The sequence below is a fragment of the Schistocerca piceifrons genome, chromosome 1 (genome assembly GCF_021461385.2).
Source record: "Schistocerca piceifrons isolate TAMUIC-IGC-003096 chromosome 1, iqSchPice1.1, whole genome shotgun sequence".
NCBI classification, from domain to species: Eukaryota; Metazoa; Arthropoda; class Insecta; order Orthoptera; family Acrididae; genus Schistocerca; species Schistocerca piceifrons.
In genome coordinates this window covers 1,076,461,898-1,076,533,986 of record NC_060138.1, presented here as the reverse complement: position 1 = coordinate 1,076,533,986, position 72,089 = coordinate 1,076,461,898, and positions in this window count along the sequence as shown.

The following is a 72,089-nucleotide window of genomic DNA, read 5'->3' as shown; positions in this document are numbered from 1 at the left end:
AAACAATGTGTAGTCAGGATTGTCAGATGTCGTGTTAGCGAGCACATTAATTTTCAGTGAGCAGTGTTGATAATATCAAACAGTTGGTTGGTTGGTTGATTTTGGGAAGGAGACCAGCCGGCCGTTGTGGCCACTTCAGTCTGGAATCGCGCGACCGCTACGGTCTCAGGTTCGAATCCTGCCTCGGGCATGGATGTGTGTGATGTCAATAGGATTGTTAGGTTTAAGTATTTCTAAGTTCTAGGGGACTGATGACCTCAAATGTTAAGCCCCATAGAGCTCAGAGCCATTTGAACCATTTGAAGGAGACCAAACAGCGAACTCATCGGTCTCATCGAATTAGGGAAGGATGGGGAAGGAACTCGGCCGTGCCCTTTCAAAGGAACCATCCCGGCATTTCCCTGAAGCGATTTAGGTAAATTACCGAAAACCCAAACCAGGGTGGCTCGACGTCGGTTTGAACCGTCGTCCTCCCGAATGCGAGTCCAGTATGCTAACCGCTGCGCCACCTCGCTCGGTTTCAAAAGTTATTTTCTTCCCTGTAGAATAGCAATTTATTTTTGTGGGTATTCTTGATCTAACATTGCGCTTCATATCAAGCATAGTTCATAATGTGCTACGGTACTGAGTTTTATATAGTTTTCATTGAGCACACAATTAGTTTCTTTCGGCATTTGATTAGATACATTTTCTTCATTTCAAATTTTGTATTTCGTGAATTTTAAAGTTTTATTTCACGGCACTATTCACACGCGCAATGCAGGGTCAACCAACAGTTAGTTTTGCTCAGCAATAGAATACGCTACCTAAAGTACATGTTACAAGAGAAGAAACTTTTTGGAATCATTGTATTCAGTTTTTTCACAAACAGACAAAATTCTACAGAAAGCTTACAGGTGAATAACTCCGAATAGTTTCTTTGAGCTGTTGACCTCCAGTAACTGTTGAGTCTGATCGTCCTCCTCATCCTAACAGAACGGTTAAAGACAGAGTCCTAAAGCTGATTCAACACATCTGGACTCCATCAGATATAGTCACTTCAGGATTTTTAATATTTCTTTGACTTGGACTGTAAAGTCAGCAAAAGAAAGCAGCTCACATCCCGAAAATCGGATTCAAAACTGCAGTGATTTATTGCTTCAAAATTCAAATGGCTCTGAGCACTATGGGACTTAACATCTCAGGTCATCCGTCCCCTAGAACTTACAACTACTTAAACCTAACTAACCTAAAGACATCACACACATCCATACCCCAGGCAGGATTCGAACCTGCGACCTAAAGACATCACACATATCCATACCCCAGGCAGGATTCGAACCTGCGACCGTAGCGGTCGCCCGGTTCCAGACTGAAGCACCTAGAACCAATCGGCCACATCGGCCGACAGTGATTTATTGGGCATGGTCACTCTCACGTACATCGTAACTTGGTTCGTATTTACCCAGCCAGTTGTATACGGACTTACTGTTTAATATTAACTCCGAACCAGAGAGCAACACAGAATTTTTCATTTTAACAGGGGAAATGGAACGACAACCGACAGGCACAATCTTAGGCCTTTTTTGATTTTCTTCGAATTGTATTGATATAATGTGGTACTGAATAATTTCCTTTGGAGCCAACCGTCTTCCATTATGAAAGATAAAGAGAAACTAAAAACATTTTACGCCCATGACACAGCTGCTCCCTAGGGTTTAAGAAAAAACGAGGGAAGCACTACTTTTTGAAAAATTAAAAAGAATCATTAAACCACTCTTATTCTTGTGAACTGATGCTTTTGTATGAATTAAAATACTAAAAAAATATCTAAAGAGTAACGAAGTCTTCCTTTCTCAACATCGGTTGCACCATTCAGCCGGGGGAGGTTTTCTCTGGACAGCTTATTCGAACGTCGTCTGTAAGACATTCTGTGTGCACATTTTGTATTTCGGCAGATAACTTATTGTAATATGTTGACTCCTCAGCAGCTGCGAAAAAGTCCAGTAAGGATGATGCTTTATTGTCCAATGCGACCCACTGATCCACGGAGCCAAACCTTGATCTACCAACTGTCTTTCTTCCACACTGTTCAGAAGTTGACGTAACGGCAATTTTGGCGTTCCATTAGAAGCCCACGGTGTGAAGAAGACAACAGCGTCATTAATCGCTTACACAGAACTTCAGTAAGCACCGGTTTTACGTGGGAGCCGCACTTGACGGGTCTAAGCTTTCGTAACGTGTTGGTGACCGAGCAAAGCGGTGGAGGTATTGTCAAGCGGCGCGATAATTAAGCAAGTTTGACTGCTGGAACTCGGCGCTACCTGTAATTATCAGCGCGCGAGCGGTTTCTGAATAAACTTTCACCCGACTCGTGCTCTTGGGGTGTTTACGCGGCTACCGCCAGATAAGCATGTTACGCCCCGTGTTCACCGCCTTCCCAGCAAGTTTAGCAACCCCCAGCGCCGGATTAAAACACTCGTGAGGGAGGAAATTACGCGTTCGAAAGCCCTCTGTCACGCCAGCGTATTTTCAGGAACAAACGAACAAGGGATCGGTGCCGTTGAAGGGAAATTTCCGGCCCTGTACACGTGGAGGGAAGGAAGCTAACCGACCAGCTCTGCTGCGTTTGTTCCATTTCGAATTCGAGGGCTCTATACACCTCGAATCGTGAATCAGAGTAACAATGGAAAACCAACAGTAAATAAAAAAATCAAATTCTGATCCAAGAACAACAGCAAGCAGTAAAGGAAAGGAAGGAGAAACCTGGAGAGAGAATTGAGGTTCAGGGAGAAGAAATAAAAACTTAGCAGTCAGCAAATGGCATTGTAATTCCGCCAGAAATGACGAAAGACATGAAGAACAGAATGTGTAGAGCCCTGAAATGAGGTTACAAGACGTCAACAAAAGTAAAAATAAAGAAAAAAGTAAAATTTAATCAATACCTTCCTTGCAGATTAAAACTGTGTGCCGGACCGAGACTCGAACTCGGGACCTTTGCCTCTCGCGGGCAAGTGCTCTACTATCTGAGCTACCCAAGCACGACTCAGGACCGGTCCTCACAGCTTCAATTCTGCCAGTACCTCGCCTCCTACCTTCTGCGAACCTTGCAGAACTAGCACTCCTGGAAGAAAGGATACTGCGGAGACATGGCTTAGCCACAGCCTGATGTCCCGAGTTCGAGTCTCGGTCCGGCACACAGTTTTAGTCTGCTAGGTAGTTTCATATCAGCGCACACTCCGCTGCAGAGTGAAAATCTCATTCTGGAAACCCTCCCCCCCCCCCCCCCCCTTAGGCTGTGGCAAAGCCAAGTCTCCGCTATATCCTTTCTTTCAGGAGTGCTAGTTCTGCAAGGTTCGCAGAAGAGCTTCTGCGAAATTTGGAAGGTAGGAGGCGAGTTACTGGCTGAACTGAAGCTGTGAGGACCGGTCCTGAGTCGTGCTTGGGTGGCTCAAATAGTAGAGCACTTGCCCGCGAAAGGCAGAGGTCCCGAGTTCGAGTCTCGGTCCGGCACACAGTTTTGATCTGCCAGGAAGTTTCATATCAGAGCACACTCCGCTGTAGAGTGAAAATCTCATTCTGAAAATTTAATCAGTTTATTCTGAGGGAATTAGATTTGAAAATGAGACACTAAAAATGGTAAATGAGTTTTGCTATTTGAACAGCAAAAATAACTGACTACTGTCGAAGCAGTAATGATGTAAAATGCAAACTGGCATTAGGAAGAAATGGGTTTCTCTAAAAGAGAAATTTACTGACGTCGAATATAAATTTAACTGTTAAAGAATTCTTTACTTAAGTGGTACGAAAGTGAAACATGGACGATATGGAATTTATGGGAAAACTTGGCTAAAAGAAGGGATCGGTTGATAGGACACATACTCAGTCATGAAAGAATTGTCAGTGATGTGTGGAACTTAAATATTTAGAGATGGACCACAACTTGAAGGTTCAAATCGCTGTAGGTTGCAGTAGTTATGCAGAGATGAAGAGGCTTGCAGTGGGTAGACTAGCATGGGGAGCGCTACATCAAATCAGTCTTCGAAGTGAAGACCACAACAACAACAACAACTAAACACCAGAAAAGTAATTAACTGATAGACCTTCGTATGTGGGACTACATAGTTATTTATTTATGACAACTGTTGTACTAGCATGCAAACTGAAGGTGATGATTTTCTTGTTCTTCTTTCTTGAGCACCACTTCACGTAGGAACTTCAGGATCAACTCTTGATGCATGACCTCCGGTCCCGACTGTATACCATTCAGGTTCCTTTCAGAGTATGCTGTTACAGTAGCTCCATACTTAAAAGTCATATAGACAATTGGCATTTAAAATTGCTACACAGCGAAGATGACGCGCTACAGACGCGAAATTCAACCGATAGGAAGAATATGCTGTGATATGCAAATGATTAGTTTTTCAGAGCATTCACACAAGGTTTGCTGCTCGCGTTGGTCGCGATCCAATAACTGTTAGCAGAATATGGAATCGGTGGGTTCAGGAGGGTAATACGGAACGCCGTGCTGGATCCCAACGGCCTCGTATCACTAGCAGTTGAGACGACAGGCATCTTATCCGCATGGCTGTAACGGATCGTGCAGCCACGTCTCGATCCCTGAGTCAACAGATGGGGACGTTTGCAAGACAACCATCTGCACGAACAGTTCGACGACGTTTGCAGCAGCATGGACTATCAGCTCGGAGATCATGGCTGCGGTTACCCTTGACGCTGCATCACAGACAGGAGCGCCTTCGATGGTGTACTCAACGATGAACCTGGGTGCACGAATGGCAAAACGTCATTTTTTCGGATGAATCCAGGTTCTGTTTACAGCATCATGATGGTCGCATCCGTGTTTGACGACATCGCGGTGACCGCACATTGGAAGCGTGTATTCGTCATCGCCATACTGGCGTATCACCCGGCGTGATGGTATGCGGTGCCGTTAGTCACACGTCTCGGTCACCTCTTGTTCGTACTGACGGCGCTTTGAACAGTGGACGTTACATTTCAGATGTGTTACGACCCGTGGCTCTACCCTTCATTCGATCCCTGCGAAACCCTACATTTCAGGAGGATAATGCACGACCGCATGTTGCAGGTCCTGTATGGGCCTTTCTGGATACAGAAAATGTTCGACTGCTGCCCTGGCCAGCACATTCTCCAGATCTCTCACCAACTGAAAACGTCTGGTCAATGGTAGCCGCGCAACTGGCTCGTTACAATACGCCAGTCGCTACTCTTGATGAACTGTGGTATCGTGTTGAAGATGCATGTATACGCCATCCAAGCTCTGTTTGACTAAATGCCCATGCGTATCAAGGCCATTATTACGGCCAGAGGTGGTTGTTCTGGGTACTGATTTCTCAGGATCTATGCACCCAAGCCGGCCGGCGTGGCCGAGCGGTTGTAGGCGCTACAGTCTGGAACCGCGTGACCGCTACGATCGCAGGTTCGAATCCTGCCTCGGGCATGGATGTGTGTGATGTCCTTAGGTCAGTTAGGTTTAAGAAGGTCTAAGTTCTAGGGGACTGATGACCTCAGCAGTTAAGTCCCATAGTGCTCAGAGCCATTTGAACCACTTTTTTTATGCACCCAAATTGCGCGAAAATGTAATGACATATCAGTTCTAGTATAATGCATTTGTCCGATGAATACCCGTTTATCATCTGCATATCTTCATGGCGTAACAATTTTAATGGCCAATAGTGTACAACCGCCGACTCGCCGAACTGTCCGAACCTAAAGACTGGAGTGTTGCACAAGTCACACCAATACACAAGAAAGGAATAGAAGTAATCCGCTGAATTGCAGATCCATATCGCGAACATCAGTTTGCGGTATGATTTTTGAACGTATACTGTGTTCGACAATTAAGGAATCACCTCGAAGGAAACGATTTATTGACAAATAGCCAGTAAGGATTCAGAAAATACTGTTCTTGTGAAATGCTGCTAGATCTTTATTTTCGCGAAGTAATGAGTGCTATCGGCAGGGGATGTCAAATTGATTTAATATTTCTAGATTTCCAGAAGGCTTTTGGCACCGTCCCTGACGAGCGTCTTCTAATCAGATTGAGTGTCTGTAGAATATAGTCTCAGTTGTGCAACTAGATTTGTGATTTCCTGAGAGAAAGTTCACAGTTCGTAGTCATCTAGTAAAAGACAACAGGTGTTATAGGTCCTCTGCTACTCCCGATCCATACAAAAGATTTTGGAAACAATGTGAATAACACAGTCACAATGTTTGCAGATGATGCTGTCATTTAAGGTCTTGTAGAGTCATCAGATTATCAAAACCAACTGCAAAATGATTGCCGCCCGGTGTGACCCAGCGGTTCTAGGCACTACAGTCTGAAACCGGGCGACCGCTACGGTCGCAGGTTCGAATCCTGCCTCGGGCATGGATGTGTGTGATGTCCTTAGGTTAGTTAGGTTTAAGTAGTTTCTAGCGGACTGATGACCTCAGAAGTCAAGTCCCATAGTGCTCAGAGCCATTTTGCAAAATGACTTTGGCAATATATGTGTTGGTGCGACAAATGGCAATTGATTCTAAGTAATGAAAGTGTGAAGTCATCCACATCAGTACTAAAAGAACACTGAGCGAGGTGGTGCAGTGGTTAGCACACAGGACTCGCATTCGGAAGGATGACGACTAAAACCCGCGTCCGGCCATCCTCATTTAGATTTTCCGTGATTTCCCTATATCGCTTGAGACAAATGCCGGGATGGTTCCTTTGGAAGGGCATAGCCGATTTTATTCCCCATCCTTCCCTAATATGATGGGACCTATGACCTCGCTGTTTGGTCTCTTCCTTCAAATCAACCAACCAACCAACTGCAAGAAATGCGCTAAATTTCTGTTACACGATAATTCATACAAATCTAAAGGCTGTCAGTTCATCTAAATATTAGCGATTACTTTTACGAATAACGTAAACTAGGACGTTCACATAGATGCTGGCGTGGGGAAAGCAAACCAAAAACTGTGATTTATTTACAGAATACTTACAAATGCAGAGCGCCTACTAAAGAGACTGCTTACACTACGTTTGCCCGCCCTCTTCTGGAGTATTGCTGTACGGTGGGGGGGGGGGGGGGGGGGGGGGGGGGGTCCGCGTTAGATGAGATCGACGGTGGACATCGAAATAGTTCAAAGAAGGCCAGCTCGTTTTGTGTTATCGCCAAATTGGGGAGAGAGTGCCATGAAGATGGTATGCGAATTGGGTTAGCAAGCTTTAAAACGAAGACGTTTCTCATTGTGGCGGGTCTTCTCATAAAACTTCAGTCACCAGCTTTCTCCTCAGAGTGTGAATTTTTTTTTTTTTTTTTTTTTGGTGTCCACCTACGTAGGCCGAAACGACCATCATAATAAAATAAGAAAAATCAGACCTCGCACGGAAAGATTCCGGTGTTGGTTTTTCCCGTGCTCTGTTTGAATGTGGAACGGTAGAGAAATAGCCTGGAGGGGGTTCGATGAAACCCTCTGCCAGGCACTTAACTGTGAATCACAGAGTAATCACGTTTGTGTAGATGCAGATGTATACACAGTGAGCTGACACCGAGCATGATGGCGCAGTGGTGTACGCACTGTACTTGCGTTCAGGACGAGTTGGCTTCAGTTTTCTGTCCAGTCATCCACAGGATATGAAACGTAAATTTGTGCTGCCATTTTGCCCAACATCGACTGTTGCCATGTAATCCATGACGGGACAAATAGTGAAAATTCTAGAAGTTCAGAACTATGTATGAATGTACCTTTCGTCTGCGACATCCGTTTGTCTGACTATGTCAGTGCTTCATAAATGAGTTCGAATTATTGTGGTGAGGCACGTTATGCGAGTGCCACAAACAATATCCACTTCAGGTGCTCCTCAGTGTGCATGCATCTCTGCACCTGTCATCTTCCTAATAGCTGCACAACGTGTCACTTGTCTAGCATCACAGATACGCCCATCGGTAAAACAAAAACATTCCCAAACCTCCATTTGTCACTGTCCGTCGTGCTACGCTGCACTCAACATAAAATTCTGTATCCTTCTGCATTTCAGGAAAAACTGGGGTACTTTCTAACCCCTCAGAAATTAACATATATTACCATTTCTCTTTGTAAAACAGTGAAGTATGGCTCATGTCTTCTTCTCGTTTCTGAGTCGCCCGTGTCATTTTCTTCCTCTCTGCATTACTTGTGTTCTACGATGTGTCTCTTTGTATGCTTCTCTTATCTCTTTATCTTCTTCTCGTATCTCTACCCTTACACCTATTATTGCCACGGCCTATACACTAAGTACGTCACTTATGCTCTGTTCTGGCACAGAAGGGCTAATCGGGACCTACGGACCGCCACGTCATCCTTATCTAATGGTGTTATTCTGATATGGTATGGAGGTGCATGGAGTCAGTACACTGCTCACCCGTCCGTTGTCGGCTTTCTTGATCTTGGAGCCGCTACTTCTCACTAGAATGGCATGACGAGGCTGAGTGCATCCCCCCCCCCCCCCCCCCCCCTCGCCAGACCCCTACCAAGCAAAACACCCTGCCAATGCCGGTAATCGATCGAACCAGGATCCCCTGCATAACAGTCAGGCACACAGAGCACAAAGCTACTTGCTTTTTCATAAATACTGGAAATCAACAAACATATGACACAGAATGCCAGCTTAGTTTTAAATGATCAGACTCAGTTTCCTTTTTCCCCTTTGTAAAATTAAGTTTTAGTTTCAAATTCTATGTTCAAATTGTAAATTCAACTTATTTCTTTAGCTTCGTTTTCCCCTTCTTTTAGTTAATGTAATTATTTCAGTGTTGCAAAAGAAGTAATGTTTTCCTATGTAAACACTCTCCGTCATTTTTATATCTTAAATAATATCTGCCTAAGTCGCAGACCATTTCACCTGTGTCTGCGAAGTTCAGTTGTCACCTGAAGATAGCTTCGGAAGCCGAAAGCCGGTTCATTACCAAATAAATATAATTTTGCAGTACTTTAGGAACACATCCGATTAATATTTTCATAAAAGTATTGTTCCGGCTATTTTTATGTCTTAAATAATATCCCTGTAAGTCCCACCTTATTTCATATTTGTCCGCGACATTCAGTTGTCGCCTGAAGATAGCTTAAGAAGGCGAAAGCCGATACTTGACCAAACAAATATGCTTTTGCAGAACATTAGGAAGTGTTTCCTATTAATATTTTCGTGAAAGTATTGTTTCTGATTATAACTATAACTGATTTCGTTATTTACATTGAATTTATAAGATTCCATACTATTAGCATTTTTCTAACATTTTTGTCATATGTATGTAATGTAAAACATGAAGGATACCTGGATAGACATAAGAGAGAGCCTTGTGGCCCTAATCTTACCAGGACAAGTGAATAATAAGTATTAAGGTTTCCTGCTGTTCATCGAATCAGTTACGGCGTTAGCGAGCTTAGCTCCGTTGAAAAGGTCGTTATGGATTAACTGCTGCACATTTCTTCAGTCCAAGCTTGTTCTTTGACTCTAATGACCTAGAGGTCGACTGTACATCAGACTACAATCTTTCTTCCACCTTTAAGTAATCTGAAAATTCCAAGAACGCAAAGTAATGATTACTGGACATTGTGTAGCTTTTCTTCAGATTGCCAACGTTAAGCGCTGTCGGACCTGGCTAACTCTTGAAACTTCTTTATTTAAAGAACAGCTTTTTTACTTAAATAGAAATCACTAAGACGGTGAAACTTATACATTTAATTTTGAAACTGCTGAGTGAAACTGAATGCAAGTGTCACTTTGCTAGTCTTTATCTTTTCAACACTGACCCACAATATTCTAGCTCAACGCAATCTGACTGCTCAAAAATGATAACCTGACTTCAAATAATTAATGCAAAGAATGACACTGAATTAGATGAAATACTAACAATAAACTATACGTTTCATAAGTTACTAACCTCACAAAAATCTTCATTACACGAACTACAGCAATGCCGCAAGCATCAATGCTGCCAGCTAAATAAAAGATTCTAACAATTGAAGGCTCTAACTGCTGATAGGCATGTGTTTAGCAAAGGAAAGGTTTTGTTGCCAAGCAAACAATATATTTTTATCTTAATGATACGAGATCCAGTTCAAAACAAATATATAATCGTCTGTGACATCCAGTTCCAAAAATTATATAATCATGAATAATATTCAATCTCCAAGTCGGACACGTCCAGATCGTCCGCTTTCGCTAACACTTCAAACCTCTAACCTCCATCAATGCTAACTACTCATTTCCAACCTCCATCACTGCCGGCTGCTCAAAAACTGCAAGTCCGACCAGCCACAGAGAGTCTCTTACAGAGTGCGCACAACGCAGTCAAAGACTTAATACTGAGCGCTAGATAGTGCCGCCAGCACACAAACACATGAGCAGCCTACTTACATAGCCCCCTGCTCCTTTCAAAAAAATTTGCAAATTGTTTTTGGCAGTGGCGAAGGCTAATTTGTTAAAAATCTTTTCGTGTTACCAATATCAAATTGATCAAATGCACATAATTAGTAATATACTGTTGGTGAATAAATCAAAGAATTCACCTCACAGTCCTCAAAGACAGTCCTAATCATTTATCAGAAGAGTAGTCTATGACAGTTTTATGCACAAAGTCTGAGCTGTAAAAGAAGATGCACTCCTGAGTAGTGGACCTCCATGCAGTCTTGAAGAAGTAGTGTTGTCCTCCCAACGGAAACGCATTGCTGACTCTTGACATGAAGACAGGTAATGGGCCACAACAGAGCAAACCCACAGCAGAGTCAGTGGAAGTCTTGAAGAATATTGGTAGAATTAGTAGGTCACCAGAGAGCAGACCCACAGTATGCCTTGTAGAGATTATGGCAGTAATGTCCCACCAAAGGTGCAGACTTACTAGTCGTTGTAGAGATTATGCTAGTAGTGGGCCACCAAAGGAGTAGACCCACTGTAGACCTTGTAGAGATGGCCAGCAGTCATCCGTTGCGACTGTGCGGGCGCACAATCACAATTGAAGAGTCTTAATGACAGTTTAGGAAGTCCATGAACCACTACCTGTGCAATTGCAAATTTTTTTTTGCAGTATCCTTAAAATCAGCAATGCTGTTAACCAGTCCCATGCTGAATTATCAACACATGTGCCAGCATTAACACAGTCATATAACCTCTGAGATTTTATTCTTACGGTATGACCACCAGAAATGTGTGCAGTGAAATGAATCCTTACTATTTACTTAACATGAAGAACTGGTGTCTATACAATTAAAATTTTACAGCATTAGAATACAATTACATAGGTACAGAAAACATCATTACAATCAAGGACATGATAATACAGATAACATTCAGTATTTTAAACATAGCTGCGCTACAGCAATGGTTCCACGTAAATCAGACTAAGAACAGCCGACCAATTGCAAAGGATAAAGTAATCTTTACCTAGGTTTCAATAGATATAAATCTATCTTCTTCAGAAGACACCTGGGGACAATGAACATCGTAATATATATTAAGGTATGAAACATGAGTCAAGAATAAAGTTTAACATATATTAGGAAAATATTGTATTACAAGATGTGAGAAAGATTCTTGGTACTTACAATATTATAACAACATGAAGTGATATGTCCTTATCGTTTAGGCAAACATCTGCATAGTTACATTAATCATATAAAATATAGCCCTGACACCAGGGTTTGTCAAACAAATAAAATAGGTACATAGAAGTTGCAGAGCGCCTAAGCGACTGAGTAAAATCGGCCAGCGTAGTAGCACAGCGGCCAGGGCAGGTGGCGCTCATGTCGCGGACTATGTGCCGATAGGCGTACTGAAGTAACATTTGAAACATCAATTTTAATTGCGTTCTTAAATAGAGTGATAATAGACAAATTGGCAAGCATTTGACACTCCCGTTATGACATTGTGGGGGGTATAGGAACAATAACGTAGATACATACATCAAAAAGACAGGTGGCGCTTCCGCCGTGAGTTACATGCAGTGGTCTATATAGCCAAATTATAAAGTTATATTACCATATTAGTGAAGCCCATAGAACGTATATAAGTCAAACCATCAAGAACAATCAGTAATGGCTTTTAAGAAAATTACGAGAGCTGGTCTACAATCCAGTTACTACGTAATGTAGAATAAGAGAAAATTACATGAGGGCCGCTGTAGTGGCAGCCATATATCGTGAAAAGAACACATTATATAAACGATAGTAAACTGGAGGATTTGAAAGTGCATTATAGCTTCCTGAGGAAATAGACTACTGAGGTTACTAACAATAATGTTATATATTACACAGTATGGGTTTAAAGCCTTCGAAAAATTGTTTACAGGCAAGGTTCAACTGATCATTCAGAATATTGCCGTCTTTGAGCTCTAGATGTTTAAAAATAAATAGCTCTTCCCACAGATCTAGTCTCCGTCCTTTGACCTGTCTATGTAGGATAACCGTGTCTTCTAACTGTTTAGGCGTATGGCCAGTTAACAAGAGGTGTTCAGCAAAGGTAGAGTTGCGAATATTCGTTCCTTTTTTACCTAACAGATGTTCTTTATATCGTGTTTTCACAGCTCTGCCGGTTTGACCAATATAATAAGAGGGGCAGTTATTACAGGTTAGCTTGTAAATACCTGAATTAGAAAACCAATCGCTGGCAATCTCTACTGACTGTACAAGATTTCTTTTTAAACTGTTATCTGTAGAAAAGGCGACGTTACAGTTATATTTTTTATTCAGAAGACGTTTAATCCTATACGATAAGTTACCCAGGAAAGGGATGGAAATAAATTTTTTAGTTTCTGTGGTATCCGTGGGGAGAATATTTCTCAAAGTCGAACATTTTTGGGAGATTTTCTTATTGAGCAGGTAGTCGATCATATTCTGGTTATACCCATTATTAACCGCAATCGCTTTGATGACATTCAATTCCTTTTTTTGATCCGCAGGAGATAAAGGAGTGGTTACCATTCGGTGAATGGCGGAATGAAAAAATGCCAATTTATGAGCTTTTGGATGGGTTGAGTCAGCAGGAATGACATTATCAGAATATGTTTCCTTGCGGAAGATATTAAAATGGAAGGAATTATCTTCTATAGAAATTGTTAAATCGAGAAAATTAAGTTCACGTTTATCATTTTGAAGTTCTTTAGTGAAGGAAATTTTTTCATGCAAACCGTTGAAAGTGTTAAAGAGATGCTCTAGCTCATGATCAGTGCCATCAAAAGCAATGAAAATGTCATCAACATACCGTGCATAATAGCGGATCTTGTGGCATAATTCTGAACTTGAATTGAAGAACGTTGTTTCTAGGGCGTTAATGAAAACCTCTGCTAGAATACCGGCGAGGGGGCTACCCATAGCTAGACCATCTGGTTGTACATACATTTTCCCGTTAAATGTGAAGTAATTGTATTTTAAAATGACCTTGAGCAAACCAATGAGTTCGGCAATCTGAGTTTCACTTAATTTTTTGTGTTTAAGAAGATTCTCTTTTACAAGGTCTATGGTTTCATCAACCGGAACATTTGTGTAAAGGCTGACGATGTCAAAGGACACCAGCCTAGTGTCAGGTGTACAACTTATAGATTGAATATTGTGAATTAATTCCTTACTGTTTTTTACAGAAAAATTATTTTCAAAAGTGAAAGCATCTTTAATTTTAAAATGGAGGTGCCTAGCAAGTGTGTGATGTGGACTGCCTATACCATTCACTATAGGGCGGATCGGGTGATTTTGTTTATGCAGTTTAAACTGACTTCTAAGCACTGGTGGTTTAGGGTTCATATTTATAAGCCCTTTCTTTTGGAACTTATTGAACAAGCTGACGGAATTCGTTAAAGTACGCCGGATTTCATTTTGCAGTTCAGTAGTAGGATCTATAGTAACCTCAGTGATGTCGTTTTCCTCAAAAAACTTTACAGTCTTCTCTATATATTCATTTTTATAAGCCACGACCACGGTGTTCCCTTTGTCACTCTTAGTGATTAATGCGTCGTGCTCTCTAAGTTTATGATTAATGCTTTTTATTATACTATATTCGCCCGATTGCTTATTAGGAGATAATTTAATTTCTTTTTCTATTATGTTGTTACATTCGTAGGCACATTTGACTTGCTCCGTTTTCTCTAATTTCAGAGATTCTAAACCGATTTTTAGATCTACAATGAGATTACAAATAACTGGATATTTATCGAGTTTAGCAGGCAAGTTATATTTAAGGCCTTTACACAACAAGTCATTTTCGGCCTGCGTAAAAGAGATATTGGTTTTATTTAGTACTCTATCGTAAAATAGGTGCTTAACACTACTGTCTGCTGTATTATCACTTTTACTTGTGGTCCTATTACTAAACTTTAAAAGCTTTCTTTCATGTCTGGCCTTGATTATTTCTTTACGATTAGAGAGCCATTCATTAATACTATTCCACAGGTGGTCAATTTGAAAATTACAAAGATCTTTAAAGGCTTTAGTTAAAAATAGGTGTATACAGTAGGCTTCACTATTAAGGACATCTTTTTTCTTGTACAAATTTACTATGCTCTCGGAAATGACTAAATGCACTAGCTTCTTTTTAATAGAAGGCACCCTGTTACACTGTTTAAAATTTACGTACGCCTTCACATAATCAGGGATAATGTCTTTCTCTAGGCACTGGTGATTAAAGTCAATAGCCATACCTGCTTTCACAATTTTTAATTTGATGTCCATATACCTGGATGCAGCTTTTGATACCTCGGCAGGTAAGAATTTCAGTATTTTAAACATAGCTGCGCTACAGCAATGGTTCCACGTAAATCAGACTAAGAACAGCCGACCAATTGCAAAGGATAAAGTAATCTTTACCTAGGTTTCAATAGATATAAATCTATCTTCTTCAGAAGACACCTGGGGACAATGAACATCGTAATATATATTAAGGTATGAAACATGAGTCAAGAATAAAGTTTAACATATATTAGGAAAATATTGTATTACAAGATGTGAGAAAGATTCTTGGTACTTACAATATTATAACAACATGAAGTGATACGTCCTTATCGTTTAGGCAAACATCTGCATAGTTACATTAATCATATAAAATATAGCCCTGACACCAGGGTTTGTCAAACAAATAAAATAGGTACATAGAAGTTGCAGAGCGCCTAAGCGACTGAGTAAAATCGGCCAGCGTAGTAGCACAGCGGCCAGGGCAGGTGGCGCTCATGTCGCGGACTATGTGCCGATAGGCGTACTGAAGTAACATTTGAAACATCAATTTTAATTGCGTTCTTAAATAGAGTGATAATAGACAAATTGGCAAGCATTTGACACTCCCGTTATGACATTGTGGGAGGTATAGGAACAATAACGTAGATACATACATCAAAAAGACAGGTGGCGCTTCCGCCGTGAGTTACATGCAGTGGTCTATATAGCCAAATTATAAAGTTATATTACCATATTAGTGAAGCCCATAGAACGTATATAAGTCAAACCATCAAGAACAATCAGTAATGGCTTTTAAGAAAATTACGAGAGCTGGTCTACAATCCAGTTACTACGTAATGTAGAATAAGAGAAAATTACATGAGGGCCGCTGTAGTGGCAGCCATATATCGTGAAAAGAACACATTATATAAACGATAGTAAACTGGAGGATTTGAAAGTGCATTATAGCTTCCTGAGGAAATAGACTACTGAGGTTACTAACAATAATGTTATATATTACACAGTATGGGTTTAAAGCCTTCGAAAAATTGTTTACAGGCAAGGTTCAACTGATCATTCAGAATATTGCCGTCTTTGAGCTCTAGATGTTTAAAAATAAATAGCTCTTCCCACAGATCTAGTCTCCGTCCTTTGACCTGTCTATGTAGGATAACCGTGTCTTCTAACTGTTTAGGCGTATGGCCAGTTAATAAGAGGTGTTCAGCAAAGGTAGAGTTGCGAATATTCGTTCCTTTTTTACCTAACAGATGTTCTTTGTATCGTGTTTTCACAGCTCTGCCGGTTTGACCAATATAATAAGAGGGGCAGTTATTACAGGTTAGCTTGTAAATACCTGAATTAGAAAACCAATCGCTGGCAATCTCTACTGACTGTACAAGATTTCTTTTTAAACTGTTATCTGTAGAAAAGGCGACGTTACAGTTATATTTTTTATTCAGAAGACGTTTAATCCTATACGATAAGTTACCCAGGAAAGGGATGGAAATAAATTTTTTAGTTTCTGTGGTATCCGTGGGGAGAATATTTCTCAAAGTCGAACATTTTTGGGAGATTTTCTTATTGAGCAGGTAGTCGATCATATTCTGGTTATACCCATTATTAACCGCAATCGCTTTGATGACATTCAATTCCTTTTTTTTGATCCGCAGGAGATAAAGGAGTGGTTACCATTCGGTGAATGGCGGAATGAAAAAATGCCAATTTATGAGCTTTTGGATGGGTTGAGTCAGCAGGAATGACATTATCAGAATATGTTTCCTTGCGGAAGATATTAAAATGGAAGGAATTATCTTCTATAGAAATTGTTAAATCGAGAAAATTAAGTTCACGTTTATCATTTTGAAGTTCTTTAGTGAAGGAAATTTTTTCATGCAAACCGTTGAAAGTGTTAAAGAGATGCTCTAGCTCATGATCAGTGCCATCAAAAGCAATGAAAATGTCATCAACATACCGTGCATAATAGCGGATCTTGTGGCATAATTCTGAACTTGAATTGAAGAACGTTGTTTCTAGGGCGTTAATGAAAACCTCTGCTAGAATACCGGCGAGGGGGCTACCCATAGCTAGACCATCTGGTTGTACATACATTTTCCCGTTAAATGTGAAGTAATTGTATTTTAAAATGACCTTGAGCAAACCAATGAGTTCGGCAATCTGAGTTTCACTTAATTTTTTGTGTTTAAGAAGATTCTCTTTTACAAGGTCTATGGTTTCATCAACCGGAACATTTGTGTAAAGGCTGACGATGTCAAAGGACACCAGCCTAGTGTCAGGTGTACAACTTATAGATTGAATATTGTGAATTAATTCCTTACTGTTTTTTACAGAAAAATTATTTTCAAAAGTGAAAGCATCTTTAATTTTAAAATGGAGGTGCCTAGCAAGTGTGTGATGTGGACTGCCTATACCATTCACTATAGGGCGGATCGGGTGATTTTGTTTATGCAGTTTAAACTGACTTCTAAGCACTGGTGGTTTAGGGTTCATATTTATAAGCCCTTTCTTTTGGAACTTATTGAACAAGCTGACGGAATTCGTTAAAGTACGCCGGATTTCATTTTGCAGTTCAGTAGTAGGATCTATAGTAACCTCAGTGATGTCGTTTTCCTCAAAAAACTTTACAGTCTTCTCTATATATTCATTTTTATAAGCCACGACCACGGTGTTCCCTTTGTCACTCTTAGTGATTAATGCGTCGTGCTCTCTAAGTTTATGATTAATGCTTTTTATTATACTATATTCGCCCGATTGCTTATTAGGAGATAATTTAATTTCTTTTTCTATTATGTTGTTACATTCGTAGGCACATTTGACTTGCTCCGTTTTCTCTAATTTCAGAGATTCTAAACCGATTTTTAGATCTACAATGAGATTACAAATAACTGGATATTTATCGAGTTTAGCAGGCAAGTTATATTTAAGGCCTTTACACAACAAGTCATTTTCGGCCTGCGTAAAAGAGATATTGGTTTTATTTAGTACTCTATCGTAAAATAGGTGCTTAACACTACTGTCTGCTGTATTATCACTTTTACTTGTGGTCCTATTACTAAACTTTAAAAGCTTTCTTTCATGTCTGGCCTTGATTATTTCTTTACGATTAGAGAGCCATTCATTAATACTATTCCACAGGTGGTCAATTTGAAAATTACAAAGATCTTTAAAGGCTTTAGTTAAAAATAGGTGTATACAGTAGGCTTCACTATTAAGGACATCTTTTTTCTTGTACAAATTTACTATGCTCTCGGAAATGACTAAATGCACTAGCTTCTTTTTAATAGAAGGCACCCTGTTACACTGTTTAAAATTTACGTACGCCTTCACATAATCAGGGATAATGTCTTTCTCTAGGCACTGGTGATTAAAGTCAATAGCCATACCTGCTTTCACAATTTTTAATTTGATGTCCATATACCTGGATGCAGCTTTTGATACCTCGGCAGGTAAGAATTTCAGTATTTTAAACATAGCTGCGCTACAGCAATGGTTCCACGTAAATCAGACTAAGAACAGCCGACCAATTGCAAAGGATAAAGTAATCTTTACCTAGGTTTCAATAGATATAAATCTATCTTCTTCAGAAGACACCTGGGGACAATGAACATCGTAATATATATTAAGGTATGAAACATGAGTCAAGTTTTTTTTTTTTTTTTTTTTTTCTTTATTGTATTTCAATTCCCCTATCGGGGCGGGCTGGCAGCAGCATATGCGCTGCTCTTCAGCCGAAAGACATAGAACAAAAACAATAGAAGACATTTAAAAACAGCAAAGGAGAGAAGAAGGCGAACATAGATATAAAAAGGGAGAACATCATGGAAGGCAATATACAAAAAACGGGGTGACTGTAAAATGGAGATAAAAAACTGTTTAAAAGTAGCACACACAAAAGGCCACACACTGCGACGATTAAAAGAAACACAAGGCACAGTATGACTGGAGCATAAAGGTGTCGACGGCTGGCATAGCACACAGCGTAGCACTGACGGCGAACCTCCAGGCAGCACACAATTAAAATCACACCTCTTGACGCACACGAGAAAAGCACGAAACACAACACTGACGTGGCACACTGATGTTGATCAATACAGAGGATCTGCCAGGTTCAAGGAGATGAGGGAGACCTGAAGAAGGGAGGGAGGGGAAGAGATGGGGGAGGGGAAATGGGGGGCGCTCAGAAGAGGGCCAGGTAGGGAGGGATGTGGGAAGGAGAGAGGCAAGTATGGGGTGCAGGGTCTCAGGGGAGGGGGGGATGGAGGAAAATCCGCTCTGGGAGAAGGAGGAAAGAGGAGAAGGGGGCCCTGGGGAGGGGGGGGGGGGAACAAGGCCGGGTTATAGTTGGAAGGAAGGGTATATGTCACGGCGAAGTTCGTCATCCGGGAGGGGGAGGCGTTGGAAATTGCCCTGTTGAAGGAGATGGAGGGTGTGGAGGTGGAGAGAGGGAGGGATACAGCGATAGAGGCGTGGCAACGGGCGGGGGGTGGAGAGGAAGGAGGAAACCAGAGGGTGGGGGGGATCAACCCTGCGAACAATGTAAAGGATGCGGAGATGTTGGAGGAACAAGAGGAGGTGGGGGAAGGGGATCAGTTCATACAGGAGCCGTGTGGGGGAAGGAAGGCGGATACGGAAGGCAAGGCGGAGCGCATGGCGTTCAAGGATTTGGAGAGCCTTGTAAAAGCGGGTGGGGGCGGAGATCCAGGCGACGCTGGCATAACAGAGGATAGGACGGATGAGGGATTTGTAGGTGTGGAGGATGGTAGAAGGATGCAATCCCCATGTCCAGCCGGACAGGAGTTTCAGCAGGCGGAGGCGGGAATGGGCTTTCTGCTGGATGGTCAGGAGATGAGGGGTCCAGGTGAGGTGTCGGTCAAGGGTGAGGCCAAGGTATTTCAGGGTGGGGGTGAGTTGGATAGGACGACCATAAAGGGTGAGGTAGAAATCTTGGAGGCGGAAGGAGCGAGTGGTACGGCCTATGATGATTGCCTGGGTTTTGGAGGGGTTGAGACGGAGGAGCCACTGGTTACACCAAATGGTGAACTGGTTAAGGTGGGTTTGGAGGGTACGTTGAGACCTTTGAAGGGTAGGATAGAGAGCCAGGAAGGCGGTGTCATCAGCATATTGGAGAAGGTGAACTGGTGGGGGTGGCTTGGGCATATCAGCTGTATACAAGAGATAAAGGAGAGGGGAGAGGACAGAACCCTGGGGGACGCCAGCCGTGGGATAAAAGATACGGGAGTTGGTGTTGTGGAGGGCGACATAGGAAGGACGGTGCGAGAGGAAGGAAGCGACCAGACGGACAAAATTGATAGGCAGGGCGTAGGTTTGGAGTTTAAAGAGGAGACCGGGATGCCAGACACGGTCATAGGCATTTTGGAGGTCAAGGGAAACAAAAATGGCGGAGCGATGGGAGTTGAGCTGGAGGGACAGAAGGTGAACAAGGTTGAGGAGTTGGTCATCAGCAGAGAAGGAGGGTCGGAAGCCACACTGGGTAAGGGGGAGGAGGTGGTGTTGAGCAAGGTGCCGATGAATACGGTGGGAGAGGATGGATTCAAGGACCTTACTGAAGACGGAGGTGAGGCAGATGGGACGATAGGAAGAGGCGGCAGAAGGGGGTTTGTTGGGTTTGAGGAAGAGGAGGACGCGGGAGGTCTTCCACAGGTCAGGGTAGAAGCCAGTAGAGAGGATGACATTATAGAGATGGGCGAGGACAGTTAGGAAGGAATAGGGGCTTTCTCGAAGGTGACGGTAGGTGACACAGTCGTGACCAGGGGCCGTGTTGCGTTTGGACTGGAGGAGAAGTTTAATGTCTTGTGCTGTGATGGGAGTGTTGACGTCCGAGGGGGGCAACTGCCCCAAGTACTGGAGACTAGGAGCAAGTGGAGCGACTGAGGTATCAGCACGTTCCATGACGGTGGGGAAAAGAGAATAATCAAAGTGGGGATCATCGGGGATGGAGAAGACCTCGGAAAGGTGGGAAGCGAAGTGGTTGGCCTTACTGAGGTTGTCTGGAAGGGGGCGATCGTTATGGAGAAGGGGGTAGTGGGGAGCGGAAAGGGAACCAGTAAGACGATGGAAGGCAGACCAGTACTTGGAGGAGTTGATAGGGAGGGTCGCATTGAGTCGTGTGCAGGTCTGGCGCCAGTCCCGGCGTTTCGTTGCTGTAATAAGGTTCCGTACGTGTCGCTGTATTTGCCGGTGGCGTTGGAGTGTATCCCTGTCACGAGTGCGGAGGAAGGAGCGATAGAGGCGGCGGGATTCACGGAGGAGGAGGACAGCCCGCGGAGGGAGAGTGGGACGGTGTGGGTGGATGGTTTTAGTAGGAACATGGGCCTCCACGGCGTCAGTAATTACCGTCTGAAGGAAGGACGAGGCGCGGATGATGTCGTCAGGATGGCGATAGGTAAGAGGGTGGCTTTCGACCTGGGTGGAGATGGAGTCCCGGTAGGCAGCCCAGTTGGCACGGCGATAGTCATGGACGACCTTGGGAGGGGGTGCAGGTTGCGGAGCTGGAGGGGGGCGGTTTGCAGACGTTATGGTGAGAAGGACAGGGAGGTGATCGCTACCTGTGGGGTCAAGGACGGCGACAGTGATACGCCCAAGGAGGTTGGCGGAGGCAATGACAACATCGGGGGTGGTGTTACTTTCGGGTCGGGTGTGCTGGGGAATGGGAACAAGGTCACCCTGGATTGTGGAGAGGAACTGATGCCACCGCCGAAGGGCAGCAGGAGTGCGGCTATGGACGTTGAGGTCGGCGGCAATCACATAGGTGGAGAAGGTGTGATCAATGTGTGAGATGAAGTCATAAGGAAGAGGAGCAGTGGAGCGGACATAGATGGTGGCACAGGTAATGGTGAGGGAGGGGAAGAAGACGCTAAGGATAAGGTGTTCAGTGGGGTCATTGAGGAGAGGTTGTGGCCGGACGGGGATATGCTTAAGGTGGCCAATCGCGACTCCACCCTGCGCACGAGGACCAGGAGCATCAGTGCGGTGAAGGATATAGGGGGAGGAGCGGACAGAATGGTGGGGCTGGAGAAAGGTTTCATTCAGGAGGAAGGTGTCGACCTGGTGGTGGGAGAGGGTGTGCATGAGGAGGTATTTGTTGGAGCGGAAGGAGCGAATGTTCTGGAAGAGGATGCGAGACTCGTGCCGCGCCATGACGGGAAGGAGGGGGGGAAGAGAGGGAAGGGAAGAGACTTAAACTAGGGTGTCGAGGCGGGTGAAGGTGAAGTGGGCTTGGTTGTGGGAGTAAGTGGCGAAGGTGTTCAGGTGGAACACAGAGCGAGCAGCAAGGGATATTTGTTGGAAGGTGTGCGGGCGCTGAAAAGGGTGAATGTTTTGGAGTACAACGGTAATGAACCGGATGATGTCCTCGGCCGTGGGGGGTGGACGGAGGGAATTGTTAGGATGGACAGGAGGATCGACGGGACGAACTGGGACTGTAAGTTCAGGGGTGGCTGGAGGGGGTTTAGCTTTACACTTGTAGGAGTATGTGGGATGGGGGCCATTGCAGGTATTACAGGAAGGAGGAGCAGCGAGGTTGGGGCAGTTCTTGAGAAAGTGGGAGGCCTTGCAATGGGGACAGGTGGGGGGGTTTTTGCAGTTGGGAGTCAGGTGGTCATTGTACATCAGGCACCGTTGGCAACGGTAGGATTGGGGAGGGGATTTGGAGGATTCAACAGGGTGGCGACGGTGGTATATCAGGGCACCCTGGGTGAGGAGATGGTCTATGGACGGGGCGGACTCTGAGAATACCCGCATGAGGTAGGTGGGACCAGAGGCATTGTGGATACGGCGAGCAGAGCGGATTTCCAAGTCCGGGTGGGAGTTCAATTCTACCAACACTTCATCCTCTGTGATCACCGGGCTGAGCTTGGTGATCACAGCGGTGTAGGTGGGGGGGCGACGGGGAGGCTGGGGCTGACGAGGAGTGGAAGCGGAAAGGAAGGGTGTCAGAGAGGCGTGGGGGCCAAACATAACTCGTGGGAGTTTTCGCAGGAGGTCTGCGTGAAATGATGGGGATGGGGACTTGATAAGGACTGAGTCCCTGCGGGGATTGAGTTGGGAGATGGGAGCACCAGGTAAGTACTTTCGTATTTCCTTGGTGAGGGTACGAGCGTCGAGGAACTTAGGATCGGGAGTGGACAGGACAAAGGTGTGGAGGGTGGGGGCCAAGGTAGGGGTGGCAGGAGGAGGGGTGGTGTCCATGGTGACGGCAGGGGGAGGGGGAGGTGGCGTTGATTTCTTGTGGGAAGTGGCGGGAGCAGAGTCGGTAAGGACGCGCTTTTGGGGTTTTTTGGAGACTGGAGGCTGGGAGGAGGGGAGAGGGACGGGGAGGAGAGGGAGGTGGCGGGTGGCAGATCCCTGTGGCGTAGTGGAGGCACCGGGAGAAGCAGCTGGTTCAGTGGTGGCGATGGTGGCTCGGCGCAACGTGATGCGTGCGGGAGATGCAGAAGACGAAGCGACGGGGTCGGTGAGAGAGGGGAAGCCAACCACCTGAGGGGCGGCAGCAGAGGCGGCAACAGAGGCGTACGTGAGGGCGGGGGTAGTAGTGGGAGCTGTTGAGGGTGTGGAGGCTGGAGGAAGGGTGTAGAGGTGTGGGTATACAGCAGGGGAGGAGATAGGGGGGTGGGTAAGTGGAGGAAGGGAAGGGGAGGTGGAAGGAGGGAGGCCAGAGGCGGCACTCCAGGAAGTGACTGTGGGAGAGGGGGAGGGGGAGGTGTAGATGACGGTGGAGGTGGGAGTACTCATTGCAGACGAACGGCGACGGACAGACGGACGTGCAGCAGGCGGCGTCGGCGTCGGCGTCGGCGATGGGCAGCGGCGAACGGCAGGCGGCGTCGGCGTCGGCGTCGGCGGCGAACAGGCGGACGAACAGCAGGCGGCGGCGGCGGCAGCGGCAGCGGCAGCGGTTACGACGACGGCGATGGACAGCCAGCAGGCGGACGGACGGACGAACGAACGAACGAACGAACGAACAGCGACAGCAGCGAGCAGACAGACAGACACACACTATCTTCGAAGACGGAGATTCCACCCTGAGAGTAGCCCAGGCTTTGCAATCTGACGCTTTCGAAGGAGGGGATCCAACCCTCTAGATATGAGTCAAGATTTTTTTTTTTTTTTTTTTTTTTTTTTTTTTTTTTTTTCTTTATTGTATTTCAATTCCCCATCGGGGCGGGCTGGCAGCAGCATAGGCGCTGCTCTTCAGCCGAAAGACATAGAACAAAACAAGAGAAGACATTTAAAAACAGCAAAGGAGAGAAGAAGGCGAACATAGATATAAAAAGGGAGAACATCATGGAAGGCAATATACAAAAAACGGGGTGACTGTAAAATGGAGATAAAAAACTGTTTAAAAGTAGCACACACAAAAAGCCACACACTGCGACGATTAAAAGAACACAAGGCACAGTATGACTGGAGCTTAAAGGTGTTGACGGATGGCATAGCACACAGCGTAACACTGACGGCGAACCTCAAGGCAGTACACAATTAAAATCACACCTCTTGACGCACACGGGAAACAGCACGAAACACAACACTGACGTGGCACACTGATGATGAGCAATACAGAGGATCTGCCAGGTTCAAGGAGATGAGGGAGACCTGAAGAAGGGAGGGAGGGGAAGAGATGGGGGAGGGGAATGGGGGGCGCTCGGAAGAGGGCCAGGTAGGGAGGGACGTGGGAAGGAGAGAGGCAAGTATGGGGGGCAGGGTCTCAGGGGAGGGGGGGGATGGAGGAAAATCCGCTCTGGGAGAAGGAAGAAAGAGGAGAAGGGGGCCCTGGGGAGGGGGGGGGGGAACAAGGCCGGGTTATAGTTGGAAGGAAGGGTATATGTCACGGCGAAGTTCGTCATCTGGGAGGGGAAGGCGTTGGAAATTGCCCTGATGAAGGAGATGGAGGGTGTGGAGGTGGAGAGAGGGAGGGATACAGCGATAGAGGCGCGGCAACGGGCGGGGGGTGGAGAGGAAGGAGGAAACCAGAGGGTGGGGGGGATCAACCCTGCGAACAATGTAAAGGATGCGGAGATGTTGGAGGAACAAGAGGAGGTGGGGGAAGGGGATCAGTTCATACAGGAGCCGTGTGGGGGAAGGAAGGCGGATACGGAAGGCAAGGCGGAGCGCATGGCGTTCAAGGATTTGGAGAGCCTTGTAAAAGCGGGTGGGGGCGGAGATCCAGGCGACGCTGGCATAACAGAGGATAGGACGGATCAGGGATTTGTAGGTGTGGAGGATGGTAGAAGGATGCAATCCCCATGTCCGGCCGGACAGGAGTTTCAGCAGGCGGAGGCGGGAATGGGCTTTCTGCTGGATGGTCAGGAGATGAGGGGTCCAGGTGAGGTGTCTGTCAAGGGTGAGGCCAAGGTATTTCAGGGTGGGGGTGAGTTGGATAGGACGACCATAAAGGGTGAGGTAGAAATCTTGGAGGCGAAAGGAGCGAGTGGTACGGCCTATGATGATTGCCTGGGTTTTGGAGGGGTTGAGACGGAGGAGCCACTGATTACACCAAGTGGTGAACTGGTTAAGGTGGGTTTGGAGGGTACGTTGAGACCGTTGAAGGGTAGGATAGAGAGCCAGGAAGGCGGTGTCATCAGCATATTGGAGAAGGTGAACTGGTGGGGGTGGCTTGGGCATATCAGCTGTATACAAGAGATAAAGGAGAGGGGAGAGGACAGAACCCTGGGGGACGCCAGCCGTGGGATAAAAGATACGGGAGTTGGTGTTGTGGAGGGTGACATAGGAAGGACGGTGCGAGAGGAAGGAAGCGACCAGACGGACAAAATTGATAGGCAGGGCGTAGGTTTGGAGTTTAAAGAGGAGACCGGGATGCCATACACGGTCATAGGCATTTTGGAGGTCAAGGGAAACAAAAATGGCAGAGCGACGTGAGTTGAGCTGGAGGGACAGAAGGTGAACAAGGTTGAGGAGTTGGTCGTCAGCAGAGAAGGAGGGTCGGAAGCCACACTGGGTAAGGGGGAGGAGGTGGTGTTGAGCAAGGTGCCGATGGATACGGTGGGAGACGATGGATTCAAGGACCTTACTGAAGACGGAGGTGAGGCAGATGGGACGATAGGAAGAGGCGGCAGAAGGGGGTTGGTTGGGTTTGAGGAAGAGGAGGACGCGGGAGGTCTTCCACAGGTCAGGGTAGAAGCCAGTAGAGAGGATGACATTATAGAGATGGGCGAGGACAGTTAGGAAGGAATAGGGGCTTTCTCGAAGGTGACGGTAGGTGACACAGTCGTGACCAGGGGCCGTGTTGCGTTTGGACTGGAGGAGAAGTTTAATGTCTTGTGCTGTGATGGGAGTGTTGACGTCGGAGGGGGGCAACTGCCCCAAGTACTGGAGACTAGGAGCAAGTGGAGCGACTGAGGTATCAGCACGTGCCATGACGGTGGGGAAAAGAGAATAATCAAAGTGGGGATCATCGGGGATGGAGAAGACCTCGGAAAGGTGGGAAGCGAAGTGGTTGGCCTTACTGAGGTTGTCTGGAAGGGGGCGATCGTTATGGAGAAGGGGGTAGTGGGGAGCGGAAAGGGAACCAGTAAGACGATGGAAGGCAGACCAGTACTTGGAGGAGTTGATAGGGAGGGTGGCATTGAGTCGTGTGCAGGTCTGGCGCCAGTCCCGGCGTTTCGTTGCTGTAATAAGGTTCCGTACGTGTCGCTGTATTTGCCGGTGGCGTTGGAGTGTATCCCTGTCACGAGTGCGGAGGAAGGAGCGATAGAGGCGGCGGGATTCACGGAGGAGGAGGACAGCCCGCGGAGGGAGAGTGGGACGGTGTGGGTGGATGGTTTTAGTAGGAACATGGGCCTCCACGGCGTCAGTAATTACCGTCTGAAGGAAGGACGAGGCGCGGATGATGTCGGCAGGATGGCGATAGGTAAGAGGGTGGCTTTCGACCTGGGTGGAGATGGAGTCCCGGTAGGCATCCCAGTTGGCACGGCGATAGTCATGGACGACCTTGGGAGGGGGTGCAGGTTGCGGGGCCGGAGGGGGGCGGTTGGCAGACGTTATGGTGAGAAGGACAGGGAGGTGATCGCTACCTGTGGGGTCAAGGACGGCAACAGTGATACGCCCAAGGAGGTTGGCAGAGGCAATGACAACATCGGGGGTGGTGTTACTTTCGGGTCGGGTGTGCTGGGGAATGGGAACAAGGTCACCCTGGATTGTGGAGAGGAACTGATGCCACCGCCGAAGGGCAGCAGGAGTGCGGCTATGGACGTTGAGGTCGGCGGCAATCACATAGGTGGAGAAGGTGCGGTCAATGTGTGAGATGAAGTCATAAGGAAGAGGAGCAGTGGAGCGGACATAGATGGTGGCACAGGTAATGGTGATGGAGGGGAAGAAGACGCTAAGGATAAGGTGTTCAGTGGGGTCATTGAGGAGAGGTTGTGGCCGGACGGGGATATGCTTAAGGTGGCCAATCGCGACTCCACCCTGCGCACGAGGACCAGGAGCATCAGTGCGGTGGAGGATATAGGGGGAGGTGCGGATAGAATGGTGGGGCTGGAGAAAGGTTTCGTTCAAGAGGAAGGTGTCGACCTGATGGTGGGAGAGGGTGTGCATGAGGAGGTATTTGTTGGAGCGGAAGGAGCGAATGTTCTGGAAGAGGATGCGAGACTCGTGCCGCGCCATGACGGGAAGGAGGGGGGGGAAGAGAGGGAAGGGAAGAGACTTAAACTAGGGTGTCGAGGCGGGTGAAGGTGAAGTGGGCTTGGTTGTGGGAGTAAGTGGCGAAAGTGTTCAGGTGGAAAACAGAGCGAGCAGCAAGGGATATTTGTTGGAAGGTGTGCGGGCGCTGAAAAGGGTGAATGTTTTGGAGTACAACGGTAATGAACCGGATGATGTCCTCGGCCGTGGGGGGTGGACGGAGGGAATTGTTAGGATGGACAGGAGGATCGACGGGACGAACTGGGACTGTAAGTTCAGGGGTGGCTGGAGGGGGTTTAGCTTTACACTTGTGGGAGTATGTGGGATGGGGGCCATTGCAGGTATTACAGGAAGGAGGAGCAGCGAGGTTGGGGCAGTTCTTGAGAAAGTGGGAGGCCTTGCAATGGGGACAGGTGGGGGGGTTTTTGCAGTTGGGAGTCAGGTGGTCATTGTACATCAGGCACCGTTGGCAACGGTAGGATTGGGGAGGGGATTTGGAGGATTCAACAGGGTGGCGACGGTGGTAGATCAGGGCACCCTGGGTGAGGAGATGGTCTATGGACGGGGCTGACTCGGAGAATACCCGCATGAGGTAGGTGGGACCAGAGGCATTGTGGATACGGCGGGCAGAGCGGATTTCCAAGTCCGGGTGGGAGTTCAGTTCGACCAACACTTCATCCTCTGTGATCACCGGGCTGAGCTTGGTGATCACAGCAGTGTAGGTGGGGGGGCGACGGGGAGGCTGGGGTTGACGAGGAGTGGAAGCGGAAAGGAAGGGTGTCAGAGAGGCGTGGGGGCCAAACATAACTCGTGGGAGTTTTCGCAGGAGGTCTGTGTGAAATGATGGGGACGGGGACTTGATAAGGACTGAGTCCCTGCGGGGAATGAGTTGGGAGATGGGAGCACCAGGTAAGTACTTTCGTATTTCCTTGGTGAGGGTACGAGCGTCGAGGAACTTAGGATCGGGAGTGGACAGGACAAAGGTGTGGAGGGTGGGGGCCAAGGTAGGGGTGGCAGGAGGAGGGGTGGTGTCCATGGTGACGGCAGGGGGAGGGGGAGGTGGCGTTGATTTCTTGTGGGAAGTGGCGGGAGCAGAGTCGGTAAGGACGCGCTTTTGGGGTTTTTTGGAGACTGGAGGCTGGGAGGAGGGGCGAGGGACGGGGAGGAGAGGGAGGTGGCGGGTGGCAGATCCCTGTGGCGTAGTGGAGGCACCGGGAGAAGCAGCTGGTTCAGTGGTGGCGATGGTGGCTCGGCGCAACGTGATGCGTGCGGGAGATGCAGAAGACGAAGCGACGGGGTCGGTGAGAGAGGGGAAGCCAACCACCTGAGGGGCGGCAGCAGAGGCGGCAACAGAGGCGTACGTGAGGGCGGGGGTAGTAGTGGGAGCTGTTGAGGGTGTGGAGGCTGGAGGAAGGGTGTAGAGGTGTGGGTATACAGCAGGGGAGGAGATAGGGGGGTGGGTAAGTGGAGGAAGGGAAGGGGAGGTGGAAGGAGGGAGGCCAGAGGCGGCACTCCAGGAAGTGACTGTGGGAGAGGGGGAGGGGGAGGTGTAGATGACGGTGGAGGTGGGAGTACTCATTGCAGACGAACGGCGACGGACAGACGGACGTGCAGCAGGCGGCGTCGGCGTCGGCGTCGGCGATGGGCAGCGGCGAACGGCAGGCGGCGTCGGCGTCGGCGTCGGCGTCGGCGGCGAACAGGCGGACGAACAGCAGGCGGCGGCGGCGGCAGCGGCAGCGGCAGCGGTTACGACGACGGCGATGGACAGCCAGCAGGCGGACGGACGGACGAACGAACGAACGAACGAACGAACGAACAGCGACAGCAGCGAGCAGACAGACAGACACACACTATCTTCGAAGACGGAGATTCCACCCTGAGAGTAGCCCAGGCTTTGCAATCTGACGCTTTCAAAGGAGGGGATCCAACCCTCTAGATATGAGTCAAGAATAAAGTTTAACATATATTAGGAAAATATTGTATTACAAGATGTGAGAAAGATTCTTGGTACTTACAATATTATAACAACATGAAGTGATATGTCCTTATCGTTTAGGCAAACATCTGCATAGTTACATTAATCATATAAAATATAGCCCTGACACCAGGGTTTGTCAAACAAATAAAATAGGTACATAGAAGTTGCAGAGCGCCTAAGCGACTGAGTAAAATCGGCCAGCGTAGTAGCACAGCGGCCAGGGCAGGTGGCGCTCATGTCGCGGACTATGTGCCGATAGGCGTACTGAAGTAACATTTGAAACATCAATTTTAATTGCGTTCTTAAATGTAACAACATAATAGAAAAAGAAATTAAATTATCTCCTAATAAGCAATCGGGCGAATATAGTATAATAAAAAGCATTAATCATAAACTTAGAGAGCACGACGCATTAATCACTAAGAGTGACAAAGGGAACACCGTGGTCGTGGCTTATAAAAATGAATATATAGAGAAGACTGTAAAGTTTTTTGAGGAAAACGACATCACTGAGGTTACTATAGATCCTACTACTGAACTGCAAAATGAAATCCGGCGTACTTTAACGAATTCCGTCAGCTTGTTCAATAAGTTCCAAAAGAAAGGGCTTATAAATATGAACCCTAAACCACCAGTGCTTAGAAGTCAGTTTAAACTGCATAAACAAAATCACCCGATCCGCCCTATAGTGAATGGTATAGGCAGTCCACATCACACACTTGCTAGGCACCTCCATTTTAAAATTAAAGATGCTTTCACTTTTGAAAATAATTTTTCTGTAAAAAACAGTAAGGAATTAATTCACAATATTCAATCTATAAGTTGTACACCTGACACTAGGCTGGTGTCCTTTGACATCGTCAGCCTTTACACAAATGTTCTGGTTGATGAAACCATAGACCTTGTAAAAGAGAATCTTCTTAAACACAAAAAATTAAGTGAAACTCAGATTGCCGAACTCATTGGTTTGCTCAAGGTCATTTTAAAATACAATTACTTCACATTTAACGGGAAAATGTATGTACAACCAGATGGTCTAGTTATGGGTAGCCCCCTCGCCGGTATTCTAGCAGAGGTTTTCATTAACGCCCTAGAAACAACGTTCTTCAATTCAAGTTCAGAATTATGCCACAAGATCCGCTATTATGCACGGTATGTTGATGACATTTTCATTGCTTTTGATGGCACTGATCATGAGCTAGAGCATCTCTTTAACACTTTCAACGGTTTGCATGAAAAAATTTCCTTCACTAAAGAACTTCAAAATGATAAACGTGAACTTAATTTTCTCGATTTAACAATTTCTATAGAAGATAATTCCTTCCATTTTAATATCTTCCGCAAGGAAACATATTCTGATAATGTCATTCCTGCTGACTCAACCCATCCAAAAGCTCATAAATTGGCATTTTTTCATTCCGCCATTCACCGAATGGTAACCACTCCTTTATCTCCTGCGGATCAAAAAAAGGAATTGAATGTCATCAAAGCGATTGCGGTTAATAATGGGTATAACCAGAATATGATCGACTACCTGCTCAATAAGAAAATCTCCCAAAAATGTTCGACTTTGAGAAATATTCTCCCCACGGATACCACAGAAACTAAAAAATTTATTTCCATCCCTTTCCTGGGTAACTTGTCGTATAGGACTAAACGTCTTCTGAATAAAAAATATAACTGTAACGTCGCCTTTTCTACAGATAACAGTTTAAAAAGAAATCTTGTACAGTCAGTAGAGATTGCCAGCGATTAGTTTTCTAATTCAGGTATTTACAAGCTAACCTGTAATAACTGCCCCTCTTATTATATTGGTCAAACCGGCAGAGCTGTGAAAACACGATATAAAGAACATCTGTTAGGTAAAAAAGGAACGAATATTCGCAACTCTACCTTTGCTGAACACCTCTTGTTAACTGGCCATACGCCTAAACAGTTAGAAGACACGGTTATCCTACATAGACAGGTCAAAGGACGGAGACTAGATCTGTGGGAAGAGCTATTTATTTTTAAACATCTAGAGCTCAAAGACGGCAATATTCTGAATGATCAGTTGAACCTTGCCTGTAAACAATTTTTCGAAGGCTTTAAACCCATACTGTGTAATATATAACATTATTGTTAGTAACCTCAGTAGTCTATTTCCTCAGGAAGCTATAATGCACTTTCAAATCCTCCAGTTTACTATCGTTTATATAATGTGTTCTTTTCACGATATATGGCTGCCACTACAGCGGCCCTCATGTAATTTTCTCTTATTCTACATTACGTAGTAACTGGATTGTAGACCAGCTCTCGTAATTTTCTTAAAAGCCATTACTGATTGTTCTTGATGGTTTGACTTATATACGTTCTATGGGCTTCACTAATATGGTAATATAACTTTATAATTTGGCTATATAGACCACTGCATGTAACTCACGGCGGAAGCGCCACCTGTCTTTTTGATGTATGTATCTACGTTATTGTTCCTATACCTCCCACAATGTCATAACGGGAGTGTCAAATGCTTGCCAATTTGTCTATTATCACTCTATTTAAGAACGCAATTAAAATTGATGTTTCAAATGTTACTTCAGTACGCCTATCGGCACATAGTCCGCGACATGAGCGCCACCTGCCCTGGCCGCTGTGCTACTACGCTGGCCGATTTTACTCAGTCGCTTAGGCGCTCTGCAACTTCTATGTACCTATTTTATTTGTTTGACAAACCCTGGTGTCAGGGCTATATTTTATATGATTAATGTAACTATGCAGATGTTTGCCTAAACGATAAGGACATATCACTTCATGTTGTTATAATATTGTAAGTACCAAGAATCTTTCTCACATCTTGTAATACAATATTTTCCTAATATATGTTAAACTTTATTCTTGACTCATGTTTCATACCTTAATATATATTACGATGTTCATTGTCCCCAGGTGTCTTCTGAAGAAGATAGATTTATATCTATTGAAACCTAGGTAAAGATTACTTTATCCTTTGCAATTGGTCGGCTGTTCTTAGACAGATAACATTTGTAGTAATACAGGCTTTATAAACGAATAGAAATAAACGAACACATGAGGATTACAGGAATTGTGACATATGTAAATAGATAAAAAATTAGAATATCCATTGAAACATTAACTTGACATATGAGCATTAAAAGAAAACAGAATAGAATAAATAACATCTGAACATCTTTCCATATACTACGGCAGCTTAGTATTAGAAGAAAAAAATTCTGGCTGTTCACTTCCAACTGCAAATACGACCAGCCACAGAGAGTCTATTACAGAGTGCGCACAGTGCAGTCAAAGATTTAATGCAGAGCGCTACACAGCGCTACCAACATACAAACACATAAACAGCCTACTTACACATTTTGGATGGGTGCACCTCCGGCTCTGTCGAGCGCTGTTGGCAACTGGGATGTACTCAACTCTTGTGAGACCAATTGAGGAGCTACTTGACTGGGAAGTAGCAGTTACGGTCACAAAAGGTGACGACAGCCAGGAGGGTAGTAGTGTGCTGACCACGTGCCCCTCCGTATCTGCGTCCAGTGACACCACTGGCAGAGGATGACATGGCGGTCGGTCGATGCCATTGGTCCGTCAAGGCCTGTTCGGACAGAGTTTTGTTTTATGTAGCTTTTCTGTTTCATTAATGCCTCCGTAGTGTAAGCGAATACCTTACTGTACCAACACTCCTTGTCTTTGTGCTAGCAACATCTGATATTAAGACTGTGCACAGTACGCCAGCACCTTCTGTTGTGTAAACATAAAAGTATGCAAAGCGTTGTATGTGCTACAGATGAGCACTCGTAATCATAAATTAAAGAATCTTATATATCAGCGCTAAGACAGAAAATATATAGCGACGAATGTGCTCTGAAAAATACGGTGACAACACGATGAAAAGTGACTTAGGGAAATGGGTGTAGTGTTCGCCAGAAGGCCGGACATGGACTGTGGGTAACACTCACCAAGTGTGGTGTCGCTGGGGTGGCTCACGGAATGTCAATGAGCAAGGGATGTCTTGGCACGACAAGCAAAAGCAAATAATGATTTAACAAGACGCCAGTGACGAGATCATTAGAGACGCAGCTCAGACTCAAACTGGACTAGCATGGCGAAAGTAATTGGCTGTGCCTTTATCAAAAGACCCGTCCTAGTATCCACTTTAGAGAAACGGAAAACTTTGTACATCTAAGCGGCGACTGAAAATTCCAATCCTTTGGCAGAAAAGACTGATGGCCTACATATAATCGCATTTGCCCCCTTACATGAGCAGAACAAACTGTTTCAAACAATAATTGAAAAATTATCCATAAAAGATTTCATCCATGGGTAAAACATAAGTAAATAAAGCATATAAAGTAATAAAAATTCAGAAGTAGTAATAACATCAGTCTAATAACAACAGTGTAAATGTACCAAAAAGCTATGAAAATTCGCATAAGATAATTCGCATAGAAAACATTCTGAGTAGTTTCGTATTAACTTAGTAAGATCGAAACATAGGCTACTGGAAATAAAGAAAAAAGATAATTTAAAGCCGGCCGAAGTGGCCGCGCGGTTCTGGCGCTGCAGTCTGGAACCGCGAGAACGCTACGGTCGCAGGTTCGAATCCTGCCTCGGGCATGGATGTGTGTGATGTCCTTAGGTTAGTTAGGTTTAACTAGTTCTAAGTTCTAGGGGACTAATGACCTCAGCAGTTGAGTCCCATAGTGCTCAGAGCCATTTTTTTTTTGATAATTTAATTATTTCAAACTCACATTAATTTCCATTACTAGTGTCTACAAGCAATTTCAAATTAAATAACCAAAAATAAAACACTTATCTGACAAAATTAGTTTCCAGGTGAATATTTCCTAACCTCATGGCGTGAAATAACCGCATGAATATTTCCGAACCTCATGTCGTGAAATAAACGCAAATATCAAGGTTGGACGTACGACGAACGTATCCGTTAGGACACTGCTGCTAAATTTGGCGTTAATGGGCTGTGACAGCAGACGACCGACCGGAGTGCCTTCGTTAACAGCACCATATCACCTGCAGCGCGCCTTCTGGGCTCGTGACCATATCGGTTGGACCATAGACGACTGGAAAACCGTGACCTGATCAGAGGAGTCCCGATATTTAGCTGATGGTAGGGTTCGAGTGTGGCGCAGATTCCACAAAATCATGGATCCAAGTTGTCAACAAGTAATTGTGCAAGCTGCTGGTGGCTCCACAATGGTATGGTCCATGTTGGAATGGAATGGACTGAATCCCCTGGTCCAGGTGAACCGATCATTGAGTGGAAATCGTTATGTTCGGCTACTTGGGATCCATTTGCAGTCATTCTTGGGCTTCATGTTCCCAAACATGTCATCGGACCACAATTGTTCGCGAATGGTATTAAGAACATTCTGAACAGTCCTAGAGATATATTTGGCCACCTAGATCGCCCGACGTGAATCCCTTCGAACATTTATTGGACATAATGGAGAGGTCAGTTTGTGTAAAACACCGTCCACTGGCAACACTTTAGGAATTATGGATGGCTATAGAGGCAGCATGGCTCAGTATTTCTTCAGAGTCCCAACGACTTGTTGACTCCATGCCACCTCGAGTTGCTGCGCTACACTAGAAAAAGGGGGGCCGCCACGATATAGGAGGTATCATATGATTTTTGTCACCTCCGTGTATGCCGGTGCTAAGTGCATTCGTACGTGAGTAAACTGTTGGTGCTCTTACAGAGTGCGCTTCCATAACCAAGGTAGACGAAGTGTCTGTTGTTTCAAGAGGCACCATATCGAAGATTTTTACTGGATACAGGGAAAGCGGGAAAACATCATCCGCTTAGTCTCAATGCGGACGGAAGTGTTTGCTGAAGACGGTCGTTGAACAGGGTTGTCATGAAAATAAGGAGGACGATATACGCAAAACTCACTGCACAATTAAAAGTCGCACTCGAGAACTTTATGTACATCAGAACAACTCGAAGGGAGCTCCATAAGTTGGGAATTTCAGGGGGAGCTGGAATTCCAAAACCACGCATCAATGATGCAAATGCCTCTAACAGGAAAACGTGGTCCCCAAGACATAAAACAAGGACAATGGAGCAGTTGAAGAAAGTCTTTCGTCGACGAGCCTTACCCAAGAGTGAATCAACATTTGGGCAGCCATGTCGTGGTATTTCGTGGGCCCCATTGTTACTCTGCAAGATCTCTTTACTAACAAGGATGAAGTGACCATTTTGGCTGACCAGGGTAGTCCCATGGTACAGTGTTTGTTTCCCAATGGTGATACTGCCTACCAAGAAGACAGGGCCCCGGCTTACTCAGGTCGCATCATCCACGAGCGGTTTGGTGAGCGCGAGAATGAATTGTCGCATCTACCCCGGCCCCCACAGTTAGCAGATCACTATATTATAGAGCCGTTGTTGTCTGCTTTGGACAGAAGCGTGTATGAGCGCTCTACACCTCCATCATCGTTACCTCAGCTTACCAGTGTTTTGGAAGAAGAATGGTGTGAGATTCCTTTGAAATCGATTCACGATCTGTATTAACCCACTCCAAGACGATTGGAACCAGTTTTGCATGTTATAGGGTTTTACTACAGAATGTTAGGCATGGCAATATATTGTGGTTTTCGTTATTTCCATATTTTTGCCCAACTTTAGCTCTGAATGATACCGTAGTGAAATCGACCATCTCCACTGGATCTTCTGAATATCTTCTATTAATCCAAACAGGTATGCGTTCCCGATTGACGAACAATGCTTAAGAATATGTCGAATAAGTGTTTTGTAAGCCACTTGATAGTGGGTGAATGACATTTCCTTAGGATTCTTCCAGTTAATCTCAGTCTGTAATCTGCGATTTGTTTTATGCGGTCATCCCAGTTTATGTCGCTGGGTACGTTACGGAAGTTGCTGGTTTTTCAGCAATGGTGTAATCGAACGTATTGGATCTGTTGCCATATTTATGCACAGTACGTTACGTTTATTTACGCTCAGGGACAGCTGACAGTCTCTGCAATAATCATCGGTCCTCTCCAGGTTTTCTCGTAATTGACTACAGTGTTGTGGCGTCGCAACCATCTCATAGACAACCGAATCATCTGCGAACAACCTTATGGAGCTTCCGACGTAATCCATTAGATCGTTTGTATATATTGTGAACAATAACGGTCCTGTCAAATTTTCTTGGGGTATGAAACTTCCTGGCAGATTAAAACTTTGTGCTTCTTCGAGACTCGATCTCGGGATCTTGCCGCGAAATGCTATGGCCCCGAGTTCGAGTCTCGGTCCGGCACGCAGTTCGAATCTCCCGCTTGTTTGGCATGTTTCAGCAGCCGCCATTAGACCGGACGATTGACCGTTGAGTTTCACAAAAAATGGCGATCTAGTATTAATCACTAAGATCGCGGGATTACAAAAGACCACAGATTCAAAGTGTATTACGGTTATGTCACTACGCCACTGATTGGCGTCGAGACAAAACAGTCGTTATTTGGCGACCTCTTTTTTTTGTTAAGCTTACTGAAGTATGCTGGGATAATTCTCTTTTTTCTCGTACGATTGAGATGGAACTTATCAACTCTTCTTCGTTAAATCCCAGCCATATTCGTGATTCAGCGGTAATTATCAACGAATTCAACAATAGGGCATGTGAAACACGTACTCTTGAGAAATGTGCTATACAATGATTTTCAGGTAAGAGAAACTCAGGTTGCTATGTAGCGAATGGATGAAAGTTATTGTAATCTCCCGCGAGATGAAAGATCTGTATAGCATGCCTGTTTGACACAACAGCTACTACACAAATGGGAACTGAAGTTCATAAATGTGAACTACCTCACTCAGAAAGCTAACGTATTGTCTTATTTATCTGGCACTGTCTTCTGCGTAATCTTTACTTACACGAATTACGAAATATTTAATTAGGCTGCCTTTATGTTGATTTTGCTGATATGACCTATCTGTTGATGTGGATAATTTCAAAGTTCAATGTACAACCAGCCAGGGCTTAACTTCGGCGGAACGCTACTGAGTGACTTTCCGGTACCACTAAGGGAATTTTTCGTTTTGTTTTCCTTTGTTTTTTTAACTCGTTGGAACTAGTTGGCACCGGAGATTTTAAATATTACACGTGTATTAAATTATAACGCAACGATATGCAGCACGATTTTGGAACATATACTGTGTTCGAACATTATGATTTACTTCGAAGAGAACGGTCTATTAACACACAGTCAACACGGATTTAGGAAACATCGTTCTTGTGAAACACAACTCTCCCTTTACTCACAGGAAATATTGAGTGCTATTGACAAGCGATTTTAAATGAATTCCGTATTTCTATATGGGCTTGCAGTGAAATTTCTTGCTTATGGAACATCATCTCAGTTGTGTGACTGGATTCGTGATTTCCTGTCAGAGAGGTCACAGTCCGTAGTAACTGACGGAAAGTCATAGAGTAAAACAGAAGTGATTTCTGGCGTTACCCAAAGTAGCGTTGTAGGTCCTCTGCTGTTGCTTATCTATATAAACGATTTAGGAGACAATCCGAGCAGCCGTCTTAGGTTGTTAGCACATGATGCTGTCGTTTGTCGTCTATAAAGTCATCAGAAGATCAAAATAAATTGTAAAACGATTTAGAAAAGATACCCGTATGGTACGAACATTGGCAGTTGACACTAAATAATGAAAAGTGTTAGGTCATCCACATGATTGCTACAAGAAATCCGTTAAACTTTGGTTACACGATAAATCAGTCAAATCTAAATGCCGTAAATTCAACTAAATACTGTACCTAGGAATTAGAGTTACGCACTACTTAAATTGGAAAGAACACACAGAAAATATTGTGGGGAAGGTAAACCAAAGACTGCGTTTTACTGGCACAACACTTCGAAGATGCAACAGATCTACTGAAGAGACTGCTTGCACTACACTTGTCCGTCCTCTTTGAGAGTACTGCTGCGCGGTATGGGATCCATATCAGATCGGATTAACGGATTACATCGAGAAGATTCAAAGAAGAGCAGCACGTTTTGTCTTATCGAGAAATAGGTGACAGAGTGTCACGGACATGATACAGGATTTGCGGTGGACGTCATTAAAACAAAGGCGTTTCTCGTTGCGGCTGAATCTCCTCACAAAATTTCAGTCACCAACTTTCTCCTCTGACTGAAAATATTTTGTTGACGCCGACCTACATAGGTAGAACAATTACCAGAGTAAAATAAGGGAAATGGAGATCGCACGGAAAGATATGGGTGTTCGTTTTTTTCGGTTGCTGTTCGAGATTGGAATAATACAGAACTATTGTGAAGGTGGTTCGATAACCCTCCGCCATGCATTTAAGTGTGATTTGCAGAGTATCCATGTAGATGTAGATACAGTTGTAGAATTCGTTAATAGCGGCCCATAGATTCAAGTTCTTTTGAAATATTGTATTGGGAAAAAGGAAACAACTTGTGACAAATGATGACTCTTAAAATACAGAACTATCGTGTTGTTGTTGTTGTTATTATTATAATATTAATACGTGTACACGAAAATTACAGTACCGATTTTTAATGTTAATTGTACAAGAGGCCAATGATCCTTATAAAACTCGAAAAATGCTTTGCCATAGATGTAAACAACGAAAAAAAAGTGTGTGGATGTAGCCGTTAAGAGTGGTAAAAGGAAGTAGAAGCTTTCACATTCATAATACTGAGGTTACATTCTCCATCACGCATTAAAATCTCCAATACCTGAACATCGAAAACTGAAGAGCTACCAACTTCTGCCCTGCGCATCGATCAGGTGCTATGTCAGAAATGATTCACGAAAGTAACAACATTTCGTGGAATTGCATTCTATGGGCTTTCATGTTTACTTCGTTCATACGCAGCACAACCAGCATACCGGGAAGCTACAATGCGGCAGCTGCTAGGTCGAAGATGTTGTCAGCAGTGAAAATCAACATATCGTAGTAACGAAGTCTGTAAATAACGTTGTGTATTGCCGTCGTTACTTCGCTTACTTTCCAGTAAGAGTAACTGTGTGGTCATTGCTGCCATTACCAGAAAATTTGAAGTACGTTCCTAATTTTTAATTTCTTCATTTTGAATAACTACGACTTTATTGTGCGGAAACTATATTTTTTGGGTATGCCCAGAAGGAGAATGCCAATAGGTCAGACTCAAAGACGCAGAGCTAGACGGACACAGTTTTTTCCTAGAGAAAGTAACAGCAATGTGGACATCCATAAATATAATGCATCTGTTTTATTTAATGATCATAATATCAATACGTCAGCATCGAAAATTAAATACCGATTTTTAAAATTAATTATACAACGAGGCCAATAAAACCTAAGTAATTCGAAAGGAACTTTGCCGTAGATGTGCACAAATGGAAGAAATCGTGTATACATAGTCATTGGGAGAGGTCACAAGAAGTAGACACACACACGAGAAAAGTTTTCCTTTGTCTCTGACATTGCTACCAACTTTTAGTATGCATAACGATCGGGTGCTATGGTAGAAACGACAAACGAAAGTAACAACGATTCATGAAGTTGCATTCCAGGGACGTTCATGTCTAAATGTTGCAAATAGTTTATTTGCAATAACACACGTATACCAGACAGGTTCAATGCCGAAATTGCTACGCCATTGATGTTGACGACAGCGGAAAACGAAACGTATAATGAAGCCGTCGGGGACGGCAAACGTTGTTTATTAGCGTCGTTTTTTCATTTACTTTCGTCTAAGAGTAAATGGAACTAACTCTGTGTTCGTTTGCCGCCGTCACCACAAAATTCAGTGTGTTCCTAATTTTCAGTATCTTCATTTTTAATAGCTACACCTACCCTTATTATAAGGAAACTATAACTGTTTTTAGCCTATGCCTCGAAGTAGAGCATTAAGGGCTCGGACTGAAAGACGAAGAACTGGAGGGACACAATTTTTGTGTAGAGAATGTAATAGGAATAACGCAGATGTTGATAATGATAATTCTATTGTTGTTCTGAAAGATACGTTTAAATGTACACTGAGCATAAATCCAAGTAATTTTGAGATTGCGGTTTGATGAATTTGCAGTGTAGATTTTGTAATGCAAATCATTTTGGGTCTGAGGTGAATTTACGCGCTACAATGGCTTTCACATTGTGTTGTCATTTGGGAAAAGTTAATTTGCCCCCATTAACACCAAACTTATTTTTCAACGCAGTGTATCAAAGACTCCCTTGAAATGACCGAACAGTTAAAAAGAAATCAAAGAATTATTTCGAGAGTACACGTAGCTACAATGCAGCATTTGCCACGGATCACTTCTGCAGCTAAAATTTAAGATTAAGATGCATGACATTTGCTATCACAGGTCAGGTCCATTGACGCAACTAGTCGAATTTCGACCACAGGCGACACTAGTTATTATTATTAAGCAATAGCGATGGTGGTCGCATTGATAACTTACAGCCTTCATCTACGAACTCTACGAGCAGACAGAACAAAATCAGCGGTGTCACTACATTTTCAATAATCTGATTACAAGACCATACTAGCGTTACATACACTACTGGCCATTAAAATTGCTACACCACAAAGATGACGTGCTACAGACGCGAAATTTAACCGACAGGAAGAACATACTGTGATATGCAAATGATTAGCTTTTCAGAGCATTCACACAAGGTTGGCGCCGATGGCGACACCTACAACGTGCTGACATGAGGAAAGTTTCCAACCGATTTCTCACACACAAACAGCAGTTGACCGGCGTTGCATGGTGAAACGTTGTTGTGATGCCTCGTGTAAGGAGGAGAAATGGGCACCATAACGTTTCCGACTTTGATAAAGGTCGGATTGTAGCCTATCGCGATTTCGGTTTATCGTATCGCGACATTGCTGCTCGCGTTGGTCGAGATCCAATGACTGTTAACAGAATATGGAATCGGTGGGTGCAGGAGGGCAATACAGAACGCCGTGCTGGATTCCAACGGCCTCGTATCACTAGCAGTCCCTGAGTCAACAGATGGGGACGTTTGCAAGACAACAACCATCTGCACGAACAGGTCGACGGCTTTTGCAGCAGCATGGACTATCATCTCGCAGACCATGGCTGCGGTTACCCTTGACGCTGCATCACAGGCAGGAGCGCCTGCGATGGTGTATTCAACGACGAACCTGGGTGCACGAATGGCAAAACGTCATTTTTTCGTATGAATCCAGATTCTGTTTACAGCATCGTGATGGTCGCATCCGTGTTTGGCGACATCGCGGTAAACGCACATTGGAAGCGTGTATTCGCCATCGCCATACTGGCGTATCAGCCGGCGTTATGGTATGGGGTGCCATTGGTTACACGTCTCCGTCACCTCTTGTTCGCAATGACGGCACTTTGAACAGTGGACGTTACATTTCAGATGTGTTACGACCCGTGGCTCTACCCTTCATTCGATCCCTGCGAAACCCTACATTTCAGCAGGATAATGCACGACCGCAAGTTGCAGGTCCTGTACGGGCCTTTCTGGATACAGAAAATGTTCGACTGCTGCCCTGGCCAGCACATTCTCCAGATCTCTCACCAACTGAAAACGTCTGGTCAATGGTGGACGAGCAACTGGCTCGTTACAATACGCCAGTCACTGCTGAACTGTGGTATCGTGTTGAAGCTGCATGTATACGCCAAGCTCTGTTTGACTCAATGCCCAGGCGTATCAAGTCCGTTATTACTGCCAGAGGTGGTGGTTCTGGGTACTTATTTCTCAGGATCTATGCACCCAAACTGCGTGAAAATGTCAGTTCTATACGGCTACTACATTTGTCCCGAAAGGGGAAAAACAGTGGTTACATAGTAAGCATGGCTTTCGTCATTCTATAATTCTTTGTTCATCTTGTAAACACCATACCTGATAAAAAATTGTCTTTATTTACATATCAGACAGTGTAATTATGATCACAGAATAGTGCAGATTGTTTATCTCTTTGTGAGTTACGTGAGATGCTTCAGTTCAGTTTTGAGAAACGAGCGCTTATGTTACTTTCTGTCAATTATACATTGTTGTTCTAAAAATACATGGCGCCACACAATGAGTCTTTATGCAATTTGTTTCATTAACACAAGTGAAACGTTATGTATGATGTGCTAATTGACTTCACCTAGGATCGTCTTCATTATTTCTCTTCTCTATTCAGGTGAATTCCACGGGAAACCCAGGAAAACCATGTAGGGGCCTTCAATCCCTGTATTAGTTCACAAACCAAATACAATTCTGTTTGTTATACAGTTAGTGTACAGAGAAACTGCAACACAAGTTTCCGCGTTAACAAGAGTACAGAGTTTAAGTTGCAAAATGTGTACGAAAATTTTTAGTTCTCTGTAGAACATGAACAACACGTAGACTATAGTTTCCCTATATTTGGAGAAAAATTAATCCTCTTTCTTCCAATTCTAATTAAAAATTTTCAGTTGTGTAGAGGATGAGGTTTTTGTCGAAATGTGGTCGGATGTATTGGGTCAGGAAGACGAGCAGATAAGCCAAGAATGTGAGGTGGTATCATCATGGAATCCTCCGCCTCAGGATAAACCAGCAGCGACTGAAGGAACAGTTGTCCAGCACATCAGATTGGGTAGATTAAATGAAACATTCATAAACACTTATGAGTAACACACATAATCTAAGACTACCTTAAATACAAACATAATTAGTATATAGGAGCAGAGGTACATGTTCCATGCACATGAAAGGGCTTATCTAATTTAATACAAGTAGATCGGATGAGGAAGAAAGTCTGCCCTTTATTATTTGTTATTAATAGACAGATTTCTTGTATTTGAATCAGAACACTGTCTGTCATAACTTGACTTGCAGTACGTTATGCCACAGGCTTCGTAGATGTCAATAACTACCACGCAAGCATTTACTCAGCGTCCATACAGAGTTCATTGCATTTCATGCAGAATACACATTTTAAATCGGTGGATAATCGGTAGACATTGAATGCCAACAATTCAGCGCATCACATTTCTTGTTGTCGCCGGCGCGCACCATTCACAGACACAGTTGCGTGGTTGACATGGAACGGCAATGCATGCTGTGAGGGGTCCACTTGAACGTGGAGTCCGATTTTGAAATATATTTCATTTAAAATGACATAAAATGGTTATCACATGTAGAAGAGATTGTATCTTTGACACCACTGAACCAAAGATGTTACATGAGGGGTAGAATCGATTGTACTCGAAAGAAGGGGCGCGCAGAGCTCAGTGTCAGTTGCCATTGCACTCTGTTAAAGGTACGATGTATGACTTTAAGCTAGTGGCTAGCTGTGAGAATTACGCTGTTGGCCTATGGTCGCAGCATAATACGGTTCTGTAAGGTAATGAAATTTGTATATTTAGTTTTAAGTATGCAGCAACGCAATGAGGATTTTGGTTAATTCTAACGGTACCGTCCCTTGAATGTAGAAACAAATATTTGCCATCAGATTTAATGTATAGGTTGATTAGGTATGCCCGATTTGTAATATTTTGTGTGTGTTGTAATCCTGATACACACAAGTTAAATTTTGGAATCTATTTTTTTAAACGATGTTAGACATTTTGTCATATAACAATCCAAGTGTCTTTAATTACATCAGTAAGTGAGAAGTTCACTGATTTTGAAGTTAATCTAAAATGTTTCATATTAGGTTTTGTGAAAGAGAAACTTTATTTTGAATATAATTTTCGAACTGTAGAATTCGGTCTTAGTATATCCTGTTATCAGTACCTCATCCTCTACCATGTCGCGTGACATTCTTTGAATGAAGCTATTTTACGGCCGACACTGCACTTCGCTGAGCCAAGACTGAATATTTTGTATGCCTACTGTGGAGAGAACAGAATACCAAGATTACATCCGTTGCGACTCAAGAGCTAAGGAAAATGTATTTCGTTGTTTATTTGCATATGGTATTTTATCAGTTTATTGCACAGGGCCAGACAACTCGGTGCTCACGAGACTGAGTAAATTTCAGAGGGACTGATTTAATTATAGGCATTACATACCCGTTTTCCAGATTAAGTTGTTTAATTTTTCTTTTAATGACAGTAAAACTGATTAAGCACACTATTTGCTCAACAACACATCACACAATAAATTTGGATAACACAAAGTTATTTTTATTAAAGAGCGTTACAGTGCCTTTCGTTCAAGTGCGGTTTGCAGGACACTTCAAGGTTCATGCTCATGAATATTTCTGCGGTACATACACGGATTCCAGTGCACATCTCCTTGTTTGCAAGGTAGTTGAGAAATGACTGTTCCAAACATTTGTTTGTCAAGTTTGGTGTTTGTGTCGTGATCTGCAATTGTCTCATCAACAGAAACTACCCATGCAGTAACCTAAGCAATGCTTGTTAAGCAAATTTCTTCACCCTTTTTCAGCAACGCAACAGTTCTGTATAGCCATATATACCGTACATACCCTAAGGTTTAAAGACTGCAGCTACAAATAAAGTAATTATAGAATGAACGATGAGAAATGTCCATATAATACATATATTTCATTCAGTGCTAAAAAATCTAGCTCACTATTTTCTACCTCTGATATAAGTTTTCATTACCGGCTCACGTTCTTGACGGACTTTCATAACGCACAGGCAAAATAGAGTGTGCCGGATGTCATTGCTTATTGTTACCGAAAGTGACTATGCTTGTATTTAGAACCAAAATCTATTTCGAGAAAGAAAAAACCTCTGATTCAAAGAAAAATGATGAATATTTCCAAATAACCTACGAAAGCCAAGTTCCTCCTAGACCAAGTCTGTGTAATCAGATATTAGCTAGTACGCCCACCCCCGACCCGCAGCAGCATTAGCGCCATATTAAACTTAAGAATGAAAACGAATTTTCTTTGAACACTTTTCTCTTTAAAATGACCAAAGCTAAATATTTAATTTTTATAAGTGTTTTATTAACTGGTACTTCTAACAAGCTTTTTATAGAATGACGAAGAAATTCCCAGTGCATTATGAGTGTCACCTATTCTCAGAATAGAAAACTAACTTTTCCACATTGAGGGTAGGCACTTGTTAAAAAACATGCTTCCTGTCCGCTAGTCCTCTCTCTAACGACACTTGTTTGACCCACGATTTGTACCTGCAGTTAAATTCAACCAAATTAAAATGATGTGTACGGCCTAAGCAGAGTGTAACCATTACAACGTTACTGATGGGTTGTGCTGTCAATTAGTTCGTTCACCTGTTGCGAAATGAATAAGGAAGCAGTTTCTGGTCCATTGCGAGCACTACCTACAACTCGTCAAAGACATACGTGAGCATACGAGGGGCGTTTGAAAAGTCCGTGCAAAGTCCGAGAGATGACACCACAGGCGCGTATCGAGGTCACGTTTAGTTCGTAGCATCTTTGGCAAGAACGCACACCAAGTTTCAGCCAAGTTGGTCTATTTCTTTATGTTTGGCATTCGTATAAATCAAGGAAGTCGAGTGATTGTCAAAAAATGGGCGAAAACGAACTTCGTGTGGTGATTAAACATTACTTTATGAAACGCAAAACGCCTCGGGAGACACATTACGGTGACTCTGCACCTTCGATTAGAACAGTTTATAAGTGGTTTCAAAATTTTCGGAGTGGTCATATGGGCGCAAGTGATGCTGAACGTTCTGGACGCCCTGTGGAGGATAAAATCCATGATATGGTGATGGATGACAGAAGAGTTAAGGTGCATGAGATTGCTAGTGCTGTGGGCATCTCGAATGAACGGGTACGTAATACTTTGCATAAACATTTGAGCATGAGAAAGCTATCCGCAAGATGGGTTCCGCGATTGCTCACGCTTGTCCAAAAACGGAATCGTGTGAACATCTACGTCTACATCTACGTGATTTCTATTCGCAATAAAGTGCCTGGCTGAGGGTTCAATGAACCACCTTCAAGTTGTCTCTCTACCGTTCCACTCTCGAACGGCACGCGGGAAAAACGAGCACTTAAATTTTTCCGTGCGAGCCCTGATTTCTCTTATTTTATCGTATTGATCATTTCTCCCTATGTAGGTGGGTGCCAACAGAATGTTTTCGCAATCGGAGGAGAAAACTGGTGATTGAAATTTCATGAGAAGATCCCGTCGCAACGAAAAACGCCTTTGTTTTAATGATTGCCACTCCAATTCACGTATCATGTCTGTGACACTATCTCCCCTATTTCGCGATAATACAAAACGAGCTGCCCTTCTTTGTACTTTTTCGATGTCATCCGTCAGTCCCACCTGAGTACTCCATACTCTAGAAAAGGGCGGACAAGCGTGGTGTAAGCAGTCTCTTTAGTAGACCTGTTGCACCTTCTAAGTGTTCTGCCAATGAATCGCAGTCTTTGATTTGCTCTACCCACAATATTATCTATGGGATCGTTCCAATTTAGGTTATTTGTAATTGTAGTCCCTAAGTATTTAGTTGAATTTACAGCCTTCAGATTTGTGTGACTTATCGCATACCCGAAATTTAGCTGATTTCTTTTAGTACTCATGTGAATAACTTCACACTTTTCCTTATTCATGGTCAATTGGTACTTTTCGCACCATACAGATATCTTATCTAAATCATTTTGCAAGTCGTTTTAGTCATCTGATGACTTTACAAAACGGTAAACGACAGCATCATCTGCAAACAATCTAAGACGTGTTGTTAGGATTGTTTGCAGCTGTTCAGGAATTATCAGCAGGACTTAAAGCGTCGTTTTGTCACTGTGGATGAAACATGGATACATTACTGTACTCCTGAGACCAAACAACAATCTAAACAATTGGTTAAGGTTATGGCGACTGTCTTGTGGGTTTCACAACGGATAATACTCATCGACTATCTGGAAAAGGGTAAAACTATTACAGGTGCCTATTATTCATCGTTATTGGGCCGTTTGAAAGCTGCAAGAACAACGCCGGCGATTGGACCACAAAAAAGTCCTTTTCCATCACGACAATGCACCAGCACGCATCTCAGCAGTCGAGGTCGCAAAATTAATGAAAATAGGATTCTAACTCGTTTCACATCCCCCCTATTCTCCAGACTTGGCTCCCTCGGACTACTACTTGTTCCCCAATTTGAAGAAATGGCTGGCGGGACAAAGATTTTATTCAAACGAGGAGGTGATTGTAGCAACTAAAAGCTATTTTGCAGACTTGGACAGTTCCTATTATTAGGAAGGGATCAACAAATTAGAACAGCGTTGGACGAAGTGTATAAGTCTAAAATTAGACTATGTCGCAAAATAGAAAAGGTTTACCCCAAACACGTAAGTACTTTTTATTTTTGCACGGACTTTTCAAACGTCCCTCGTATGTCTCAATTTTACTATCAGGTGCATAGTACAAGGTGTAAAGTACGTGTGTACGGCTTGTTCACATTGAGAAGAACGAGGCCTCCCTAGCTCTGAAATTCGGCCAAAGTCGATAGGAATCTTGTCGACTTCCGCACGTTTTGTGTCCGGCCGCTGCCAACTTCAGCGATATAACACAGAACATTGCCTATGTAACCCATGTGAAGGGACTGCTGTGGTGTCTCATGTTCCATATTAAAGTAATACAGGTGCGGCAAATAAAAGTGGCCTGGAGAACGTAGTTCCAAGATACAAAGAAACACAGCACAGGAAAGAAAATACAGTACTAACCCGTCTACAGCAGATGTTGAAAGTGACCAGCATTCATCCCTTGGCACTTTTGGTCCCTCGTCAGTAAGTTGTGTATGGGTGTGGTTACATGCTTACATCCACGACCAATCCTATCCACTCTGCCGGGCCACTTGTCTTTGCCTCATCCTGTACATATCTCGATGATCGATGAAGCGATTCCTGGACCATCACGGGCATCGCCAGGTATTCCTTCCACGCCTCGGAAAAGGGCAAGGGGTAGTACATTACGTAGTGTAGTACGGAAAATTGATAATGTTGCGAGCAGGAGATCAAAAAAAGAGAGTTGTTCCGTCCACTCTCTCAGCCGACAAGACGAACAGTGACATTACTAGAAACTCCCAAAAAAATAGGCAGATTCAGGTCGCATTTTGCTGTTCGGCAGTTCTTTGAAACTGCCTTTACCTCTGTCTGAATTGCTTTAAAGTGGTCGTTTTGTTTATGTGTGTAAAGCAATTGCTTGACATCCAGTGGGTGGCTCAAGATGCAATAACGAAGTCCATTATTCAGAAGCCACTATGTTGCGTAGTGGTTAAAATAACTTGGCAGATGTGGTGGATATAGTGGGCACGAGCTAATTTTTTTCTTTTCTTTTAATCGTAATTTAAATGACTGCCATCATTATTTTTATTCAATTAATTGTGGCTGCATCGCATGGTACCACAGACCACAACCGACACCATTGTATAAACGGCTTCGAAAAGTCGATATTTTCCGTGGGGACATCTGCTTTTACTTGAAAGTATACATTCTGCGTAAAACTGAATTCTGCTTTCTGACTTTTTTTTTCTCTCTTTCACTTAGGCGAAGATGTACTGGGAAAATCCAGTAGGATAACTTCGACTGGGATGACCTCAGACAGACAATCAAAAACTTCTACTTGGAGCAGAAGATTAATCCCAGTCTGCGAAAACTTCGAGCAATACTCGAAGAAAAGATCGAATGAACTTGGGGTATCACATGGAAAAAAGTGCGGAATAGAAGATTTTTACTACTAGCGCATGGAGGTATTGTTCACTGACGGTCGCATTTCATTGTCGAAATGAAGTATATTACAGAAACAACCACAGGTATGTTCTATCCGGATTACATTTGGATAGACAATAATATGACGGTTTGTAAATGTTGGCAGAAGGAAATCGATGTCGGCGTTATGGGGTGGGGAACCTCCTCTAAAAGACTTATTATTGGAAGTGTTGGATCGAGGAAGGGGTTGCCGCGGAGGCTCAACTAAAATTCTTGGCTAGATCCACGAAAGGTGATTACTTTGATCAAACGAATTCTGGAAACTCTAAAACGTGGTTTGTAAATATAGTTCTCCCAAATCTTCCTCCAAAATCATTCATTGTGATGGAAAACGCTCTAAACCATGACAGACATGTTGACGAAACACCAACGGTATGACACCAAAGCGAGGCTGTAGGAATGGCTGCAAAAGAGGCGTACTGACTGTACTGAGGGCACGCTTTAAATCAAGAACGTAGACCTGCCAAAGAATGTACGCGATCTGCGAAATGGAAAAAGAGAAAAACAGCACCGTTGCCTGCTTTCCACCTTACAATTCTGGAAGGGTACATCACTGTGAGGGGGGTGGGGTGGGGGTGGGGGAATCGACCCAACAAAGGGGGTGGTGCCATTGCCCTTTACACCCTCAGATCGTCCGTACATCCTCAGCATCAACGTCTTCCACCCAAGAGACAGACGTCTTACCAGGCCTGTTCAGGGGAACAACTTCAGAGGTACACTCACAGGCAGCATCAGACACAGGGAGGGGGACAGTCGGAGACGGAGGCAGGGGAGACGTCGTTTCCGCTGGTGTCAGGGCGTCGGAGGACAGGGACAGCGCATCATCGGTGCGAGGGTCGTCATCCTGTGCACACGTACGATGATGGAGACAGTCATCCGAAGGGGTACGGTGCTGTCTCTTCTGTTTCCTCAGCGACTGTTGCTTTCTAAAATGCAGTTCCATGTCGGATGGCAAACAGCGGAAGCGTAAGGTGGGGTAACACAGTGGGCTCCGCAACGAGGGCGACGTCTGAACCAGTTTGCAAGGGTGACATTCCGAATGGAAATGAGTTTCCTGGCCACAACCTGGACAAGTGCTCCGCTGGCCGTCATACATGACGGTAGTGCTGCAGCCGGCAATAACCAAATAAGAAGGCACTGGTTTACTGAGTTCGGTTTTGATCTGACGCACACTACTGAGGACATGGTAGGGTCGAACTCAAGCACGTGGCTGACGACGCTGCCATAAGGTTTAAGGCGGCCACCGCAATCTCCGACGGCACCTCCAATGGGAGTTCGAAAACCCTGAACGATTAACCACGACAGCACCTATACGGACGTCAGATTATCTGAACTTGGATCGTCAGCATTGCGCCACATAACGTCGGTGCACATGCCTTCATTCACCATATTGATATACACAGTGGTACTAATGATCGAAAACTGAATCCCGAGAACGTCTTGCAGTGGGTGACGCATTTCGTCCAATACAAACCTTTCAGTTTCCTACACTTTTGGTCATTCACGATCCAAAGGAAAAGTTAATTTGATAGTGGTTTGGCCACAGGAAAACGCCATGATGGTCGGTGAACACAAACATGAAGACAAGCCGCTATGTGGAAGTAAACAAATGCATGCTAGATTAGAAGCAGCACAACAGGCGAGATGCAAATACTAAGACGTGTTCGCCTCACCACTGCCAAATGCAGACTGACGGATTCAAAAAAATTGAAATGGCTCTGAGCACTATGGGACTTAACAGCTGTGGTCATCAGTCCCCTAGAACTTAGAACTACTTAAACCTAACTAACCTAAGAACATCACACATATCCATGCCCGAGGCAGGATTCGAACCTGCGACCGTAGCAGTCGCGCGGTTCCGGACTGCGCACCTAGAACCGCGAGACCACCGCGGCCGGCTGACTGATTCAAATCCCGGTCTCTCGCTCACTAGGCAGATGCGCTAACCACTACGCCACCCTGGCACAGTGGCTTTGCACTACTGTATGGACCACCCAAGCATGTCTCCTTCTTCATTCCAAAATCCCATTCACGGCTCAGCATCCTTGATATTTCCCCTAAATTCAATTAGCGTTAAGGCAGGATCGCCCGTTTCTTTGGATGATGAGGTGCTATTCCAACACAGCTGAAGCACCTCTGCATCGCTGTTTGAGTTTATGGGAAATAAAAAGTGGGCTGAGTCATAAATGGAAATTTGGAATGAAGAGAGAGGAGTGCTAGAGTAGTCCATGTAGATATGCAAAGCAACTGTGCCGGGGTGGCGAAGTGGTTAGCGTATATGCCTATTGAACATGACAGCCGCGTTCGCAACCAGGCCTTGGTATAAATTTTCTTTCATCGCTTCAGTCTGCATATAAGCATTCTGCAACTGAGGTCACCGCCAAGTCCTCCATCATACAGAAAAATGTGTCGCACTGAAGGATGAAAACGTGGAGAAGGGCTAACACTATAAAGGCCCAGCAGTTCGATTTTTCGATGTAATAATTAACAGTTCATGACTACAGCTCCTAAAGTCAGAGAAGTTACGTACCTTCACAATTGGAAACGTCTTGTGGAAGAGGATAACATGGTGGCGAGTCGGTACTGAATGGCCCCTCAGGGCCAGTTCGCAAACCTGATGTGCACATTGGCAAAGTAGTGGAGAGTGTTGTACCCAAACGATAGTCTACCTGCAAACAGAGGATGTTCCTTGGTCGGTTCTTGAGTCTAGTGATTGATTCTAGAATCACATGAAGGAATAGTCACTAAAGGCCGCCACAAGCAGTTCTTGCCGACTTCCACAGGTTTTGTTTTTGTTAGTCGTGATTTAGTATTCTGTGCAGCATTTTAAAGCATTTGGTGTTCCACACTTTTAAGTTATGTGTAATATATTAAAGCTATTTGCAATGTATTGTTAATTCTAAATTTAGATAACTTTATGGTGAGCAAAATGCTATATATTTTTAGAAATGTTAATATAACATGGAGACTGTTAAATCACGCTTCGTCAGTCGTGCGTCATCTTGTAACCTGAAGCAGAATGAAGGCTTTCACCATGGAATATGTGGTGCTTGCAAATGAAACGACTTTCTTTTATGTCTTAACATTTTTACCCGTCTTGAAAGTGAAAATTTGTGTTAGATTCCAATAGCTTCTGATTTAAAATGTATCTTTTTTTGCAACTGACTTTTGATAATGCTTCTGATTAAATTTGATTTAATTTACTGACTGTCGGTCTGTAGTAGAATAAATATTTAACAGATAGACTATTAAAAACAATATTGACAAGATTTTCCCAATTGCTATGGCTTTAAATATTTGTACCCAGGTGCATGAGCGTGTTGTACCTTAAAACGTTTTCACATTTGCAGAAACCTTAATTTCCCACAGTAATTTTCATACTCTCGGAAAAAGACTGCAACACAGAAAACGTGAATGCCGTCATTTAAAAGCGAAACACGAAAATACACTCCTGGAAATTGAAATAAGAACACCGTGAATTCATTGTCCCAGGAAGGGGAAACTTTATTGACACATTCCTGGGGTCAGATACATCACATGATCACACTGACAGAACCACAGGCAAATAGACACAGGCAACAGAGCATGCACAATGTTGGCACTAGTACAGTGTATATCCACCTTTCGCAGCAATGCAGGCTGCTATTCTCCCATGGAGACGATCGTAGGGATGCTGGATGTAGTCCTGTGGAACGGCTTGCCATGCCATTTCCACCTGGCGCCTCAGTTGGACCAGCGTTCGTGCTGGACGTGCATACCGCGTGAGACGACGCTTCATCCAGTCCCAAACATGCTCAATGGGGGACAGATCCGGAGATCTTCCTGGCCAGGGTAGTTGACTTACACCTTCTAGAGCACGTTGGGTGGCACGGGATACATGCGGACATGCATTGTGCTGTTGGAACAGCAAGTTCCCTTGCCGGTCTAGGAATGGTAGAACGATGGGTTCGATGACGGTTTGGATGTACCGTGCACTATTCAGTGTCCCCTCGACGATCACCAGTGGTGTACGGCCAGTGTAGGAGATCGCTCCCCACACCATGATGCCGGGTGTTGGCCCTGTGTGCCTCGGTCGTATGCAGTCCTGATTGTGGCGCTCACCTGCACGGCGCCAAACACGCATACGACCATCATTGGCACCAAGGCAGAAGCGACTCTCATCGCTGAAGACGACACGTCTCCATTCGTCCCTCCATTCACGCCTGTCGCGACACCACTGGAGGCGGGCTGCACGATGTTGGGGCGTGAGCGGAAGACGGCCTAACGGTGTGCGGGACCGTAGCCCAGCTTCATGGAGACGGTTGCGAATGGTCCTCGCCGATACCCCAGGAGCAACAGTATCCCTAATTTGCTGGGAAGTGGCGGTGCGGTCCCCTACAGCACTGCGTAGGATCCTACGGTCTTGGCGTGCATCCGTGCGTCGCTGCGGTCCGGTCCCAGGTCGACGGGCACGTGCACCTTCCGCCGACCACTGGCGACAACATCGATGTACTGTGGAGACCTCACGCCCCACGTGTTGAGCAATTCGGCGGTACGTCCACCCGGCCTCCCGCATGCCCACTATACGCCCTCGCTCAAAGTCCGTCAACTGCACATACGGTTCACGTCCACGCTGTCGCGGCATGCTACCAGTGTTAAAGACTGCGATGGAGCTCCGTATGCCACGGCAAACTGGCCGACACTGACGGCGGCGGTGCACAAATGCTGCGCAGCTAGCGCCATTCGACGGCCAACACCGCGGTTCCTGGTGTGTCCGCTGTGCCGTGCGTGTGATCATTGCTTGTACAGCCCTCTCGCAGTGTCCGGAGCAAGTATGGTGGGTCTGACACACCGGTGTCAATGTGTTCTTTTTTCCATTTCCAGGAGTGTACATTATACTTGGTTGTAAGCGAAAGCCTGAAAAGTGTTCCGAGGTACAACATTTTCTCATACTTCAGATATTTACCTTTCCTACAGTTCGTATTTAAATTCAGTGTGAATAATTAATGCCAAAAGAGATCATACTGCTCTTCAGCGTTGAATGTATTGTGGTTTCAGGAGTGAAAAGAAGCAAAATAAAAAAAATTGTAACTAGAAAATGTCATTTAGCTCCCAGGATGACATCAACCATAATTACACTCTCTCTCTTAACATTGTTCTTTACGAAAATATGTACAGGCAACACATCTTTTTTAGATAGCAACCCACACTTTTTATTTGGTAATCCACTTCGCCTTCTCAAGACCTATTCAAAAACGTAAGACAGCGTATCATTAATGTAGACATGACGTTATTAAAAACGTAACACAGAACTGATCTTTAGTCTCCTGTGCTAGCACATGGTGCAGTTACCTTGGACAACGTAACTAGTCCACTTGCTGGAGCAAACAGTAAACAAATGTAAATCAGTAAAAATAGGCACTGGTCATTCAGTTTAGCGTCTCCGGTTGAAGGTTTGCGTGGATACAACGTACGTCAACGAAGAGAAGGTAGAAATGTTACTCGTCTATGGAGAATGAGTTTATAGGAGTGGAACAGCAATGACTAGTGTACAGTTTCATTGTGTTTCCATTAGTTTACTGTCAGCTCCAGCAAGTGGACGAGTTACGTTACCCTAATTATCTGTACTGTGTGCTACTACAAAAGAGTCAAATTCAGTTTTGTTTTACGTTCTTAATAACGTCTTCTATACTTAACTGTTTCTGTACAGGTCTTGATAGAGCCTCTGGATTACCGGATAAAATAATAGAGGATGTAATTTAGAAAGCTCGTAGGGGAGACGGGGCCTGGTTGTTACACGGGAAAACTTATTGTGTGCGAATTTTGAATTAATCGCTGGTGACAAAGCACTTTTCTTCCAGTAGCTCGTAGCAGCTTATAGTACAGTTCTCCTGCCGACCGAGGACTGTCAGTATCAGAGCGAATGCGAGAGGAAGCATTGTTTCTCGTTCTGTTTATTCTTTCTTCTCCCGGTATATTTTAATAGTAACGTAGACTTTTTGTTTATCAGTGCTGTATGATGCGAATGTGTCAACTTTCTCTGCAGCTGAACTTTGACACTTACCTGTAACAGAGCATGAAAATGCCGATGTTATGAGGCAATTTGTTACTCTTTCGTTGGCCTATTGTTATGGTGTAATAGCCTGCTTCACGTCACGTACAGTTTCCTATTATGTGTTTTCCTTATGAAAGAAACATGTGAAATTTAAAAAAAACACAGGCACAAAAAAACTTACAGCGAAGCGGCAAAATAAGTGGTGTATGGGTCTTCACTAAAGAAATGCGCTAGTAAATATGGAATAACTTTTATCACGCTACAGTGAAAAAAACCGTTCTCTCTCATTGGAGGAGAGAAAAAGAGCATTATTTTGATCAATGCTTAATAGACAACACTGTGTTCAACAACCTACACCACCCATTGTAGCAGCTTGCCTTGTTGTGCGATAAATTGCTGAATGTGCATGGCTGGAGACAATGTCAAGACAATGATATTTCTGATAGCTGAGCATAAGTAAAACAAATATGTGGTGCTACATTATAAGGTATCTCGCATTAAAATATCTCTAAAACCTTCTTGTACATAAGTTGTTTAAAAAAATTGTAACAACTGACCCTATTCTCCCCCACTGCTATTCATATCTATGTAGCGACAAAGTTACAAGAAATGCAATCATACCGGGTCATGTACCCCTGATAGCTAAACAATATTTGTTTGATAAATTTTTTATTTTGCTCTGGATAAAAATTTATTTAGTCAAGGTAAAGGTGTACAGTCCAAAAGAGTGATTATCCAACATTTTTGCTTAAAAGGGCGACACCTCCAGCCGCACGCGAAGGGGAGGGAATATGGGGAGCGGTGTAGAGTGGTCACTCAAAGAGAAATTCCGTTTTCACCAAACCATGATTACCAATAGAAATTTGTCGCGTACACTTTTTGAATTTGCACTCCGTATGTTACAGAAAACAATACGTGTATTGGAACTATATGTATTTTTCTGAAGTCTTACATAGCGACCAATTTTCCGTACGAGAGCGGGAACTAAGGCCCATGCCATCGCAACAGGATCCCGCTTTTGTTTTTCCGATTTATGGGCACATTTTCTAGACTTCTTCAGGCCCTAGCATCTTAGCACCCGGCTAAAGCAACTGTTTTCAGTCGAACATTTGTGTTAAGTCAAATATAATAGAACAGAGACGGTTTTAAATAATATACTGAAGAGCCAAAGAAACTCGTACACCTGCCTAATATCGTGTAGGGCCCAAGCGAGCAAGCAGAAGCGACGCAACACAACGTGGCATGGACTCGACTAACGTCTGAAGTAGTGCTGGAGGGAACTGACACCATGAATCCTGCAGGGCTGTCCATAAATCCGTAAGAGTACGAGGGGGTGGAACAGCACGTTGCTAGACATCCCAGATATGCTCAGTAATGTTCACGTCTCGGGAGTTTGGTGGCCAGCGGAAGTTTTTAAACTCAGAAGAGTGTTCCTGGAGCCACTCTGTAGCAGTTCTGGTCGTGTGGGGTGTCGCATTGTCCTGATGGAATTGCTCAATCAGTTGGAATGGGCATGAATAAACGCAGGTGATCAGACAGGATGCTTACGTACGTGTCACCTGGCAGAGTCGCATCTAGACGTATCAGGGGTCCCATATGACTCCAACTGAATACGCCCCACGCCATTACATAGCCTCCTCCAGCTTTAACAGTCCCATGCTGACATGCAGGGTCCATGGGTTCATGAGGTTGTCTCCCACATGTACACATCCATCGGCATGATACAATTTGAAACGAGAGTCGTCGGACTACTGATATTCACGGTACACTCGCGAAACGGTCGTATGAGAAAATACCCACTTCATCGCTGTGATAGAGATGCTGTGTCCCATCGCTCGTGCGCCGACTATAATACCACGTTCAGACTCACTTAAATCTAACCATTGTAGGAGCAGTAACCGATCTAACAATTGCGCCAGACGCTTGTTGTCTTATATAGGCGCTGTCGATCGCAGCGTCGTATTCTCCCTCCTTACATATCTCTGTATTTGAATAGTATCCCTAAACCAGTTTCTTTGGTTCTACAGTGTGTAACTTAATTAATTCGAAATGGCTACAAAGGGACAGAAAGGCGCATGATAGATTTGTGTATAAAAGGATTTGGAACTCAGTTTTATCTATTGCATTACGTGTTTTTTAGAAGTAACGAACTCTTACTGGGCTGAACACTTTGGCCTTTTTTCCCGACGAATAGTGTGGCCACTTTTTCGAACTGCACGTCATGTCTGCATTAGTGATCCACAGAAGAAACCATATACTAAAATCAACAACAAGGAACTACTTTTTTGAGACCAAAATACATTTTACTAAGATTGATATTGCAAAAAATTATTACTCTCTATACAAATAAGACTTACCGTATTTCAAGCTACTAAAAATCGGAAAAGTTTTTACGAAAATAATAACGGAACAAGAGTCCTTTGTCAGTCCCACTGAAAACAATGCCCACTTTTCCCTTTCTGGCCACTTTATCATTCCTTCTCCCATCGATCTTACTACTAATTGGTGACCTACAAAAATTATTATGTTGTATTAAGTAACAACAGTAATTGCAACGCGAGACGCTATTACAAATGTTTACTAAATCTTTTGAATATCATTTTTCTTTTACTCATTGCGTTGTACTCCAACAGCCTTAATTTGATTTCATATTACTTGCTACAAACTTGTACCACATTTGAAGATGACCGCCTCTATAATGCACATTCACAGCTGACTGGTGCTAGTGGCGCACGCTGGTGGGTTCTCAGCACTGGAAGACAAACAATAAATTATTCCCCGTCTCACTTCTATTAACCCTACAGTAGCCGCGCTGCAAACCACTCTGCCTCTGACGTAAGCAGAAAACATTACTAAGCTAACAGTCGAATTCACCAAAGATAATTAAAATTAAGCACATCTTCAAATACTTCAGTCTCTGTATTTTTGTTTCTTACTGAGCAAGAAAAATACAGCCTTAATAAGGTTCTTAACGTTTTTGACGTTTTTGATTGTATTGTTAGCTGCTAGCACAGAACAGGGAATCAGTGATCATAAGGCCGTTGCAGCATCCCTGAATATGGAAGTAAATAGGAATATAAAAAAAAGGGAGGAAGGTTTATCTGTTTAGCAAGAGTAATAGGAGGCAGATTTCAGACTGCCTAACAGATCAAAACGAAAATTTCTGTACCGACACTGACAATGTTGAGTGTTTATGGAAAAATTTCAAGGCAATAGTAAAATGCGTTTTAGACAGGTACGTGCTAAGTAAAACTGTGAGGGACGGGAAATCCCACCGTGGTTCAACAACAAAGTTAGGAAAGCAAAGAGAGCTTCACTGCAAGTTTAAACGCAGCCAAAATCTCTCAGACAAACAGAAGCTAAACGATGTCAAAGTTAGCGTAAGGAGGGCTATGCGTGAAGCGTTCAGTGAATTCGAAATTAAAGTCTATGTATCGACTTGACAGAAAATCCTAGAAAGTTCTGGTCTTACGTTAAATCAGTAAGTGGATCGAAACAGCATATCCAGAAACTCTGGGATGATGATGGCATTGAAACAGAGGATGACACGCGTAAAGCTGAAATACTAAACACCTTTTTCCAAAGCTATTTCACAGAGGAAGACCGCACTGCAGTTCCTTCTCTAAATCCTCGCATGAACGAAAAAATGGCTGACATCGAAATAAGTGTCGAAGGAATAGAATGCAACTGAAATCAGTCAACAGAGTACGCGAAAGAACCTGCCCCCCCTTCTAACAGCCGTGTACCGTAAGTCTCTAGAATAACGGAAGGTTTCAAATGATTGGAAAAGAGCACAGGCAGTCCCAGTCTTCAAGAAGGGTCGTCGAGCAGATGCGCAAAACTATAGACCTATATCTCTGACGTCGATCTGTTGTAGAATTTTAGAACATGTTTTTTGCTCGAGTATCATGTCGTTTTTGGAAATCCAGAACCTACTCTGTAGGAATCAACATGGATTCCGGAAACAGCGATCGTGTGAGGCCCAACTCGCTTTATTTGTTCATGAGACCCAGAAATTATTAGATACGGGCTCCCAGGTAGATGCCATTTTCATTGACTTCCGGAAGGCGTTCGATACAGTTCCGCACTGTCGCCTGATAAACAAAGCAAGAGCCTACGGAATATCAGACCAGCTGTGTGGCTGGATTGAAGAGTTTTTAGCACGCAGAACACAGCATATTGTTCTCAATGGAGAGACGTCTACAGACGTTAAAGTAACCTCTGGCGTGCCACAGGGGAGTGTTATGGGACCATTGCTTTTCAAAATACACTCCTGGAAATGGAAAAAAGAACACATTGACACCGGTGTGTCAGACCCACCATACTTGCTCCGGACACTGCGAGAGGGCTGTACAAGCAATGATCACACGCACGGCACAGCGGACACACCAGGAACCGCGGTGTTGGCCGTCGAATGGCGCTAGCTGCGCAGCATTTGTGCACCGCCGCCGTCAGTGTCAGCCAGTTTGCCGTGGCATACGGAGCTCCATCGCAGTCTTTAACACTGGTAGCATGCCGCGACAGCGTGGACATGAACCGTATGTGCAGTTGACGGACTTTGAGCGAGGGCGTATAGTGGGCATGCGGGAGGCCGGGTGGACGTACCGCCGAATTGCTCAACACGTGGGGCGTGAGGTCTCCACAGTACATCGATGTTGTCGCCAGTGGTCGGCGGAAGGTGCACGTGCCCGTCGACCTGGGACCGGACCGCAGCGACGCACGGATGCACGCCAAGACCGTAGGATCCTACGCAGTGCTGTAGGGGACCGCACCGCCACTTCCCAGCAAATTAGGGATACTGTTGCTCCTGGGGTATCGGCGAGGACCATTCGCAACCGTCTCCATGAAGCTGGGCTACGGTCCCGCACACCGTTAGGCCGTCTTCCGCTCACGCCCCAACATCGTGCAGCCCGCCTCCAGTGGTGTCGCGACAGGCGTGAATGGAGGGACGAATGGAGACGTGTCGTCTTCAGCGATGAGAGTCGCTTCTGCCTTGGTGCCAATGATGGTCGTATGCGTGTTTGGCGCCGTGCAGGTGAGCGCCACAATCAGGACTGCATACGACCGAGGCACATAGGGCCAACGCCCGGCATCATGGTGTGGGGAGCGATCTCCTACACTGGCCGTACACCACTGGTGATCGTCGAGGGGACACTGAATAGTGCACGATACATCCAAACCGTCATCGAACCCATCGTTCTACCATTCCTAGACCGGCAAGGGAACTTGCTGTTCCAAGAGGACAATGCACGCCCGCATGTATCCCGTGCCACCCAACGTGCTCTAGAAGGTGTAAGTCAACTACCCTGGACAGCAAGATCTCCGGATCTGTCCCCCATTGAGCATGTTTGGGACTGGATGAAGCGTCGTCTCACACGGTCTGCACGTCCAGCACGAACGCTGGTCCAACTGAGGCGCCAGGTGGAAATGTCATGGCAAGCTGTTCCACAGGACTACATCCAGCATCTCTACGATCGTCTCCATGGGAGAATAGCAGCCTGCATTGCTGCGAAAGGTGGATATACACTGTACTAGTGCCGACATTGTGCATGCTCTGTTGCCTGTGTCTATGTGCCTGTGGTTCTGTCAGTGTGATCATGTGATGTATCTGACCCCAGGAATGTGTCAATAAAGTTTCCCCTTCCTGGGACAATGAATTCACGGTGTTCTTATTTCAATTTCCAGGAGTGTATATATAAATGACATAGTAGAGAGTGTCGGAAGTTCCATGAGGTTTTCGCGGATGATGTTGTAGTATACAGAGAAGTTGCATCATTAGAAAATTGCAGCGAAATGCTGGAAGATCTACAGCGGATAGGCACTTGGTGCAGAGAGTGCCAACTGACCCTTAACATAGACAAATGTAATGTACTGCGAATACATAGAAAGAAGGATCCTTTATTGTATGATTATATGATAGCGGAACAAACACTGGTAGCAGTTACTTCTGTAAAATATCTGAAAGTATGCGTACGGAACGATTTGAAGTCGAATGATCATATAAAATTAATTGTTGGTAAGGCGGGTGCCAGGTTGAGATTCATTGGGAGAGTCCTTAGAAAATGTAGTCCATCAACAAAGGAGGTGGCTCACAAAACATTCGTGCGGCCTATACTTGAGTATTGCTCATCAGTGTGGGATCCGTACCAGGTCGGGTTGACAGAGGAGATAGAGAAGATCCAAAGAAGAGCGGCACGTTTCATCACAGGGTTATGTGGTAAGCGTGATAGCGTTACGGAGATGTTTAGCAAACTCAAGTGGCAGACTTTTCAAGAGAGGGGCTCTGCATCGCGGTGTAGCTTGCTGTCCAGGTTTCGAGAGGGTGCGTTTCTGGATGAGGTATCGAATATATTGCTTCCCCCTACTTATACCTCCCGAGGAGAGCACGAATGTAAAATTAGAGAGATTCGAGTGCGCACGGAGGCTTTCCGGCAGTCGTTCTTCCCGCGAACCATACGCGAGTGGAACAGAAAAGGGAGGTAATGACAGTGGCACGTAAAGTGCCCTCCGCCACACACCGTTGGATGGCTTGCGGAGTACAAATGTAGATGTAGATGTAGATCTAGAAGCATATCATTATAAACTACGGAAGAGAACAGCGGGGCGCGGGAAGAATTGTTTCAGGCCGCGTGTGGCCTGCCGGACTGCAGATTAACGACCTTTGTCTAATAGCTGTAGACCGCCTAAGCAAGACACCTATGGAGAGCACAGTATGCTAAACTGTGTCTCTAAAGCGTCGGTGACCTTGTAGACGAATTAGACAAGTAGGGAAAATCGATTTTTGCGCGGAGAATGAGCCGTTAGTTGGGATTAACAACATCCCGGATAACGTTGCAGTCGTTGTCCCTGCGTGCAATTGTGTGAGTGTAAGCAACACCACCGGCGCGGATAAGCGATCTTCCTTTATTACACTCCATAAATCTAGCGCTCAGCTAAACGAGCTGGGAAATTATAACGGACGGGCTGCAGGGCGCCCGCGAGTCCGAGCCGGCTGGCGGCGGCTGCGGCGGCGGCGGCGGCGGCGGCGGAAGCTGCAGCGCGGGCAGCGAGCTGGCAGGCGCCGCCCAGACCGCGCCGCGGCGCACCGTGTTATGAGGCGGTGATAAATCCAGGCAGGGGTGCGGGCCGCGCTGGCCGCCCGGATTAATTTCATTTCGGACTGACCTTATTGTCCCGGCACAATAGACGCCGCAAAGGGAACGAAAACGAGAAAAATCATCTCCGTGTCGGTGATTAACACTGCTGCACCGGCGCAGATACCACGATTTTCGTTGCCGACGGAATGATCCCTCTGAGTCAAGGACAAAGGAAAGACCGTAGTGTTGTGTCACTGCTCGTCAACAAACCATCACTGACTTGAGGCAGTCTCAGTTTTTCTTTCAAATGCGAGATGACTCATTTGATAATATTTATGGAATATTAAGTCGGTTCTTGGAGGAACAGCGACTTATTTATAACTTGAATACGAAGTATTAACGTTCCACGATAATATTTATTTAACAGTTCGTTATGAGCCGGCTTTCAGCTTCTTAGGATATCGTCAGACAAATTAATACTAAACAGATAGTACACATGACTTCAGCGAGAGTTCATAGCTGCCCAAAGATTGCTATACAAACATATGTAACATCTGCCTTGGAGGCGGTTAAGTGGGAGATGTGTCTCAGAGCTCGATAGTGACTGATGGTGGCGTGAGACTGGACGCGCACGTAGTTTATGTATCAGCCGATAGAGGACAGTATTGGATAGGGGAACTGTGGTTCAGTTTCGATTTTGCCCACTAGAGTGCATAAAAGTAATAGAATGTTTTTCATAAACTGTTCTAGTATTTTCATAAAATATTATTATGTCTTTTTGTGTAGGTAAAATATTATAAATGTGTTTTAGCAGTATGAATGATGCTTGAGTGTGGTTTAAGGTTAATATGAAGATAATTGTTTAACGAGTTATGTAGTGGGATATACTGTGGGAACAATTCGAAGAAGTATGGATGTGCACAAACGGGATTTTTGTAGAATAGATTTGTAAAGTAAGTTTATGGTAAAGGGAAAGTTAATTCAGGTATAAATAACAATAGTAAATAATTTTATGCATAAACAAAACTTCAGCGTATTAGATAATTACGTCGGTAGAAAGTGCAATCGTTAGGTTTGCTATTTTGCGATTGGTTATTGATGAAAAACGCGGACTGACGCGGGAGAATGTTGTTTCGCTATTGGCTGTTGAGTAAACTGTCCAATGGTAAAGCAATATTCTTTGCGCGCCTTTCTCTACTGGTAGAGAAGACTTAGAGCATTCTAGAGAGGAGTCGGAGCTTAGCAAGGAAACAGTTCGGACGTGTGTACTAGTTCCGATGGAAATGATAAGTTGCCGGATCTAGCAGTGTTTCATACATCAAAAGTGTTGCAAAGTGACGGCATAATTATTCCGAAGGATGTGTAGAAATTTAGGAATTTTTAAGTGAATTTTGTGACGAGAAAAGACAAATTCCGAGTGGCGTATTGAGCAGGTCGGTGGCTAAAAACTGTGACTGCATTAGGTACCGGCAGACTTAATATTTGTCGAGAATTCTCAATCAAAAACAATCCGTATTTTTGTAGCTATTACGTTTTCGGGAAATGCAACACCATAAACTTGCTAACGTGAGTGAAAGGGATTGTGAGTGACTGTGTTAAGACTAGCACGGGCTTGGCAGTGATACTTGTTCACCTAATTTTCAGACTATATTAATTAAGGACAAAATTTCCAACCTTTCATTTCGTGTGAAAACTTTCTCCTGAAACGTAGATTAGTGACTTAAATTGCAGCCTGGTTCACGTCGAAGTACAGTGGGTTTCGCTCGGCTTCCCTATTGATATGCTGAGACAATGTTCACAGGTAGGTGCAGGTTCGTCGTAAAGGGACAGAAGGAACCGCGCCGCCGCACATCTTCGACTGTATCGATACAAAACACAAGCATAACGTAAGACCTACAGAGACTCTGAACAAATAAATCTTATATTACAGTATGTATAAATATTGAAGCTATGTGAACGTGTAAGCCACAAATGCTCTAGAAGTGAGTAATGACACAGGCTGCTATGCCATATGGAAAAACTGGTGAATGTCACAAACAAACCGAATGGAGGAATGGTGAGAAATAAGTCAGTGGAATGTGGGAGTGGAACAGTCATAACAAAACTATTATCTAATGGTCAGAGAAACAATATCTGACTGCTGCTTTAATAAGGGTGAGTAACAGAACTGCGTGTGTTCATTAAGGATCAGATCAGAACTCTTTAATTGGTGTTTATTAATGGCCAGAATTTCAAGTTATGTTAGTTTTCTGCCTTTAGTTCCTTTTCGGAGAACATCAAACTTCACATCATATGAATGACATCCATTCAGATCAAGTTCAACAAAGGTGGAATCTTCCTTTTTCAGTCTCCAACTCCTTTCATACTCAGTCAGTCTAATAGTTGTAGCTCTGTTCGATTGATTGCAGGATATCCTACAAATATCCTACAAATACCACTCTACTCTAAAGGTGGAATCTTATCTTTATTGTGGAGCGGAATGTGGGCAACAGTATCCCTAATGTAAAAATCGGGAGTAAATTTCCTGTATATTAATTCCATGGCAAGAAAATGTAAAGTCCTCCCCACTTATAGGTTGGGGGCCCACTTGTTATCAGTGCGGTATAGTGCTGTCTGAGTTGGATAAAGGAGCGCTGTATCCTCTGTCCCTTCTTTTCGCTGAGTATGTTATCAATTAGTGTAGGACTGTAACCATAGCTGTATCCTATTTCTTCAATTATTTTCAATTCATTTTCAAAATCTGATTTGGTTTATGGTACAGATAACAGGCGGTGCACCATGGACTGGAAGGCTCCGTGTTTGTGTGTTATGGGATGCTGTGAACTGGCTGGTATTACTGTGTCTTTTGAGGTTACTTTCCCGCATATTTTAAATAAATGCTGTTGTTTATTGATGTCAATGGTGAGGTCTAAAAAGTTGATAGAGTCTGCTCCCAACTCCACTGTAAATTTGGTTTTACCGTGGCGTGAATTCAAATGCTGAAAAAAATTATTTAACTGTCTGTTGGTGCCTGTCCACAAGCACAGTACATCATCCACGTATCTTGTCCCATTTTGTATTTTAAAACTTAGAGGCTTTTCATCTAAAAATGTTTACTCAAAATTATCTATAAACATTTGAACTAATAAGGGGCTCAGTGGGATGCTTACATCAAACCGGAACAAATTCTGTGAAGACAGAACGTGGTATAAAGATGGCAACTGAAACATACTCAAAGCAAAACTATTTCCAAATTCAGCAGCCTCTGTACGATCACTAGGATGGGTTAGAAATGGGGTGCAGTGTCCACTGTAATTGTCATATAAAACGAAACTTGCTAGATATGCTAATGTGTTAATGTGGAACCGATTTATGCTGGAAAAAGTTAGTTCCAGTTTTGGCCACCAGTTGCAAATCTGGTGCTATACGCTGTTTGTGGGATGGTTAGTAGTTAACAATAAAATCAACATTATACCTTTCTCACTTGTTTGACCTTTCCTGCCCACATCTCATTACTAATCCACTACGTAAGCGAACACTTCTACATGTCTTTCTTGCATTCACAGCGCCAGATGTGCATCTGATGGACAAACTAGTAATTAATATTTTTTGCGTAAATCCGTTCCGCGTTAACACACTAGCGCATCTACCAAGTTCTGTTGCCATACGATAATTACACCTGCACTTTAATTATAACCATCCGGCATATCAGACTTGCTAATATAGCCGTTGGTCGCTTAGTATGGAGCATCAAAGTCTACCGATTGACAGGTCACTACTTTGAATCTTGTTCATAGCAACGTTTTTATTTTCATTGAAATTCTGCATTACACCAGTAAGAAGACTAATAGTACTTTATGGGAAAGTACAACTGACCTGGTGAATATTTCATGCACCTTAAGATAGGCAACCTAGCTTACATTATCTGCATGTGGGGCAGATGAAGTAATTTGGGTTGCCTATCTAAAGATGCATTAAATATTCACTGCTTATCTTAAGGTGTATGAAATATTCATCAGGGCACTTGTACTTTGGCCACTCTGTACTTAAAAATATTTGCTCAACAGCTGAACTTCGGAGTCAATTTATCAAGTACTTCTAGTGGCTATATAACATTCCCACAATTCATTACGACGCAATCATAATTATAGTTCAGTAATTATAGAAATCTAGGCAAGAAGAAGAGAAAACTGTTCACACTTATGGTGCTCGCAAGACCTTTACATCCATGCCATTGCTTGTAATTTTTATACTTGTTATGAGTACGCCCACACTGCAGAAAAGCACTGTCGCAGAACAGCTGGTGGGAACAGCTGACATTGATGCCAGCAGACTACCTCTCGTAGTTGAATCCACTTCCTCTAACTTCCTCTAAGATGTCTGTATACGTTTTCAATGAGACAGAATGTGAATTGTTGTCCGTCCCATTTACAGAGAAGAAGACACTAACAGGGAGGAGAAGTAAGACGTTGTAACGAATAAACAGGAAGAGAGAGGAAGGGCCAGGATAACATTGTCAGAGAGGAAGATGAGACACATGTAGAAGGATCATTTTTGTTAAAGGCAATGCTGGCATTAATACAAAAAGTAATTGGATACAACAGTGCTTTAGCAAGCATTTTCCTACTGGAACTGGGATATGTTTGAGTCCCTCCTACCAGCAAACGGCTTCAGTCCATAAATTATCGCGAACTCTTCAGTCTAAATTGGAGACCCTATCATAATTCAACTTGACTTAGTACAGTTCTCACGACTGTGACCACGGAAATGTTATCGCAATTGATCTACTGGTTAGGAATCATCAGTTTACATGTTTCCCTTATAATGAGGCCGTGCTTAGTTTTTTTCTGTGCACTTCGGAGTAGTGCCACTACGAGCATGTTTACAAGCACTTGAAGTATTTTTTGTTGCACGCAGCTTCAGTAATTATACAAAATCAAAATTTCGGGGCCTCTCCTCCAACCAAAAAGAAAGAACAGCAGATATCTCTCTTCAAGATCTCAGGAAATTATCAGGAAAATGCAAAACTGAGACAGAGACAGTAACATAATGTCCCATCCCAAACTATGTTTCTCTTTTTTCTTATTTATGATTCACTGGTAGTGGTGGACTCCAGAATTCATTGCCTTCTTCTAACCCCATAGCCAAGTTACAAATACTTTTCGTATACATATTATTCTATTAAGGAGAAATGTTAAGCGTGGCCCCTGATGGATCTGAAACGAGAACCTACCAACGTAGCACCATTTGTGCACCTCACGTTTCCAATAAATAATATAATAACATCCCATGTTCTGACACAAGCAAAAATTTCAAACTTATATTTACCGAACAAAGTGAAAGATTATAAAGAAGCGAGAAAACCTTGTCCACAGTGTTACTAAGCGTAATATCATATACAACTGAACCAAAAATGCTCACATGGTGTGACAATATAACTATCCAATAAGAAAATGACGCCACATCCGTAGTGAGATATTTAGAATATAGATAAAACCGTCAATTCTAAACCTGGTGTGGTAAATACGAGGGCAGTTCAATAAGTAATGCGACACATTTTTTTTCTCGGCCAATTTTGGTTGAAAAAACCGGAAATTTCTTGTGGAATATTTTCAAACATGCCCGCTTCGTCTCGTATAGTTTCATTGACTTCCGGCAGGTGGCAGCGCTGTACGGAGCTGTTAAAATGGCGTCTGTAACGGATGTGCGTTGCAAACAACGGGCAGTGATCGAGTTTCTTTTGGCGGAAAACCAGGGCATCTCAGATATTCATAGGCGCTTGCAGAATGTCTACGGTGATCTGGCAGTGGACAAAAGCACGGTGAGTCGTTGGGCAAAGCGTGTGTCATCATCGCCGCAAGGTCAAGCAAGACTGTCTGATCCCCCGCGTGCGGGCCGGCCGTGCACAGCTGTGACTCCTGCAATGGCGGAGCGTGCGAACACACTCGTTCGAGATGATCGACGGATCACCATCAAACAACTCAGTGCTCAACTTGACATCTCTGTTGGTAGTGCTGTCACAATTGTTCACCAGTTGGGATATTCAAAGGTTTGTTCCCGCTGGGTCCCTCGTTGTCTAACCGAACACCATAAAGAGCAAAGGAGAACCATCTGTGCGGAATTGCTTGCTCGTCATATGGCTGAGGGTGACAATTTCTTGTCAAAGATTGTTACAGGCGATGAAACATGGGTTCATCACTTCGAACCTGAAACAAAACGGCAATCAATGGAGTGGCGCCACACCCACTCCCCTACCAAGAAAAAGTTTAAAGCCATACCCTCAGCCGGTAAAGTCATGGTTACAGTCTTTTGGGACGCTGAAGGGGTTATTCTGTTCGATGTCCTTCCCCATGGTCAAACGATCAACTCTGAAGTGTACTGTGCTACTCTTCAGGAATTGAAGAAACGACTTCAGCGTGTTCGTAGGCACAAAAATCTGAACGTACTTCTCCTTCTTCATGACAACGCAAGACCTCACACAAGTCTTCGCACCCGAGAGGAGCTCACTAAACTTCAGTGGACTGTTCTTCCTCATGCACCCTATAGCCCTGATCTCGCACCGCCGGATTTCCATATGTTTGGCCCAATGAAGGACGCAATCCGTGGGAAGCACTACGCGGATGATGAAGAAGTTATTGATGCAGTACGACGTTGACTCCGACATCGACCAGTGGAATGGTACCGTGCAGGCATACAGGCCCTCATTTCAAGGTGGCATAAGGCCGTAGCATTGAATGGAGATTACGTTGAAAAATAGTGGTGTGTAGCTAAAAGATTGGGGAATAACCTGGTGTATTTCAATGCTGAATAAAACAACCCCTGTTTCAGAAAAAAAAGTGTTGCATTACTTATTGAACTGCCCTCGTAGTTTGAAAGATACAGAGACAATGATGTTTATGTAAGTTCAAAAATGGTTCAAATGGCTCTGAGCACTATGGGACTTAACTGCTGCGGTCATCAGTCCCCTAGAACTTAGAACTACTTAAACCTAACTAACCTAAAGACAGCACACAACACCCAGCCATCACGAGGCAGAGAAAATCCCTGACCCTGCCGGGAATCGAACCTGGGAACCCGAGCGTGGGAAGCGAGAACGCTACCGCACGACCACGAGATGCGGGCTTATGTAAGTGTATTGAGGTTAGATGATTTACAACTTATTGATTTCATTAGCTGTCGTGACACATATAATGTCAGAGCATATCACGATATTACACTGTATACACAAGATTACATCCACGTGGCAAAACAACTCCCACTCAATATCCTACGGGCAGACCTCGTGCCGTATGCGCTTCAGCTGTGTTGTTGGAAATTCTGCTTAAACAAATTTTGAACGCTACTGAAACTACATTCATCCTGGCCTACCAAAGTGACTGCGTAACATGCGAAACGGAATAATTAAATATTTTGGGTACATGCTTTAAGTAGAAAATAACCGCTTGTTCAGTTTAGTGCCACAGTTATAGTTGCTACACAGTCTCGGCCACAGGCTCGTAACGTATTTAAACGGGAGCAAATGTAAAATTACAAATCGATATAAAGTGAACAAGGACTCTGTTTTCCACAATTTTTTTTCTGTGCTAAATGTACAGAGCGCAACGGACTTGCTGCAGTGGATACACCGGATCCCGTGAGATCACCGAACTTAAGCGCTGTCGGGCGTGGTCGGCACTTGGATGTGTGACCGTCCTGGCTGCCTTGCGCTGTTGCCATTTATCGGGGTGCTCTCAGCCTCGTGATGCCAATTGAGGAGCTACTCGACCGAATAGTAGCGGCTTCTGTCAAGAATACCATCATAACGCCAGGGAGAGCGGTGTGCTGACCACACGCCCCTCCTATCCACATCCTCCGCTAAGGATGACACGGCGGTCGGATGGTCCCGATGGGCCACTTGTGGCCTGTATACGGAGTGGTTTACATATACAGAGCACTTCAGTAATCACTGGGGCCAACACTACCTTTGACTGGAAAGTAATTACACAGAAATTGTGCAGGAAAATGCTGTTGTGTAATTGCATCTACTTACAGCGGTTGAACAAAAAATATGGAAACACCATGAGAAATGCATCCTTGGACGTAAGTGCAGATGCTAGCCAAGGCTGCAGGCTGCGTTTTTGTAACTGACCAGAAGCGGCATCTGTAGGATGTCCTCAGTCTGTGCAAGTGTCCCCGCCCGGCTAGCCGCGCGATCTAACGCGCTGCTTCCCGAGCAGGAAGGCGTGCCGGTACCCGGCACGAATTCGCCTGGCGGATTAGTGTAGAGGTCCGGTGTCCTGGCCAGCCTCCGGATGGTTTTTAAGTCCGTTTTCCATCTGCCTCGGTGAATGCGAGCTGATTCCCCTTATTCCGCCTCAGTTACATTACGTCGGCGATTGCTGTGCAAACACTGTCTCCACGTACGCGTACACCATAATTACTCAACCACGCAAACATTTGTGGCTACACTCGTCTGGTATGAGACATCCCGGGAAGGGGGGTGGGGGGGGGGGGGGGGGGAAGGGGGGTTCCACTGGGGGCCGAACAGCTCAAGAACCCTGGATTCGGTGTGGGGCGGCGGTGAGGTGGGTGGACTGCTGTGGGCTGTTGTGGGTTTGTGAACGACTGAGGGCTACGGCGGGACGAAGCCTCTCCGTCGTTTCTAGGTCCCCGGTTCAGTACACATACACCTACATCTGCAAGTTTCAGTCGTGTTCAGAACGGTGTTCTGTGCAATTGTGAGTGTGTTATGTCGGAGCCGGCCGGAGTGGCCGTGTGGTTCTAGGCGCTGCAGTCTGGAGCCGAGCGACCGCTACGGTCGCAGGTTCGAATTCTGCCTCGGGCAGGGATGTGTGTGATGTCCTTGGGTTGGTTAAGTTTAATTAGTTCTAAGTTCTAGGCGACTGATGACCTCAGAAGTTAAGTCGCATAGTGCTCAGAGCCATTTGAACTATTTTTGTTATATCGGAATTATGTGAATTCGAAAGTGGGGAAATTGTTAGTATTCGTGTGGTGGATGCTTCCGTAAGCTGAGGAGCCGAGGAGCCGAAAGGTTTGCTGTGTCAAGAGGCATCGTATCCGAGAGTTATACCTGATAGAGGGAAAGTGGAAAAATTCATGCGCTAAGTCACAAAGCCGGCGAAGGTGAGTGCTGAGTTTTCGTGACGACGGTCATTGAAGAGGATTGTGACAAAAGAATAGAAGAACGACAGCTGCAGAAGATATGACAGAACTGAATGTCGCACTCATCAACCGTTTCAGCAACAAAACAATGTAAAGGGCGTTCCGTTTGCAGAACATTGCATAGCGAGCATAAAATCCAAAACGATTCAGCAGTGATGCAAATAGTCATAAAACAAAAACGTGGTGCCGAAGCCATAAAGCCTGGAGTCGGGAGCAATGGAACAAAGTCATTTGGTCAGATGAGTCTTGTTTCACAGCGTTTCCGAAAAAATGGTTCAAATGGCTCTGAGGATTATGGGACTTAACATCTGAAGTCATCAGTCCCCTAGAACTACTTAAACCTAACTAATCTAAGGACATCACACACATCGACGCCCGAGGCAGGATTCGAACCTGCGACCGTAGCGGTCGCGCGGTTCCAGACTGAAGCGCCTAGAAACGCTCGGCCACACCGGCCGGCCAACTGCTGGACGAGTTTACATCCCAAGACTGAAACATGGCAGGGTTTCGGTTGTGATTTGGGCAGTCATATCGTGTCATTCCATGGGCCCTGTGGTTAATCTGGAAGGTCGTGGTACTACCAAGGATTTTGTGCCCATTTTGGTCGATCATGTCCATCCTGTGCTACAATGTGTGCTCCCTAATGGTGATGCTGTGCTCCAAGGCGACGAGATCCCTGTACACAAAGCTCGCATCATCTAGAACTCGTTCTGTGGACTTAGGGATGAATTACCGCATCTCCCCTAGCCACCCAGTCACCAGATACCAATGTTATTGAGCCTTTATGGTCTACTTTGAAGAGAAATGTCGTGATCCCTTTTCACTACATC